General features: G+C 43.8%; 2 protein-coding genes, 1 long non-coding RNA gene and 1 pseudogene across 10 annotated transcripts; 3 read left to right on the top strand and 1 right to left on the bottom strand.

Moving 5' to 3' along the window:
• Positions 1 to 1,685: 1,685 nt before the first annotated feature.
• On the top strand, positions 1,686 to 3,043 carry LOC147980910 (uncharacterized). The gene is made up of 3 exons (XM_087516989.1): positions 1,686 to 1,868; positions 1,974 to 2,120; positions 2,588 to 3,043. Exons 1-3 carry the CDS (start codon positions 1,785 to 1,787, stop codon positions 3,041 to 3,043), a joined length of 687 nt encoding a protein of 228 aa, XP_087373115.1. The 5' UTR covers positions 1,686 to 1,784.
• Positions 3,044 to 6,807: 3,764 nt separating this feature from the next.
• On the bottom strand, positions 6,808 to 9,464 carry LOC147980911 (uncharacterized; annotated as a pseudogene).
• Positions 9,465 to 31,465: 22,001 nt separating this feature from the next.
• On the top strand, positions 31,466 to 38,641 carry LOC125545559 (uncharacterized). Of its 8 annotated transcripts, none has more exons than XR_015598761.1 (11): positions 31,466 to 32,528; positions 32,703 to 32,759; positions 32,853 to 32,932; positions 33,268 to 33,366; positions 33,856 to 33,986; positions 34,229 to 34,468; positions 34,565 to 34,659; positions 34,742 to 34,924; positions 35,940 to 37,013; positions 37,684 to 37,854; positions 38,361 to 38,641. It is a non-coding gene; the product is annotated as an uncharacterized LOC125545559 (long non-coding RNA). The 8 variants fall into 8 exon arrangements; XR_015598762.1 differs by having other exon boundaries at positions 35,940 to 36,167; XR_007300081.2 differs by having other exon boundaries at positions 31,469 to 31,608; positions 32,312 to 32,528; positions 35,940 to 37,854.
• Positions 38,642 to 39,417: 776 nt separating this feature from the next.
• On the top strand, positions 39,418 to 40,323 carry LOC125548932 (uncharacterized). The gene has a single exon (XM_048712447.2). It carries the CDS (start codon positions 39,583 to 39,585, stop codon positions 40,141 to 40,143), a length of 561 nt encoding a protein of 186 aa, XP_048568404.1. The 5' UTR covers positions 39,418 to 39,582; the 3' UTR covers positions 40,144 to 40,323.
• Positions 40,324 to 72,089: the final 31,766 nt, after the last annotated feature.

The following is a 72,089-nucleotide window of genomic DNA, read 5'->3' on the forward strand; positions in this document are numbered from 1 at the left end:
GAGCTGGACGCTATTCACATTTACTATTCACCGTTGGACATGTAAATTGAACCGTAGTAGTAAGTAAAAAAATCAGGAAATGAGAAAGCTTCCCGCTTTAGTATATGTAATGACTAGGAAATCTTAGGGCAGGCAGTGGGCCACACACATGTCCATCCCCTTAGGTCCACCGCCGGTGAGATTTGTAGACACGATATACAATACGTACCATGCATTTTTTAGCTTGCTTGCTTTATTGATTAGTAATAGGATGAGGAGACAAGCAATGTTGTGGGGGGGGGGGGGGGGGGGGGGGGGGGGTGGGGGGGGGGGGGCGGCGGGGGGGCTCCTAAAGCTAAGAGTGGCGCCCGCAGAACGATGTCCATTTCGTGTTTTTTCCCTGATCAAAGGGCCCTCCCCCCACCCCCCACAATTTTCCATTAGTGATGAAAATGTAGTCCATCCATTATGGTTTTCTTTACCATAACCTTGCAACGGAGTGAGCCGTGGGCGGGCCGGGGCCATGGCTCCGCATGCTAATTGTTTTTTCTTTTCTTATAACATCCCTACATCCCCCGCAAAGACCCCATCCCTATATTATTCGCACAAAGATGCTCCATTGGCCCCCTCCAACATTTTAGCTCTTCTTTGCCCTCTTTGTAGATGATTCTTGGCTCCGTCCCTGGCCTTGCAGTACATTCTACTATACCACGCTGTATCCTGTATGGATCGTGTCACCGCCGGCCGTAACCCAAATGATTCCACCGGTCTGAGATGCCCGAGACAACATGGAATGGCCCCCGAGCCGATCAGAAAGAAGGACGTGCAAACGGGCAAACAGAGGACGCCGCGTGCGTGCCACCATGCATTGCATGCCAGCCGCGTCACACGGAGAAGCAGGCAGCAAGGACATGTGACACTAGTGGCGCTCTGTGCCGGGCCGGCCGGCAGGCGGCAGATGCTCGCCGCGCCCACGAGCCACGAGTGGGACGAGGACGACGCATCATGCATCATGCATTGCGTGCGGCAGTGCTGGCCGGACTCCGCTGCGCTCCACGGGCAGCAAAGCCCACAGGGCGGTGGTCGGTCTGTCCGTCCGGCGGACGAGCACAGTACCACGGACCACGTACGGCGCGACGAGAGCGCTCCGGCCCGATCGAGGCGGCCCGGCCGAGCCACGCGCTCAAGTACAGTACGTTTTTCTCTTTTTGTTTTAGCAGGGCCGGGCCAGTGGGCCGCACTGTGTCCACCCACTCGCTCAACAGTCACACCATTATTTTTTCTTCCTCTTTCCCCTCTAATTAGGTGGGCCCCACGCTTAGTGACCGCGGGCCAGACTTGCTGGCATGCCACGGCGACGGAGATAACAGTGAGATAACGGCCTTCTCAAAACAAAAACAAAAGAACTGGAGTAAATTGCACAAAACCACCACTTTGAAGGCAAGGTTTGCGAAAACCACTACAATACATTTTTTTTGCAGAAAACACCATCTCTTCCGTAATCTTTTTGCGGAAAGCACTGATCGGCGGATCGGGGTCAGTTAAGCTTGTTTATGACAGGTGGGGCCTTTTTTGCGTACGTGGCACCGTCGGCCGTCCCAACAGCCGTTAGACGGCGTTTGACGGCGTCGTATGCCTCTGTTTGATGGACCGGTCAAAAGACTGGTCGGTGCTGCCCCACTCCCCACTCCCCACTCTGTCTCGCTGCTCTCTCACTCACTCCTCCTCTGTCTTGCTCCTCTGCTTTGCTCGCCGCACCCGCAGCCGCGTCGCCGCACCCGTCGCCGCGCCCCCGCCGCGTCGCCATGGTGTCCTGGAGCGATGGGTCCGATAGCAGCGAGCACACCGTGGAGTACGTCAACTCTGGTTCTGACGACGGCAGAATTAAGGTAAGTTCAGATTTTTAGGGTTAGGGTTTGTGATTTGGGGGATTTCTTGAATGAGCTTGTTTGCTGACATGTGGATCAAATCTCTGGTATTCCTATGCACTACAGATCCCTGCTACCACTGAAGACTCCGATTTCGAGGGACCTGAAACGGAGTTGCTTGTTCTCTGCAATGAACATGGGAAGGCCGCAGAAAGGCGTGTTGCTTTCGAAGGAATCCACACTGGCAAGAGGTTTCTTTGTTGTGCTGAGAAGGTATATTGTGATTTGTTTTCTCTGGATCTGCCTTTGTTTGTGTTGTGCCTTTGTTTTCTCTGGATCTGTACTGTGGTGGCAGGCATTGCAGTTTAGTGTTAGGTTTAGTTGTATTGTTTAGTTAGGAAAGTGGATCAGAAGCAATTGCTTACTTGGCAGCATCGTTTCCCCTTGGTCTCGCAGCATTGTTAAGTTAGGTCACTTTGTTTAGTGTAGCATGCTATAAATAATTTAAGACAGAATATGCATGGGTTACTGGAGCAGGACAGAGGATGCAACTTGTTTAGTATGACATGTTAGGTCATTTGATTGATTATGTTTACTTTATAGCAGGACAACATTGTTTAAGTAGCATGAGGACATGTTTAAGTAGCAAGCTCAAGCTCTAAATTTGATGATAGTAATTAAATAGTGTTGCTTGGAAGCATTCTAATGTTTTTGTTTATATTAATTCCGATTTTGTTCAGGAAGGTAGAAACTGTGGATTAGTTGAATGGATTGATCCAGCTTGGCCCAACACCCTTGAGAATGCATTAGCCAAGTTATGGTTTATGTATGAACAAAGTAGGAGAGACAGGACTGAGGAAAATCTTTTGCATTCATTTGTTGTTCATGACTTGACACAAGAGAAGAAGAAGCTGCAGGAGAGCTATGAGAAGTTGGTTGAAGATGTGAATGGACTTTTGGATGCTCAGGAAAGGAGGGCAGAGGTAGAAAGGAAAGATCTTGAAACCAACAAGCTTCAGGAGAAGTATGACATGGTTAAGAACCTAGCAGCTGCTCAAGAAAATGTCATTAGGAACATGAAGCTCAAGCTAGCTGAAGAGAGGAAGAACTTGCAGAACCACATTGATGAGTTGAAGAAGACACTTGAAGAGAGCAATGTGAAGCTGCAGGGAGTGAAGGCCATCATAAATGGATAAGCAGGTGGTTCTGGAAGAGAAAAATGGGCAATATCAGTTGGCATTTGCTGACCTTTTGCAGAGTGTGGTTTGGCATTTGCTGTAATGATGGTAGATTAAATTCTCTGAACTATGAGTACTTCTGAATTATGGTGATGTAATGTAGTAATCTTCAACTATGATTATGTAAGGATTTGAACTATTGCGAAATGTGGTGGTATTTGGAGGTGCTGAATGTGATCTTAAGTAAGATGCTAGCAAATTGATGATTATGATCTTAAGTATGTTTCTGTGCAACTGGTGTTTTTTATCGACCTCGAGGCATCAAGTAGGCTCACTTAGGTTTATTGGCTTTTTATCGACCCCGAGGCATCAACTAGGCTCAATTAGGTTTTTTGGCTTTTTATGGACCCCGAGGCATCAACTAGGCTCACTTACTGTTTTTTTTGGCTTTTATCGACCTCGACGCATCAAGTAGGCTCACTTAGGGTTTTTTGGTTTTTTATCGACCTCGAGGCATCAACTAGGCTCACTTAGGGTTTTTTTTGGCTTTTTATCGACCTCGAGGCATCAACTAGGCTCACTTAGGGTTTTTAGGCTTTTTATCGACCTCGAGGCATCAAGTAGGCTCACTTAGGGTTTTTAGGCTTTTTATCGACCTCGAGGCATCAACTAGGGTTTTTAGGCTTTTTATCGACCTCGAGGTATCAACTAGGCTCACTTAGGGTTTTTAGGCTTTTTATCGACCTCGAGGCATCAAGTAAGCTTTTTTGGCTTTTTATCAACGTCGAGGCATCAAGTAGGCTCACTTAGGTTTATTGGCTTTTTATCGACCCCGAGGCATCAACTAGGCTCAATTAGGTTTTTTGGCTTTTTATGGACCCCGAGGCATCAACTAGGCTCACTTACTGTTTTTTGGCTTTTTATCGACCTCTAGGCATCAAGTAGGCTCACTTAGGATTTTTTGGCTTTTTATCGACCTCGAGGCATCAACTAGGCTCACTTAGGGTTTTTTGGCTTTTTACCGACCTCGAGGCATCAACTAGGCTCAATTAGGGTTTTTAGGCTTTTTATCGACCTCAAGGCATCAAGTAGGCTCACTTAGGGTTTTTAGGCTTTTTATCGACCTCGAGGCATCAACTAGGCTCAATTAGGGGTTTTAGGCTTTTTATCGACCTCGAGGCATCAACTAGGCTCAATTAGGGTTTTTAGGCTTTTTATCGACCTCGAGGTATCAAGTAGGCTCACTTAGGGTTTTTTAGGCTTTTTATCGACCTCGAAGCATCAACTAGGCTCAATTAGGGTTTTTAGGTTTTTTATCGACCTCGAGGTATCAAGTAGGCTCACTTAGGGTTTTTAGGCTTTTTATCGACCTCGAGGTATCAAGTAAGCTTTTTTGGCTTTTATCGACGTTGAGGCATGAAGACTAGCATCACAAGGGTAAGTTATGGGTTTCTGGCTTCTTGGTCATTGGCACAACATTATCATCACAAGAGTAGCACCATCATCATAACTAGAGTAGCACTAGATTAGTTCATCATCCCAGTTGATCATCACAGGACTACTAGAATGCCATAGTTTGACAGAAGGATCATAACAGTACCAGAACCTAAGTTGGCCATTACAATACCAAAACATAACTTGATGACCACTTGGTCATCAAAATAGAAGCGGTATCACAACATGATAAAGCATAGTTTGGATCACAACATCAATCCCATGCTGCACCAGAAGCAGTCAGGTAGTCCTTTATCTTCTGGGTTGGCTTTCTGACTCTCTGGGAACCACTGTTTGGTCTTGGAGGCAAGAAAGCTGCCCTTGCTCCCTTTGCAATAGTTGAAGCTCTAGTTTGTGGAGCCTTACCCTTTGCAGCAGCAGTAGCAGTTCTTGTTGATGGTGCAGTGGTAGTAGATGGAGTCCTCCTTGCTGGTGTTGTTGCAGTGGCAGTAGTAGATGGAGTCCTCCTTGCTGGTGTTGTTGCAGTGGCAGTAGAAGCAGTCCTCCTTGCTGGTGCTGGTGCAGTGGCAGTAGAAGCAGTCCTTCTTGCTGGTGCTGGTGCAGTGGCAGTAGAAGCAGTCCTCCTTGCTGGTGCTGGTGCAGTGGCAGTAGATGCAGCCCTCCTTGCTGGTGCAACAGAGGAGGCAGCAGTAGCAGCATCAGGTGGGTAAGAAGAGCTGCTTGGCTGCAAAAAGAACACAAGTAATTCAGCATTTTTATTACAAGCATAGAGAACACAAGTAAGTTAGCATGTTTTGCATTGTTTGTACCTCATGCCTGTTCTTTCTCATGGCTAGTGCAGGCTTCAAAGGAACATGGCAGTTTGTGTACCTATGGCCAACTTTGCTGCAATTGGAACAAGTGATTGAGGCCATCCTTGAAGTGTCCTTTGGAGCTGGCTTCTCATGTCTGGCCTTTCTTCTCTTAGTTTGTGCTCTACCTTTGTGTTCTTTGAAGACTGGAGGGTCAATGTCCCTAATGTCTGTCTTTGGACACATGTCAGGGCCAGGTACTGGATAGATTATGGGACTGTATGCAGCCTTGTACATTGGTTTTTGAAAAAATCATGAACAAAGTCCTCTGGCTGTAGCTTAGCTTTGTGAATGGCAGAGACAGCATGATGGCAAGGCACTGCTGTCATATCCCACTTCCTACACCCACAAGTCTTTTTCTGCAGGTTAACATCATATGTTTTCTCTGCACTTGTCACTTGGTAAAGATGTGGTCCAGCCATCAAGGATTGGCAGTTCCTAGACCACTTCTTTGCTTCTTCTAGTTTCTCTGCATATGTAGGACAAATCTCCCATTTGACAGTATCAACTTTTGTTCTATTTGCATTGAATTTGACCATCAACTTTGTCCTAATTCCATCAACCATGGTCCTTATTGGCTTAGCCCTAACATCTAGGACCCACCTATTGAAAACCTCACTTAGATTATTAACAACTAAGTCAGTCTTGCAGTTCACATCCATGGCATGTCTGGCCCAAGTGTGTTTGGGTATTTTGCTAAGCCACACCCAAGCTGCTTCACACTCTGACTTTAACTCATCCATTGCAACTTGAAAACCATGTTTAGTATATGAGTAACTTGCTGCATCCATGTATTTTTTTTAATTCTGGCCCTCTAAACCCAGCAATCTGAAAGTTCTGGTAGATATGCCTAGGGCAAAACCTTTGTGGGCAATTGGGGAAGACTCTATTTATGGCTTTCAAAAGACCCTGTATGAAATAAGTACAACTAAGTGACTACAACTACATGAAAGTAACTACAACTACATGAAAGTAACTACAACTACATGAAAGTAACTACAACTACATGAAAGTAACTAAATATATTACCTTTTGCCTATCTGAAATGATTGTGTACTGTCCAAACTGGCCAGATTGCCCACCTATTGCCTCCCTCAGCTGGTATAGAAACTAGGTCCAGGAATTAGTGTCCTCCTTGTCTACAATTCCAAAAGCAATTGCTCGTCATGCTAGGAAGGATTTCAACAAGCCTTTCTTGGGGGAGGTGGTTTTCACGGCCTGGTGGAATATTTGGAAGATCAGGAATGATAGAGCTTTCAGGAACATTCAACCATCTTTCAGGGCATGGAGGAATGGCTTCATTCATGATCTTACTCTGCTCTCTCATCGAATCAAACAGAAATATAGAGACGCCCTTCTTAAGTGGATTGATTTTCTTCCTCCTTGAGGAGAGTTGCTTCTTTGTTTCTTTGTAATTAATAGGTATAGTGCACCCCTTCTCTGTATAGCCTTCTTTAGAGCCTTCCCTCTTTTCTTTTATTCTTTTATTTCTTTCCTCATCTTGAGGAAACCCTGTATGCCTTTTGCTTTATTAATAAAATGTTGTGGGGTGCAAGCCCTGCAGTCTTCATGGTCAAAAAAAATTCCAAAAGCAATGGGAAAAATGTTGTTGTTCCCATCTCTTCCAATAGCAGCTAGGATTTGTTGACCAGTAGTGAGCTTTATGAAGCATCCATCCAAACCTACAAGTTAAGCACAAATGATTAGTACTTCAAAGAACATACAAGTGGCATAAACAACAATACAGGGCAATTACCTATGAATGGTCTGCAGCCATTGAGGAACCCTTCTTTGCATCCATTCAGGCAGATGAAAAGTCCATGAAACCTAGGGTTCTTGCTAGGATGCTCCCTAATATGTTTTGTTGTCACAATACATCTAGAACCTGGATTGGTGTCTAGGACAGCCTCTAAATAATCCCTAATCCTGGTGTATTGGGCCTTTTGATCTCCTAAAACAACATTCTTTGCTGCCTTCCTAGCCCTGTAGGCCATGTGGGTTGAAATTTCCACTCCATACTTGCTCTTTGCAGTGTTAATTATTGTTGTTATTGTTGTGTTAGGGTCATTCCTCACAATGTTTTGCAACCCACTTGGTAGTGACTTTGGTGCTCTCTGACACAGAAGGGCATGTGTGCACCAAATACAGCTTTCTAATGGTAAATGTCTTCTCATTTGCAATCTGAGAAGCTGCTATATAAAAAGGGCATTGCTCATCTATGCACTGTGCTATAACCCTGTCACTGCAGTTTCTGTGGTACTCATAGTTCCTGTTCTGTGATATGTGCAGGGTTTGGAGTGCAGTTCTGAACTGGTACATCAATGAAGCAAAGATGCTTCACAAATTGGTCTTGTGGGTCAGCTCTGTCCTCAGCATACCATAACCTTGGCTTCATTTTCTTTGCTCTGCTCTTCCTACCATTGGGCAACACATAAGCCATTGCCTCAGCACCATCATCATCTTCCAAACCCAGGTCTAATGGTTTTTTGTCCTCATCATCTGATGGTATCCAGTCATCCTCAAACATTTGCTCTACACTTCCATGTGATCTGCTAGTTGGCCCTTTTCTGTCTCTCTTGGCCTTATTCTTCTTTTGAATATGTTTACCACTCTCTTGCTCCTCTTCATTGTGTTGCTCCCCTTGCACCACTTCCTCCAATTCCTCCTCCTCTTGATCATCATCATCCTCTTCTTCACCTGATGGCTCATACAGTTCCTCCTCCTCATCTGTATCCCACATCTCCTCAACATCTGTGTCCCCTTCATAATGCAGTAATGAATCATCCCTCTGTTTTTTCATTTCCTCAAGCCTAGCAAGGATATCCCCATATTTTGATAAATTATCATCATCACTATCCTCTTCATTGTCCATAACTGCAGCTTTCCTTTTCAAATGAGTGGCCTTCTCTTTTTCTTTCTCATTCTTCCTAAACATTGCAATTTCCTTTCTCCTTCTCTCCTCCACAACTTTTTTCTATTTGCAGTTGCTCCTCTGAATTGTTTGTGCTCTGCTGTGTTTGAAACTGTATTGGTCTTGGTTCTTCTACTGGTACTACTGCTGCTGTGTTTGAAACTGAACTAGGATGTGCATTGAACAACACTCCTTCTTCATCTACCTGATACAGTTGGGGCTCTCCAATTTCCTGCAGAGGTATCTGCTGCTCAATAACATTAGCACTGCAATTTATATGTGCAGGTTTGGGGGAACTGGCCCTAACAACTATCACATTGAAAATCTTCTGCTTCTGCTGTACTATGTGGTCTAGAATTTCCTCCAGCATGTCATCATCCTCTATTTCTTGCATTCCTTCTATCCCTAGGCCAGGATCCTTCACATAGTACATGTAATCCCTCACCCCATATCCTTCAGTCTCTATCAGTGTAACTAGATTGTAAAAAGTGATGTCTGACAACATCATAGTTCTCTCAAGATTATCTCTGTCATGAAAATGCATCCTCAATTCCCAAACCTCATCATCCAGACTACAAATTTATAAAGAAACATAGTGTTGTATAAGTGTTCAATTATAACACTTATGAAAAAGCAGGACAACATCAATACATAGCTTTGGGTTGCTTAAGTAACCAATGTAGTACAAAGCAAAAAAACTGCAATAACCCTAGCTTTGGTTAATTAAGATCTACTGCAATACAGATCAACACATCAAATAATTCCAACTATATAACCATAGCTTATTTCAACTAAATAAGACACATAGAACAGCTAATTTAAACATAACCAGTTAATTTCAGAAAGAAATCGTCGCAATAACAATCATAGGGCCAACAATATGCAATGGAGATGGGGAAGGGGATATCACTACACGCTAACCCTAGCCCTAGAAACGGATCAGATAAGTTCACAGAATAATGGATAAGGGAAGGGGATCTCACTATACACCGCCAAAGGATGAGGCGATGTGGTGGCTTCCATTGGGATTCGCCTTCACCGCCGCGGCGAAAGATCTAGCCGCCGCGTATTCCACTGAATACTGCACCTCCGCATCTCGCGTCGCCTTGCTAGGGTTCGAGCTCCCGCAGAGCTCACCGCCTGGGTCGGGATCCGCGTCGCCTGCGCCACTGCCGGGAGGACCGCCGCCGCCAACACCGCCTGCTTTCGCTGGAGTAGCCATCTGCCTACGCGACGAGAGGAGGGGAGAGAGCGGCAGGAGAGTGGGGAAGAAGGCAGACGCGAGGAGGGAGAGAGCGGCGACACCAGAAGAGGGGGAGAAACGAACGGATGGGGGATGGAGCCATACGGCACCGTCAAACGCCGTCTAACGGCTGTCGGGACGGCTGACGGTGCCACGTACGCAAAAAAGGGCCCCACCTGTCATAAACAAGCTTAACTGACCCCGATCCGCCGATCAGTGCTTTCTGCAAAAAGATTACGGAAGAGATGGTGTTTTCTGCAAAAAAATGTATTGTAGTTGTTTTCGCAAACCTTGCCTTCAAAGTGGTGGTTTTGTGCAATTTACTCAAAGAACTCTGAGATAATGGCCAGGATGGGAATGATACCTCGTTAGACTAGTTCCCTTTCAAAAAAAAACCTTGTTAGACTAGTTCGTGTCAGTTTTCAACTTTATGTATGAATATATACCCTCTTGTAAGTTCATGTACTAAAAGTGTATAAGTAACTCAAAATGAATTAATTTTACTCGGCCCTCCTCTCTCTCTGGGGAACGGATCCTCTAACATAGAGGAGAGAAGTCAGGAAAGCTACAGTGCAACCTACTACAAAACTAAGAAGGAAAGTCAGGGTTACTATAGCGTGCAGGTACTGTACACAATTACTATTGATTGAAATAAATCTAAAATTAATTTTATTGCATCATAATTTGTTTGTATGTAATTTTTGTAAATATATACAGTAAATTTGTAATTTGCAAATTAATTCAAGTCATTTTAGTCTTAATTATATGGATGTGAAGGAGGAAAGTCTGGGTTACTGTAGCTTATCTAACTTCTCTTCTTCATGTTAGAGGATCCGGTTCGCTCTCTGTGTGCACTCTCGACTACGGAAACGTAGCCGGATGATAATTAAGGGGAATTCGCTGAAGTAAACTAACATGGATTTACTTCGTTTTTTTTGTCTGTTTGGATCGAACGAGTGGTCAGGCTTATTCATTTTTTGGTTTGGGTCCATCGGTGCGTCTAACACGGTCGACACAATTTCCGTGTGCCCATATAAAAAAGTAAATACCCATAAAATTTCAAGAATGCAAATAAGTTAAACATAATTACACATTAAAAATGTCAATTGCCAAAGTTTACTGAAACATAAATATAAAAACTTGAAAAAGGCCCCTTCCAAGCACCCAACACGCAACTCTAGGCGTCGCACTCGTCCTCGGAGCCGTGAGGTCGATGAAGTCGAGTGGCGGCACAACCCACGGGAAGGCCTGCTGCCACCCCATGCAAAAAAAATCCTACGCACACACAGGATCATGGTGATGCATAGCAATGAGAGGGGAGAGTGTTGTCTACGTACCCTCGTAGACCATAAGCGGAAGCATTTATCAACGCGGTTGATGTAGTCGTACACCTTCACGATCTGTCCCGATCAAGTACCGAACGTACGGCACCTCTGCGTTCAGCACACGTTCAGATCAATGACGTCCTCGCCTTCTCGATCCAGAAAGAGGGGCGAAGTACTAGATGAGTTCCGGCAGCACGACGGCGTGGTGACGGTGTTGGTGAAGAACAATCTCCGCAGGGCTTCGCCTAAGCACTACGAAAACTATGACGGAGGATAAACTAGAGGGGACGGGGTAGCCGGCACACGGCTTGGTGTTTCTTGATGTGCCTTGGGTGCTAGCCCTACCCCTCTATTTATATGTTGAGCCTTGGGGGTCGAAACTTGGAGTAAAAGCCTCCACAAAGTCGGTTTCACCCAAAAGGCAAGAGTCCTTCTCGGACTCCAGGGCCAGACGCCAGGGTTCCCGGCGTCTGGCCCCTGGACTCCGCAAAACTTCCTTTTGCGCTTTCCAAAAACCTTGTGGGTTTCCCCTTTGGCCCAAATAAAGTGTTCTCGTACCCAAACATTTCGAGAAACATCCGAACCCCTTCCGGTGAATTCCGGAACCCTTCCAGAGACCAAACACTATTATCCCATATATAAAACTTTATCTACGGACCATTCCGGAGTTCCTCGTCATGTCCGTGATCTTATCCGGAACTCCGAACAACATTCGGTTACCAACATACATAACTCATAGTACTATATCGTCAACGAATATTAAGCGTGCGGACCCTACGGGTTCGAGAACTATGTAGACATGACCGAGACACCTCTCTAGTTAATAACCAATAGCGGGAACTGGATGCCCATATTGGCTCCTACATATTCTACGAAGATCTTTATCGGTCAGACCGCATAACAACATACCTTGTTCCCTTTGTCATCGGTATGTTATTTGCTCGAGATTCGATCGTCGGTATCTCAATACCTAGTTCAATCTCGCTACCGACAAGTCTCTTTACTCGTTTCGTAATACATCATCTCGCAACTAACTCATTAGTTGCAATGCTTGCAATGCTTATAGTGATGTGTATTACCGAGTGGGCCCAAAGATACCTCTCCGACAATCAGAGTGACAAATCCTAATCTCGAAATACGCCAACCCAACAAGTACCTTTGGAGACACCTGTAGAGCAACTTTATAATCACCCAGTTACGTTGTGATGTTTGGTAGCACACAAAGTGTTCCTCCGGTAAACGAGAGTTGCATAATCTCATAGTCATAGGAACATGTATAAGTCATGAAGAAAGCAATAGCAACAAACTAAACGATCAAGTGCTAAGCTAATGGAATGGGTCAAGTCAATCACATCATTCTCCTAATGATGTGACCCCGTTAATCAAATGACAACTCATGTCTATGGTTAGGAAACTTAACCATCTTTGATCAACGTGCTAGTCAAGTAGAGGCATACTAGTGACACTATGTTTGTCTATGTATTCACACATGTATTATGTTTCCGTTAATACAATTCTAGCATGAATAATAAACATTTATCATAAAATGAGGAAATAAATAATAACTTTATTATTGCCTCTAGGGCATATTTCCTTCAGTCTCCCACTTGCACTAGAGTGAATAATCTATATCACATCGCCATGTGATTTAACATCAATAGTTCACATCACCATGTGATTAACACCCATAGTTCACATCGCCATGTGACCAACACTCAAAGGGTTTACTAGAGTCAGTAATCTAGTTCACATCGCCATGTGATTTACACCCAAAGAGTACTAAGGTGTGATCATGTTTTGCTTGTGACAGAAGTTTAGTCAACGGGTCTGCCACATTCAGATCCATATGTATTTTGCAAATTTCTATGTCAACAATGCTCTGCACGGAGCTACTCTAGCTAATTGCTCCCACTTTCAATATGTATCCAGATTGATACTTAGAGTCATCTAGATCAGTGTCAAAACTTGCATCGACGTAACCCTTTACGACGAACCTTTTGTCACCTCCATTATCGAGAAATATATCCTTATTCCACTAAGGATAATTTTGACTGCTGTCCAGTGATCTACTCCTAGATCACTATTGTACTCCCTTGCTAAACACAGTGTAGGGTATACAATAGATCTGGTACATAGCATGACATATTTTATAGAACCTATGGCTGAGACATAGGGAATGACTTTCATTCTCTTTCTATCTTCTGCCGTGGTCGAGCTTTGAGTCTTACTCAACTTCACACCTTGCAACACAGGCAAGAACTCTTTCTTTCACTGTTCTATTTTGAACTAATTCAAAATCTTGTCGAGGTACATACTCATTGAAAATCTTATCAAGCACCTTGATCTATCTCTATAGATCTTGATGCTCAACATGTAAGCAGATTCACCGAGGTCTTTCTTTGAAAAAACTCCTTTCAAATACTTCTTTAGGCTTTACAGAGAATTCTACATTATTTCCGATCAGCAATATGTCATCCACATATACTTATCAGAAATGTTGTAGTGCTCCCACTCACTTTCTTGTAAATACAGGCTTCATCGCAAGTCTGTATAAAACTATATACTTTGATCATCTCATCAAAGCGCATATTCCAACTCCGAGATGCTTGCACCAGTCCATAGATGGATTGCTGGAGCTTGCATATTTTGTTAGCACCTTTAGGATTGACAAAACCTTCTGGTTGCATCATATATAACTCTTCTTTAATAAGTCCATTAAGGATTGCAGTTTTGTTATCCTTTTGCCAGATTTCATAAAATGCGGCAATTGCTAATATGATTCAGACAGACTTAAGCATAGATACGAGTGAGAAACTCTCATCGTAGTCAACACCTTGAACTTGTCAAAAACCTTTTGCGACAATTCTAGCTTTGTAGATATTAACACTACTATCAGCGTCCTTCTTCCTCCTGAAGATCCATTTAATCTCAATGGCTCGCCGATCTTTGGGCAAGTCAATCAAAGTCCATACTTTGTTCTTATACATGGATCTCATCTCAGATTTCATGGCCTCAAGCCATTTCGTGGAATCTGGGCTCATCATCGCTTCCTCATAGTTCGTAGGTTCGTCATGGTCAAGTAACATGACCTCCAGAACAGGATTACTGTACCGCTCTGGTGTGGATCTCACTCTGGTTTACCTACGAGGTTCGGTAGTAACTTGATCTGAAGTTACGTGATCATCATCATTAGCTTCCTCACTAATTGGTGTAGTAGTCACAGGAACAAATTTCTATGATGAACTACTTTCCAATAAGGGAGCAGGTACAGTTACCTCATCAAGTTCTACTTTCCTCCCACTCACTTCTTTCGAGAGAAACTCCTTCTCTAGAAAGGATCCATTCTCAGCAATGAATATCTTGCCTTCGCATCTGTGATAGAAGGTGTACCCAACATTTTTCTTTTGGGTATCCTATGAAGACGCACTTCTCCGATTTGGGTTTGAGCTTATCAGGTTGAAACTTTTTCACATAAGCATTGCAACCTCAAACTTTAAGAAACGACAGCTTAGGTTTCTTGCCAAACCATAGTTCATACGGTGTCGTCTCAACGGATTTAGATGGTGACCTATTTACCGTGAATGTAGCTGTCTCTAATGCATAACCCCAAAACGATAGTGGGAAATGGGTAAGAGACATCATAGATCGCACCATATCTAATAAAGTACAGTTACGACGTTCGGACACACCATTACACTGTGGTGTTCCAGGTGGCGTGAGTAGTGAAACTATTTCACATTGTTTTAACTGAAGGCCAAACTCGTAACTCAAACATTTTACTTCTGCGATCATATCGTAGAAACTTTTATTTTTGTTACGATGATTCTCCACTTCACTCTGAAATTCTTTGAACTTTTCGAATGTTTCAGACTTGTGTTTCATCAAGTAGATATACTCATATCTGCTCAAATCATCTGTGAAGATCAGAAAATAATGATACCTGCCACGAGCCTCAATATTCATCGGACCACATACATCAGTATGTATGATTTCCAACAAATCTATTGCTCGCTCCATTGTTCCAGAGAACAGAGTCTTAGTCATCTTGCCCATGAGGCATGGATCGCAAGCATCAACTGGTTCATAATCAAATGATTCCAAAAGCCCATCAGCATGGATTTTCTTCATGCGCTTTACACCAATATGACCTAAACGGCAGTGCCACAACTAAGTTGCACTATCATTATTAACTTTGCATCTTTTGGCTTCAATATTATGAAAATGTGCATCACCACGATCGAGATCCAACAAACCATTTTCATTGGGTGTATGACCATAGAAGGATTTATTCATGTAAACAGAACAACAATTATTCTCTAACTTACATGAATAACTGTATTGCAATAAACATGATCCAATCATATTCATGCTCAACGCAAACACTAAATAACATTCATTTTAGGTTTAACACTAATCCCGAAAGTATAGGGTGTGTGCGATGATGATCATATCAATCTTGGAACCATTTCCAATACACATCATCACTTCACCCTTAACTAGTCTCTGTTCATTTTGCAACTCCCGTTTCGAGTTACTATTCTTAGCAACTGAACTAGTATCAAATACTGAGGGGTTGCTATAAACACTAGTAAAGTACACATCAATAACATGTATATCAAATATACCTATGTTCACTTTGCCATCCTTCTTATCCGTCAATTACTTGGGGTAGTTGCGCTTCCAGTGACCAGTCCCTTTGCAGTAGAAGCACTCAGTTTCAGGCTTAGGTCCAGACTTGGGGTTCTTCACTTGAGCAGCAACTTGCTTGCCGTTCTTCTTGAAGTTCCCCTTTCTTCCCTTTGTCCCTTTATATGAAACTAGTGGTTTTGTTTACCATCAACACTTGATGCTTTTCTTGATTTCTACCTTTGTCGATTTCAGCATCACGAAGAGCTTGGGAATCGTTTTAGTTATCCCTTGCATATTATACTTCATCACGAAGTTCTACTAACTTGGTGATGGTGACTAGAGAATTCTGTCAATCACTATTTTATCTGGAAGATTAACTCCCACTTGATTCAAGCGATTGTAGTACTCAGAAAATCTGAGCACATGCTCACTGCTTGAGCTATTCTCCTCCATCTTTTAGCTATAGAACTTGTTGGAGACTTCATATCTCTCAACTCAGGTATTTGCTTGAAATATTAACTTCAACTCCTGGAACATCTCATATGGTCCATGACGTTCAAAACGTCTTTGAAGTCCCGATTCTAAGCCGTTTAAGCATGGTGCACTAAACTATCAAGTAGTCATCATATTGAGCTAGCCAAACATTCATAACATCTGCATCTGCTCCTGCAATAGGTTTGTCACCTAGCGGTGCATCAAGGACATAATTCTTCTGTGCATCAATGAGGATAAACCTCAGATCACGGATCCAATCCGCATCATTGCTACTAACATCTTTCAACTTAGTTTTCTCTAGGAACATATCAAAAATAAAACAGGGGAGCTAAACGCGAGCTATTGATCTACAACATAGATATGCTAATACTACCAGGACTAAGTTCATGATAAATTTAAGTTCAATTAATCATATTACTTAAGAACTCCCACTTAGATAGACATCCCTCTAATCCTCTAAGTGATCACGTGATCCATATCAACTAAACCATGTCCGATCATCACATGAGATGGAGTAGTTTCAATGGTGAACATCACTATGTTGATCATATCTACTATATGATTCACGCTCGACCTTTTGGTCTCAGTGTTCCGAGGCCATATCTGTTATATGCTAGGCTCGTCAAGTTTAACCTGAGTATTTCGCGTGTGCAACTGTTTTGCACCCGTTGTATTTGAACGTAGAGTCTATCACACCTGATCATCACGTGGTGTCTCAGCACGAAGAACTTTTGCAACGGTGCATACTCAGGGAGAACACTTGTACCTTGATAATTAGTGAGAGATAATCTTGTAAAGCTACCGTTGAACTAAGCAAAATAAGGTGTATAAAAGATAAACATCACATGCAATCAAAATATGTGACATGATATGGCCATCATCATCTTGTGCCTCTGATCTCCATCTCCAAAGCATCGTCATGATTTCCATCGTTACCGGCATGACACTGATGTCTACTACACAACCTTCGTCTTGTAGACGTTGTTGGGCCTCCAAGTGCAGAGGTTTGTAGGACAGTAGCAAATTTCCCTCAAGTGGATGACCTAAGGTTTATCAATCCGTAGGAGGCGTAGGGTGAAGATGGTCTCTCTCAAGCAACCCTGCAACCAAATAACAAAGAGTCTCTTGTGTCCCCAACACACCCAATACAATGGTAAATTGTATAGGTGCACTAGTTCGGCGAAGAGATGGTGATACAAGTGCAATATGGATAGTAGAAAATAGTTTTTGTAATCTGAAATTATAAAAACAGCAAGGTAACGAATGATAAAAGTGAGTGTAAACGGTATTGCAATGCGTTGAAACAAGGCCTAGGGTTCATACTTTCGCTAGTGCAAGTCCTCTCAACAATAATAACATAATTGGATCACATAACTATCCCTCAACATGCAACAAAGAGTCACTCCAAAGTCACTAATAGCGGAGAACGAACGAAGAGATTATGGTAGGGTACGAAACCACCTCAAAGTTATTCTTTCCAATCAATCCGTTGGGCTATTCCTATAAGCGCACAAACAGCCCTAGAGTTCGTACTAGAATAACACCTTAAGACACAAATCAATCAAAATCCTAATGTCACCTAGATACTCCAATGTCACCTCAAGTATCCATGGGTATGATTATACGATATGCATCACACAATCTCAGATTCATCTATTCAACCAACACAAAGGACCTCAAAGAGTGCCCCAAAGTTCTACCAGAGAATCACGACGAAAACGTGTGCCAACCCCTATGCATAGGTTCATGGGCGGAACCCGCAAGTTGATCACCAAAACATACATCAAGTGAATCACGTGATATCCCATTGTCACCACAGATATCCACGGCAAGACATACATCAAGTGTTCTCAAATCTTTAAAGACTCAATCCGATAGAAAAACTTCAAAGGGGAAACTCAATTCATTACAAGGGAGTAGAGGGGGGAGGAAACATCATAGGATCCAAATATAATAGCAAAGCTCGCGATACATCAAGATCGTGCCAAATCAAGAACACGAGAGAGAGAGAGAGATCAAACACATAGCTACTAGTACATACCCTCAGCCCCGAGGGAGAACTTCTCCCTCCTCGTCATGGAGAGCATCGGGATGATGAAGACGGCCACCGGAGAGGGATTCCCCCTCCGGCAGGGTGCCGGAACGGGTTTAGATTGGCTTTCGGCGGCTACGGAGGCTTCTGGCGGCGGAACTCCCGATCTATTGTGTGTTCTGAAAGTTTTAGGGTATATGGAGTTATAAAGGCAGAAGAAGTACGTCAGGGGAGTCCCGAGGGCCCCACGAGGCAGGGGGGCGCGCCCCCTACCCTCGTGAGCTCCTCCTTCCTTCCTTGACATGGGGTCCAAGTCCATCAGGTGGCTTTCGTTCCAAAAATAACTTCTCTAGTTGATTTCGTTCCGTTTCGACTCCGTCTGATATTCCTTTTCTTCAAAACACTGAAATAGGCATAAAACAGCAAATCTGGGCTGGGCCTTCGGTTAATAGGTTAGTCCCGAAAGTAATATAAAAGTGTATAATAAAGCCCAATATTGCCCAAAACAGTAGATAATATAGCATGGAGCAATCAAAAATTATAGATACGTTGGAGACGTATCAAGCATCCCCAAGCTCAATTCCTGCTCGTCCTCGAGTAGGTAAATGATAAAAAAGGTAATTTTTGATGTGGAATGCTAGTTGGCATAATTTCAATGTAATTCTTCTTAATTGTGGTATGAATATTCAGATCCATGAGATTCAAGACAAAAGTTCATATTGACATAGAGATAATAATACTTCAAGCATACTAACTAAGCAATCATGTCTTCTCAAAATAACATGGCCAAAGAAAGTTATCCCTACAAAATCATATAGTCTGGCTATGCTCCATCTTCACCACACAAAATATTTAAATCATGCACAACCCCGATGACAAGCCAAGCAACTGTTTCATACTTTTGATGTTCTCAAACTTTTTCAATCTTCACGCAATAGATGAGCGTGAGCCATGGACATAGCACTACAGGTGGAATAGAATGGTGGTTGTGGAGAGGACAAAAAGGGAGAAGATAGTCTCACATCAACTAGGCATATCAATGGGCTATGGAGATGCCCATCAATAGATATCAATGTGAGTGAGTAGGGATTGCCATGCAACGGATGCACTAGAGCTATAAGTGTATGAAAGCTCGAAAAGAAACTAAGTGGGTGTGCATCCAACTTGCTTGCTCACGAAGACCTAGGGCATTTTGAGGAAGCCCGTCATTGGAATATACAAGCCAAGTTCTATAATGAAAGATTCCCACTTGTATATGAAAGTGACAACATAGGAGACTCTCTATCATGAAGATCATGGTGCTACTTTGAAGCACAAGTGTGGTAAAAGGATAGTAGCATTGTCCCTTTTATTTTATTTTTTTATTTTTTATTTTTATTTGGCCTTTCCCTTTTTTTATTTGGCCTTTTTTTATTTGGCCTTTTTTTGGGACAATGCTCTATTGAATGATGATCATCACACTTCTATTTATTTACAACTCAATGATACAACTCGATACTAGAACAAAGTATGACTCTATATGGATGCCTCCGGCGGTGTACCGGGATATGCAATGAATCAAGAGTGACAAGTATGAAAGAGTCATGAATAATGGCTTTGCCACAAATACTATGTCAACTACATGATCATGCTAAGCAATATGACAATGATGAATGTGTCATGATGAACGGAATGGTGGAAAGTTGCATGGCAATATATCTCGGAATGGCTATGGAAATGCAATAATAGGTAGGTATGGTGGCTGTTTTGAGGAAGGTATATGGTGGGTGTATGGTACCGGTGAAAGTTGCACGGTACTAGAGAGGCCAGCAATGGTGGAAGGGTGAGAGTGCGTATAATCCATGGACTCAACATTAGTCATAAAGAACGCATATACTTATTGCAAAAATCTACAAGTTGTCAAAGCAAAGTATTACGTGCATGCTCCTAGGGGGATAGATTGGTAGGAAAAGACCATCGCTCGTCCCCGACCGCCACTCATAAGGAGGACAATCAATAAATAAATCATGCTCCGACTTCATCACATAACGGTTCACCATACGTGCATGCTACAGGAATCACAAACTTCAACACAAGTATTTCTCAAATTCATAAACACTCAACTAGCATGACTCTAATATCACCATCCTCATATCTCAAAACAATTATCAAGCATCAAACTTCTCATAGTATTCAACACACTCATAAGAAAGTTTTATTATTCTTAAATACCTAGCATATTAGGATTTTAAGCAAATTACCATGCTATTAAGACTCTCAAAATAATATAAGTGAAGCATGAGAGTTCATCTATTTCTTCAAAATAAAACTACCACCATGCTCTAAAAGATATAAGTGAAGCACTTAGAGCAAATGACAAACTACTCCGAAAGATATAAGTGAAGATCAATGAGTAGTCGAATAATTATGCAACTATGTGAAGACTATCTAACATTTAATAATTTTAGATCTTGGTATTCTATTCAAACAACAATCAAAGCAAAATAAAATGACATCTAAGAATAGCAAACATCATGTGAAGAAGCAAAAACTTAGGATCAACCGGTACTAACCGATAGTTGTTGAAGAAGAAAGGTGGGATGCCAACCGGGGCATCCCCAAGCTTAGATGCTTGAGACTTCTTGAAATATTATCTTGGGGTGCCTTGGGCATCCCCAAGCTTGAGCTTTTGTGTCCCCTTAATTCCTCTCATATCACGGCCTCCCTAAATCTCAAAAGCTTCATCCACACAAAACTCAACAAGGACTCGTGAGATGAGTTAGCATAAACCATTGCAAAAACCTTATCATACTCTACTGTAGCAAATCACTAAAATTATTATTAAACATTGCATACTAAATGCCTATGCATATTTAATAGTCCTATCCTCAAATAGAATCATTAAAGAAGCAAACATATGCAAACAATGCAAACATAACAGCAATCTGCCTAAACAGGATAGTCTGTAAAGAATGCTCCAACATCCATACTTCCCTAACTACCAAAATTATGAAAGAAAATTACCACTGTAGTAAATTTATCAGAGCTTAATATGCAAAAGGTTTCAACATTTTATCACATTCTTACTTTTCTAGGGAATTATTGCAACAGCAGTAAACTTTCTGTTTTCAAACAGCAACATGTGGACTTCTAAAATAGGCATAGTAAAGGCTATCAATGCCATTTTTATTGAAATAAAAGATGCAAAACATTGTTCTAAATAACAGCAAGCAAATCCTAACAAAATAAATTGACGCTCCAAGCAAAACACATATCATGTGGTAAATAAAAATATAGCTCCAAGTAAAGTTACCGATGGACGAAGACGAAAGAGGGGATGCCTTCCGGGGCATCCCCAAGCTTAGACTCTTGGATATACTTGAATATTACCTTGGGGTGCCTTGGGCATCCCCAAGATTAGGCTCTTGCCACTCCTTATTCCATAGTCCATCGAATCCTTACCCAAAACTTGAAAACTTCACAAGACAAAACTTAACAGAAAACTCGTAAGCTCCGTTAGTATAAGAAAATAAATCGCCACTTCAAGGTACTGTAATTAGCTCATTATTTATTTATATTGGTGTTAAACCTAATGTATTCCAACTTCTCTATGGTTTATAAACTATTTTACTAGCCATAGATTCATCAAAATAAGCAAACTACACATCGAAAACTGAATCTGTGAAAAACAGAACAGTCTGTAGTAATCTGGATCAAACGTATACTTCTGGAAATCATAAAATTCTCAAATAAATTGATGGACCTGAGGAATTTATCTATTAATCATCTGCAAAAAGAACTAACTAAATAGCACTCTCCAAATAAAAATGGCAGCAATTCTCGTGAGCGCTAAAGTTTCTGTTTTTGACAGCATGATCAACAAGACCTTCCCCAAGTCTTCCCAAAGGTTCTACTTGGCACAAACACTAATTAAACACATAAAACCACATCTAAACAGAGGATAGATGAATTATTTATTACTAAACAGGAACAAAATGTAAGGAACTAAAACAAAATTGGGTTGCCTCCCAACAAGCGCTATCGTTTAATGCCCCTAGCTAGGCATGATGATTTCAATGATGCTCATATATAAGATAAGAATTGTAACATAAAGAGAGCATCTTGAAGAATATGACTAGCACATTTAAGTCTAACCCACTTCCTATGCATAGGGATTTTGTGAGCAAACAACTTGTGGGAACAAGAATCAACTTGCATAGGATGGTAAAACAAGCATAACTTCAAAACTTTAAGCACATAGAGAGGAAACTTGGTATTATTGCAATTCCTACAAGCATATGTTGCTCCCTCATAATAATTTTCAGTAGCATAATGAATGAATTCAACAATATAACTATCACATAAAGCATTCTTTTCATGGTCTACAAGCATAGCAATTTTATTACTCTCCGCATAAGCAAATTTCTTCTCATGAATAGTAGTGGGAGCAAGCTCAACAAAAGGCATAATCCAATTGAAAACTAAAATCATGATGACAAGTTTCATGGATATCATTATTATTTATAGCATACAAGTCATCACAATGATCATCATAGATAGCAACTTTGTTCTCATAATCAATTGGAACCTCTTCCCGAATAGTGGATTCATCACAAAATAAAGTCATGACCTATCCAAATCTACTTTCATCAATATAATCATCATAAATAGGAGGCATGCTTTCATCATAATAAGTTTGCTCATCAAAACTTGGGGGAAAAAAATATCATCTTCATCAAACATAGCTTCCCCAAGCTTGTGGCTTTGCATATCATTAGCATCATGGATATTCAAGGAATTCATACTAACAACATTGCAATCATGCTCATCATTCAAATATTTAGTGCCAATTTTTTTATAGATTTCTTCTTCTAGCACTTGAGAACAATTATCCTTTCCATCATACTCACGAAAGATATTAAAAAGGTGAAGCGTATGAGACAAACTCAATTCCATTTTTATAGTTTTCTTTTATAAACTAAACTAGTGATAAAACAAGAAACTAAAAGACTCGATTGCAAGATCTAAAGATATACCTTCAAGCGCTAACCTCCCCGGCAACGGCGCCAGAAAAGAGCTTGATGTCTACTACACAACCTTCTTCTTGTAGATGTTGTTGGGCCTCCAAGTGCAGAGGTTTGTAGGACAGTAGCAAATTTCCCTCAAGTGGATGACCTAAGGTTTATCAATCCGTAGGAGGCGTAGGATGAAGATGGTCTCTCTCAAGCAACCCTGCAACCAAATAACAAAGAGTCTCTTGTGTCCCCAACACAACCAATACAATGGTAAATTGTATAGGTGCACTAGTTCGGCGAAGAGATGGTGATACAAGTGCAATATGGATAGTAGAAAATAGTTTTTGTAATCTGAAATTATAAAAACAGCAAGGTAACGAATGATAAAAGTGAGCGTAAACGGTATTGCAATGCGTTGAAACAAGGCCTAGGGTTCATACTTTCGCTAGTGCAAGTCCTCTCAACAATAATAACATAATTGGATCACATAACTATCCCTCAACATGCAACAAAGAGTCACTCCAAAGTCACTAATAGCGGAGAACGAACGAAGAGATTATGGTAGGGTACGAAACCACCTCAAAGTTATTCTTTCCAATCAATCCGTTGGGCTATTCCTATAAGCGCACAAACAGCCCTAGAGTTCGTACTAGAATAACACCTTAAGACACAAATCAATCAAAACCCTAATGTCACCTAGATACTCCAATGTCACCTCAAGTATCCGTGGGTATGATTATACGATATGCATCACACAATCTCAGATTCATCTATTCAACCAACACAAAGGACCTCAAAGAGTGCCCCAAAGTTCTACCGGAGAATCACGACGAAAACGTGTGCCAACCCCTATGCATAGGTTCATGGGCGGAACCCGCAAGTTGATCACCAAAACATACATCAAGTGAATCACGTGATATCCCATTGTCACCACAGATATCCACGGCAAGACATACATCAAGTGTTCTCAAATCTTTAAAGACTCAATCTGATAGGATAAATTCAAAGGTGAAACTCAATTCATTACAAGAGAGTAGAGGGGGGAGAAAACATCATAGGATCCAAATATAATAGCAAAGCTCGCGATACATCAAGATCGTGCCAAATCAAGAGCACGAGAGAGAGAGAGAGAGATCAAACACATAGCTACTGGTACATACCCTCAGCCCCGAGGGGGAACTTCTCCCTCCTCGTCATGCAGAGCACCGGGATGATGAAGATGGCCACCGGAGAGGGATTCCCCCTCCGGCAGGGTGCCGGAACGGGTCTAGATTGACTTTCGGTGGCTACGGAGGCTTCTGATGGCGGAACTCCTGATCTATTGTGTGTTCTAGAAATTTTAGGGTATATGGAGTTATATAGGCAGAAGAAGTACATCAGGGGAGTCCCGAGGGCCCCACGAGGTAGGGGGGCGCGCCCCCTACCCTCGTGAGCTCCTCCTTCCTTCCTTGACGTGGGGTCCAAGTCCATCGGGTGGCTTTCATTCCAAAAATAACTTCTCTAGTTGATTTCGTTCCATTTCGACTCTGTCTGATATTCCTTTTCTTCAAAACACTGAAATAGGCATAAAACTGCAAATCTGGGCTGGGCCTCCGGTTAATAGGTTAGTCTCGAAAGTAATATAAAAGTGGATAATAAAGCCCAATATTGCCCAAAACAGTAGATAATATAGCATGGAGCAATCAAAAATTATAGATGCATTGGAGACGTATCAGACACCATGATCTCCATCATCTTGATCTATATCAATGTGTCATCACATGGTCATCTTGCCAACTATTGCTCTTGCAACTATTGCTATCGCATAGTGATAAAGTAAAACAATTATTTGGCGCTTGCATCTTATGCAATAAAGAGACAACCATAAGGTTTCTGCCAGTTGCCGATAACTTCAACAAAACATGATCATCCTATACAACAACTTATATCTCATCACGTCTTGACCATATCACATCACAACATGCCCTACAAAAACAAGTTAGATGTCCTCTACTTTGTTGTTGCAAGTTTTACGTGGCTGCTACGAGCTGAGCAAGAACCGTTCTTACCTACGCATCAAAACCACAACGATAGTTTGTCAAGTTAGTGTTGTTTTAACCTTCTCAAGGACCGGGCGTAGCCACACTCGGTTCAACTAAAGTTGGAGAAACTGACACCCGCTAGTCACCTGTGTGCATAGCACGGCGGTAAAACCAGTCTCGTGTAAGCGTACGCGTAATGTCGGCCCGGGCCGCTTCATCCAACAATACCGCCGAACCAAAGTGTGACATGCTAGTAAGCAGTATGACTTATATTGCCCACAACTCACTTGTGTTCTACTCGTGCATATTACATCAACGCATAAAACCTGGCTCGGATGCCACTGTTGGGGAACGTAATAATTTCAAAAAAATTCTTACGCACACACAGGATCATGGTGATGCATAGCAACGAGAGGGAAGATTGTTGTCTACGTACCCTCGTAGGCCGTAAGCGGAAGCGTTTATCAACGTGATTGATGTAGTCGTACACCTTCACGACCGTCCTGATCAAGTACCGAACGTACGACACCTTCGTGTTCAGCACACGTTCAGCTCGATGACTTCCTCGCCTTCTCGATCCAACAAGAGGGGCGAAGTAGTAGATGAGTTCTGGCAGCACGACGACGTGGTGACGGTGTTGGTGAAGAACAATCCCCGCAGGGCTTCGCCTAAGCACTACGAAAAGTATGACGGAGGATAAACTAGAGGGGACGGGGTAGCCGACACACGGCTTGGTGTTTCTTGATGTGACTTGGGTGCTAGCCATACCCCTCTATTTATATGTTGAGCCTTGGGGTCAAAACTTGGAGTAAAAGCCTCCACAAAGTCGGTTTCACCCGAAAGGCGAGAGTCCTTCTCGGACTCCAGGGCCAGACGCCAGGGTTCCCGGCGTCTGGACCCAGACGCCAGGGACCCTGGCGTCTGGCCCCTGGACTCCGCAAAACTTCCTTTTGCGCTTTCCAAAAACCTTGTGGGCTTTCCCCTTTGGCCCAAATAAAGTGTTCTCGTACCCAAACATTCTGGGAAACATCCAGAACCCCTTCCGGAGACCAAACACTATTATCCCATATATCAAACTTTATCTCCGGACCATTCCGGAGTTCCTCGTCATGTCCGTGATCTTATCCGAAACTCCGAACAACATTCGGTTACCAACATACATAACTCATAGTACTATATCGTCAACGAACGTTAAGCATGCGGACCCTACGGGTTCGAGAACTATGTAGACATGACCGAGACACCTCTCTGGTCAATAACCAATAGTGGGACCTAGATGCCCATATTGGCTCCTACATATTCTACGAAGATCATTATCGGTCAGACCGCATAACAACATACGTTGTTCCCTTTGTCATCGGTATGTTACTTGCCCGAGATTCGATCGTCGGTATCTCAATACCTAGTTCAATCTCGTTACCGGCAAGTCTCTTTACTCGTTCCGTAATACATCATATCGCAACTAACTCATTAGTTGCAATGCTTGCAAGGCTTATAGTGATGTGTATTACCGAGTGGGCCCAGAGATATCTCTCCAACAATCGGAGTGACAAATCCTAATCTCGAAATACGCCAACCCAAAAAGTACCTTCGGAGACACCTATAGAGCACCTTTATAATCACCCAGTTGCATTGTGACGTTTGGTAGCACACAAAGTGTTCCTCCGGTAAACGGGAGTTGCATAATCTAATAGTCATAGGAACATGTATAAGTCATGAAGAAAGCAATAGCAACAAACTAAATGATCAAGTGCTAAGCTAACGGAATGGGTCAAGTCAATCACATCATTCTCCTAATGATGTGACCCCGTTAATCAAATGACAACTCATGTCTATGGTTAGGAAACTTAACCATCTTTGATCAACGAGCTAGTCAAGTAGAGGCATACTAGTGACACTCTGTTTGTCTATGTATTCACACATGTACTATGTTTCCGGTTAATACAATTCTAGCATGAATAATAAACATTTATCATGAAATAAGGAAATAAATAATAACTTTATTATTGCCTCTAGGGCATATTTCCTTCATCTGCTGCATGGCGCGCGTGCTTCTCTTACTCCCGACGCTCCTCCTCTTTTCTTCCGTGCCTGGTGGATACGTCGCTCCTCCTCCTCGCGCTCAGCCTGCATTTGCCGCTCCCCGTCGGCCCGCTCCTCCTTCAGTGCTCGAGGTACGCAGCCTCCTGCTCCAGCGTCATGGTCATCAAGGTGGGCGGCACACTCACCCACTCGAGGCAAGACGCCAGTCCATGCGTACATCTTGACGGGTAGTTACGGTGGGGCCTGCGTGGCCTCCTCCTTAGGCGTTCTGACTGGTTAAGGTAGCGGCGGCGGTGGCAGAGGGTAGAAGCACTCCCCGCCGCCGACAGCTGGAGCGCCTCCTCCATGCCAGGCCAGCGCACGTCCTCCTCGGGCCGGAACTCCTCCAGGCCGCGCCGAAGCGTGATACGTCTCCAATGTATCTATAATTTTTGATTGCTCCATGCTATATTATCTACTGTTTTGGACATTACTGGGCTTTATTATCCACTTTTATATTATTTTTGGGACTAACCTATTAACCGGAGGCCCAGCCCAGAATTGCTGTTTTTTGCCTGTTTTAGGGTTTCGAAGAAAAGGAATATCAAACGGAGTCCAAATGGAATGAAACCTTTTGGAACGTGATTTTCTTAACGAACAAGACCCGGGAGACTTGGACCCTACGTCAAGACACAAAAGAGGAGGCCACGAGGTAGGGGGGCACGCCTACCCCCCCAGGCGCGCCCTCCACCCTCGTGGGCCCCCTGTTGCTCCATCGACGTACTCCTTCCTCCTATATATACCTACATACCCCCAAACGATCAGATACGGAGCCAAAACCCTAATTCCACCGCCGCAACTTTTTGTATCCACGAGATCCCATCTTGGGTCCTGTTTCGGAGCTCCGCCGGAGGGGGCATCGATCACGGAGGGCTTCTACATCATCACCATAGCCCCTCCGATGAAGTGTGAGTAGTTTACCTCAGACCTACGGGTCCATAGTTATTAGCTAGATGGCTTCTTCTCTCTTTTTGGATCTCAATACAATGTTCTCCCCCTCTCTTGTGGAGAACTATTTGATGTAATCTTCTTTTTACGGTGTGTTTGTTGAGACCGATGAATTGTGGGTTTATGATCAAGTCTATCTATGAATAATATTTGAATCTTCTCTGAATTCTTTTATGTATGATTGGTTATCTTTGCAACTCTCTTCGAATTATTAGTTTGGTTTGGCCTACTAGATTGATCTTTCTTGCAATGGGAGAAGTACTTAACTTTGGGTTCAATCTTGCGGTGTCCTTTCCCAGTGACAGTAGGGGCAGCAAGGCACGTATTGTATTGTTGCCATCGAGGATAACAAGATGGGGTTTTCATCATATTGCATGAGTTTATCCCTCTACATCATGGCATCTTGCTTAAGGCGTTACTCTATTTTCATTAACTTAATACTCTAGATGCATGCTGGATAGCGGTCGATGAGTGGAGTAATAGTAGTAGATGCAGGCAGGAGTCGGTCTACTTGTCTCGGACGTGATGCCTATATACATGATCATGCCTAGATATTCTCATAACTATGCTCAATTCTGTCAATTGCTCAACAGTAATTCGTTCACCCACTGTAGCATACTTATGCTCTTGAGAGAAGCCACTAGTGAAACCTATGTCCCCCGGGTCTATCTTCATCATATTAATCTTCCAGTACTTAGTTATTTCCTTTGCTTTCTACTTTGCTTTTATTTTACTTTGCATATTTATCATAAAAATACCAAAAATATTATCTTATCATATCTATCAGATCTCACTCTCGTAAGTGGTTGTATAGGGATTGACAACCCCTTATCGCGTTGGTTGCGAGGATTTATTTGTTTTGTGTAGGTACGAGGGACTCGCGCGTAGCCTCCTACTGGATTGATACCTTGGTTCTCAAAAACTGAGGGAAATACTTACGCTACTTTGCTGCATCATCCCTTCCTCTTTGGGGAAACCAACGCAGTACTCAAGAGGTAGCAAAGCGCCTCATTGAGTTCGGCCTGGTAGGCTGCCTCCTCCTTCTCGGTGCCACAAACGGGCGGCGATGCATAGTTGGCGTCAAGATGAATGGTGCCGCGGCGGGGCAAGTCGTGCTCAATCGCGAACCACACATCCGAGTTGGGGGAGTTGTGAGTTGGGCATGCCGCAGGCGGATCTTCTCGGTGCGTGCCCTCGTAGACCGCAGCACTGCCGGCACCGGGATGTTGTGGGGGTCGAGGTGCCAACTATGAGGGAGGTTAAAGTCGGGCCACGGTAGCGAGACGCGGTACTACAAGTGGTACCACGCGCGGTGCACCGGGATGTACACACGCTGCTATGGCCGGCACACGTTCCCCGTTGTTGGCGCCAGCACCCACCTCGCCAGCCCGTGCAATGATCTTGCCTGGGTGTCGTGCTTCGCCTTGCCCTTCTCCTTCTCGAAGAAGCCTGCCATGGCTAGGGCTAGGGTCTCCAGTTGCCGGCGAGGAAACGTGTGTGGCTAGATGTGGACATGAGTGGGAAGTGGATGACCCCCGCCTCACACGCTTGCCATTTAAAATAAGTGTGGACTTCGAACATTTCCAGCGGCCGCTGAGCGGGCCCAAGGGGGTGGGTCACATTAAATATGGCCGCGGCGGTGACTGGTCGGCCGACACGCGGTCCCGAGGCGAACACTGAACAGACACGCGGCGCGTCCGTCACATGTCCGTGTGGACGTAAATATGGGCAGGGAATACGTCCAGGCGGACAACGAGTGGATGGTTTTTGGGTTTGCGTCGACACGTTATGCCGGGGTTCTCGCCCGTTTTGATGCAAACAGACCCGCGCACACCAAATGTGTGGGCGGTTGCCCTAAGCACCGCGTCATAAGGGGTCATCACCGCTACTCCTAAGAGCATGGTTAATAGTATAGCCAATTGTTGGAGAATGGCATTTTGGCTCTTGGGCTTCATGGAGACCGGATTTTGAAAAAATATCAAATTTTGAAAATTTTGGTTTAAAAAAATCTGGAAAAGTTTGTACAAGTAAGTAAGGATGTGAGACGTATGTTTATAAAAATTCAGGATGAAATTCATTAAAATGCGACATATTACAAAAAAAGAAAAATTCATAGTCTGGGAGTATGAATAGTATCATATGTTAGTAAGCCTCAGATTTGCCTTTTTTTGCATAGCCCTCATTTCAACGTATTTCGTCACTAAAAGTTACGCAGTTGTACATTACGTCTTCATATCTTTGTATTTTTTTTTAGAATTTTAAAGAATGTAAACATATAAATTTTCATGAATTTTGAATTTACCATTTGGAGGCCTCCATGGAACTCGGCTTCTAAAAGCAATTCCCGCAAGTGTTGGCTATATGTAGTAGTCATGTCATCTATAGCCAATCCAAGAGCCAACTCAGATAATAGTTGGCTATAAGATTTTACTAGTTTATCACTACATGATCCACCTTCTTCGCTCACAATGCTTTTTTGGAGCGTGTGCTACACCTCCCTACTACTCCCTTTGTTCCATAATATAAGATTTTTTTGTAAGCTATGTTAGTTCACAAAAAAGTCTTACATTATGAGACGGAGGGAGAAATTTACAACTCGCTTTTCTTCTGTCTCATCCTCTCTCTCTTCCAACTACTACCCCTATCCTGTTTTATTAGTCCTTTTGTATTCTGTGTCAATTTTAACCTTAAATTTGACTAACAAAATGTCAATGCATGTCATAAAAAATTATATAATTGAAAACTATGTTCGAATACAAATCCAACGATATAATTTTTGGTGGCATGCATTAACATTTTGTTAGTTAAATTTAAGATCAAAATTTAACACGAAATACAAAGGGAACTAATAAATCAGGACGAAGGTAGTAAGTAAGAATATAGAGCATGAATGGTTCGATGCCAAAAAGTTGGCATGCCAACTTATGGCAAATGCCAAATATTGGTCGGTGCATTGATTGGTTACCATGTTTACTTGCTAACCTGACAATAAGTTGCTAATTTTTGACTACTTTTTATATTGCCAACTGTTGACTTACTAAGTATTGGCAGTGCTAAATGTGAGCATCAAACCAATTATTTTTGCAATATTTATATTTTGTACTGTGTCATCAAGAAATAAGAGATCGAGTCACTCCCGGGCGCTCTCAGAGTTCAGGCGATTCTGGCCGTCCGATCTGTTTTCCTGATGCAATTATAGCCGTCGGATCAAACCTCTGGACGATTTGGGCTGCCGGATCAAAAAAGGCGCTGTAGCAATGAATAGTTTTCCATCGTTCGTGCCATCGCTCATGGGCGTATAAAAGCAGCACGCCCGTGGTGAACCCGCCCGTGGTGAACCCTAGCCGCCTCTCTCTTCCTCCCCCTAGCCGTCTCTCTCTTCCCCCGCCCCTCACGCCGCCACCCTGCCTCCTCTCCGGCCGTGGCTGTCACCCCCCCCTGCCCCCTCGCTCGTCCTCTTGCATCTCCCGGAGGGGGCGCCGCCACCGGTAGCACCGCTGCTCCTCCGTCGAGCTCGAGCGTCCCCATTGCCAGGAGGAGCGGAGGTTGCCACTCCCGTAACTGCTCGGCCCTCTCTCCCTCGTAGCGGCTCATCGGGTAAGACCAGTCAAGGAACTGGGCTGCATTCTGCGAGTATAGCTGAAATACTCCATGAACATGTAAACCCCATATTCAGCAGCTCAAAAACACATGTTGGTAGCATGCTTGGCGCAATGCAAAAATCAGTGTTGTGTGAAATATTCAGCCTGCATTTCTGCTAATGGAATTTTAGGATAGTTCTGAGTTTTGTAATCCTAGAGATTGTTCTTCATTCTTCTTGCAGGTGTAATTTATATTGTATGATGCATTGTCAAAGAGTACCGTCGTGATAATTTAAATGAAAATATGAGTTTATAAGCTCAAATTGTTCTGGTTCAGTTTATAAGAATTATTTAGGATCTCTGCTACTGCGATTTTCTTGATCCAATTATAGTTTATAAGCTCAAACTGTTCCTGTTCCTGATCCAAATTGTGCTGGAGTACTCACTGCACTTGTTCTGGAGCAGGGCGGCGGTCTGCAGGCTAGAGCCTGAGCTCCTTGGGCAGCTGCTGAACTGTCGAACCATGTGTTTTTATCACCTAAACTTCTGCGAGCCGTAGTTTCTCACTGCCCATTTGTTCTGTGTATTCCTCTGATATATGTAGCTGTGCAATTTTTGTAATAATTCTTTGAAGAGGAATGCTTGCTTTGGTTAAGACTGACATATGAGGTTCCCTGAGTTGTACTTATCCTCCATCGTGTGTTCATCACCGCCTCCAGCCGTGCTTCGAGTACGCGGCGTCCTTTGGCGGCGAGGAGGCCCGAGGCGAGGCGGCGCCTGCCGCCAGTCCCCAACCCCGTGCCTCTAGCCCCTTCTTCGCGCACGCGATGAAACGGTCGCTGATGTGGGAGAGGCCTTCAGTGACGAGGAGGCCCAGGGCGACACAGCCTGCAGTGGCGCTGGTGCTCCCAGTGCAACCACTCTAACGACGGCTAGGTGAGCCATTCCCCACCCTAGAGGTGCAGGTATTCTCCTTCAGTGATAGGTTTTTGTGTTTCAGTTGATTTTGTGCGGGGTTTTATCGCAGGATGTTGTTGTCTCACATTGCGTGTGCTTTCTCTCAATTGGTTTGGCCCTGGCTAATTGTTTTCAGATTTCTGTTGCCTGCAGATCCATTGTTCTTGTCGTCGTTGGGCTGGATTGGTTGTCGCGCTCATCGACCTATGGGTAAGCCTCATTTTGACCCGGTTTTCGTCGTCTGCTTCAGTTGAGCCATGATCTTGACACTTGTTTTGCTGCGGACTGGTCCATTCTTTGTAGGAGCTCCTTTTGGTCGACCCCCTCGTCTGTTCATTGTTGGATCTGTGGCAGCCTTCATGTCTTCGTCCAGGGACTTACAGGTCGACCCCTCTTCTCCTCCTTCTTTTCGTTGTTGTTCATTTGCATATCTAGGTTGGTGCATGTGCGCGTGTATATTTGTTGTTGTTGTTGTTGTTCATTTGCATATCTAGGTTGGTGCTCGTGCGCGTGTATATTTGTTGTTGTTGTTGTTGTTCATTTGCATATCTAGGTTGGTGCTCGTGCGCGTGTATATTTGTTGTTGTTGTTGTTGTTCATTTGCATATCTAGGTTGGTGCTCGTGCGCGTGTATATTTGTTGTTGTTGTTGTTGTTCATTTGCATATCTAGGTTGTCTACTGGTTTTCTTTACTTGTTTGTTTCTTTGTGGATTACAGGAGTGCACTTTGGCTGGATCCTACTAGGGATGAATTGTTTAACTCGCTGACATGCATCCGGAGAGAATATTGATGGCTAGGGTTGATTGTGCAACAAAGGTATAATACTTCTCATGAAGGGTCATAATCTTCATCAGTTTGCTGAAGCTAAACAACTAAGCACATTAAAATGAGATATTCTTGCAATTATGTTGATTTGTGGTGAGAGAACCTAGAGAATTATTGATGTGTATATTCAGTTCATAGTTGTCCTGTTTATTACTGCAAACCTGAAAGCTATAAACACAGGATGTTCTTCTCACATGAAAGTATAGTTTCTCTTTTGATTTATCTTAATTCCCATTTCTGGCATAAACTAAATAATATACTAAGTTGTAGTATTGTATTGCTAATGTATTACTAAATCAAGCAGTGGTGTGCATTGGTATCCTTTTATACAGTGTAATGGTTCACTGTGTGAAATCTGCTCTTTCTAAAATGCACTCCATTTTTCATTTAATAACTTTAATATTGTTCTCTGCATCTTAAATGGTTTCATTCTTTATTATTTGTTTATCAGCTGCACTGACACTAAAGTACATATTGTAGATGGCAAAAAAAATCAGGTACTTCTGAATGTCGGTGGACCAGATAGGGTTTCAAAATTACAGATGGCTGAGTCTGTTGCTGAAGTTCGTGGATACAACAAGTCGATAATCAAATCTGTGCCTGCAGCATCGGTATGAACTCTACCTCTGCTCATGCAAACTGTTTTCAGTGATTGTCGTAGTTCACAATGCACTACAGAATAGTCACGAACTTTACAGTCTGAATTAATTTTGCAGTTGTGCTAGCTTCTTTGCTCTTCCTTTATGTCTTAGGTTTCCAGCCTATCTGCCTGACATGAGTTTATTTCAAGCATCGTGTAGTCATATGGCCGTTTATCAATAGCTAATGGCCCCATCCATTTATTATTATCCAGGTTAATCAGGGTGTAGCTTCACCGTCAGACATATCCATGGATATCACCAAAGCTAACTGAAAAGCTCGGTATCCAGCCGCTTACGTTCCTGGTTGGAGTCAGAGCTATACACTTGACGCAGAAGCCAGTACATGATATTTATAAATTGTTTGTTCAAGTTCCTCCACAAAATATCGAAGTGTGACTAAGCGCATGAAGATTATGCCTTCTTCAATGCCATATTATGCTGACAATTTTGAGGTAACTCGTGCAACCCTCGTGTTGTAGCTATTTTTCTTGTACATTGTCTTATAGCACCCGTTCTGTACTCTAATCATGTGAATTACTCATATTCAGGAACAAGCTGTAGAAGAGAGTATCTGCTCATAATAGAGATCCGCCTCCCCGTGACGAGGAGTTCATTATTTAAGTAGTTGTGCATGCCATTTTCAGTAAGCAGAAGCATTACATAAATATACATTTTGACAATAGGGCAAAAGCAGAGGAAATTGATTATATTTTCGTTTTTCTTAGGACCAGGAGCAGCTGCAGGCTGTCACAGAACCAGTTCTATCATTTGTTCTGCAATGAAGTAGGCACACTCCACAATCTCAGTTCCTACTCTTTGTTATGCGCTGAGAGGAGGGAAGAAGGACAATGCGGTCGCAGCCCTATCCGCACCCTTCCAACCTGATTCACCCGCAGCACGCCATGCAGGTGATCTTCTCTATTGATATATTAAGAACATTGACTGCATTTCTTCTCTATGTTTCCGGACATTGTATATATTGTGTCTTGATAATGAAGTTTTTTAACTTCTATTTCTTGTAGCAATAGTCTCTTTTGTTCTTGCAAAAATAGGCAACTGCGTATATGATTGGGCATAAGCTGTATACCGAACACATTGTATGACCCTTAGTTATCTGATGATCATAATAATATTACAATTCAATACTCAGATTAACTTTCTCAACATTACTGATTTGAATTGGTTTATGAAGTAAATTAATTGTTCCTCTACCTCTGCCATTTGGTCTTGCATTCATGGGAAAACTTCATATGGGTTCTGGCTACAGTAAGTTCTATTTCTATGTGTACTGGAGTAACATTTTTTGATGGTCTTGATGGTTTGGTTGGGGGTATTGCTACTACTTTGGCACTCATTGGATTATCTGTCACTGCTCTTTCGATTTGCTTGGGTACCTTATTATTTCTGCCTACTATAGTGTTTTCTCAAAGTTGTAATCCCATATCGTTAGCATACTTGGTTTTGCATCTGAAAACTGTCGGCCATAATGATGTTTTCTCAAATGTCAATTCCCAAAATGAATACTGGACTTGTGGGTGAGGAGGAGGACGCAGAGAAATATCACATATGCTGAAAGTGAAAGTGTTGATAGTCATTACAAGACAACTAAACAACAAATGGTTAGAGTTCAGTTTCAGTTATGTATCAAATTATTTATTTCATCGAGATGTCTGAGATTTAAATTAGAAGAAATTTTATTAGCTTTTCCATGCGGCTACAAAATCCCCTCGCTATTGTTTGATCTTGAGAGTCTCTGAACCTGTTATATTCTGTAACTTTGGAGAATATGCTGGACATTCACTGTTGCTTGAGATATTAATATGTTCTATTTGAGATATATGGGTCATTGGATAAGTAGGATCCTCTATACCAAAGTGAACATGTTAGAAGTATTTACTAGATCTCCTCTGCTTTTTTGTGCAGGTGGCACTTTTGCTTGTGTCTTGTTATCTTTTCGAAATGGTGAAGCTGACAATGATAGCTTGTATCACTGATGGCCTACAATTGACGGAGTGCTTAGATGGTGGTTATGTGAAGGATGTTGTCTTCTACAAGCAGCAAGCAAAATTGTTGTTCAAAAACATATCTAAAGGCCAACATGAACCATCAAGACTGTCAACTGAGACTGGACCATACCGTTTCCAGGTCAGGGTATGTATTTACAGTACATCATACATTTTTTGCTTTCAGCAAGATGAGGATAATGTGACTGTTTGTGTGCGTGTGTGCTATATGATACATTTTCGCTTTCGTCAAGATGAGGATACTGTGACTATTTGTGTGCGTGCGTGCGTGCTATATGATACATTTTTTGGCCATAATCAAGATGAGGATACTTGACTGTTTGTGTGGGTGCTTTAGTGGTTCTAGGTTATTGTAGTAGTATAACTTGGCTTCGTTTACACAAAATCCAAATAGAATTTAGTTTGGAGCTGGTCAAGACATGGTGTAGTATTTATAACCTATTAATTTGGTTGGACTGGTCAAGTGTTCTATCAATTCTTGCTGCAGTATTTATTCTGTAGTATGTACTAGCTCTTAGACAAGATAATTGTTTAGCCCCTGATTTCTTAGCTACTGGTTGGTCCTGTAAGGCTACATCCTTGCTTTCTGATTAGTGTTATTTGAATCTATAGCAGTGGATATGCATAGAAGATCCGCTAATTCGGGTTTTTTGCCTTTATTTATTGTGTGATGGCCGTTGTCGGAGCTTTGCCGCCTTCATCTCGACTCCGTCGAGGTTCCAGGTTCATGCTTCACCGCTCTCCCCATCGGTGATTTGCGGCGGCTGCGGGGTCTTCCCCTGCTTTGGTGGTGGCTGGCAGGCGTTCGCCCGGCCAGATCTGGCGCGGAGCAGGACCTGTGATGCATGGCCTGGTTTACGAGGGCAGGGGACACATGGGTCCCCTTGGTCCGGCAGCATCGGCAGGACGCTGTGTGCCCGTCTGCTTTCTTGCTAGATACGTGTTTGGGAAAAATCTACAATACTCCTTCGAGGTTTACACATCAATTGCAAAGGGTTTTCGGAATGCATCACTATATTGATTTTGGTTTATACATGAATTGCAGAGAGTTTTAGAAAAGTATCATATTGTTTTGGGTTTATATACGAATTGTAAAATGTTTTAAGCATGTGAAAATCAGAGCTCATGCGGCAGGTGATTTTTTTTCTTGCTTCTAATGCTACGATGATGTTATGTATACTAAAAAGGACTCGTGCACACTTGCTTTGCTCCCTACTGTTTATGATCAGTTGCCAAACATTATAATAGGATATAACATTGCTTCAAAACTAAGTATGTTCCTTGGTGATGGTGTATTTATTATGAAAATAAATAGGACTGCTTACCCATGGTGATGTGGTATTGCTACTCGAGTACTTACCCTATTTCTGTGACAAAGGCCTGTGATAGATATGGTTAGACACATATTGAGCGTCCAATTTCATAAATATTGAGCATACAGTTTCAACTTAAACTTAAACATGAGATTGTCTTGTTGTCGAGTTGTGTTCAGTTCTTTCCATGTAGAACTTACTAGAAATTCTTGCATACATCCTAAACAAATAAAGAACTGTATGCATTTAAATTAAGCAGTTCCGAAGAAAGAATTATTTCAAGTTATTTTGTTTGGAGATGAGTTTCCTTTTCTACACTTTTGTGTGAAGGATGGAGCCTCCACAATGCCTATGAGCCATGCTTTTTCCCATCCAGTAAAATGGTCTATTTTCAAGTGGCATCATACGGCGAAGGAGGGGATCTGAATCAAGAGCCGTAATGGTGCTTGTGATGGTATGTCTAGCACTTGCGCGACCCTGGAGTCTGGCTTCTTCTTGCAAGTAAGATCCTTTTGCTCTTCTATGCCCCCCACCTCTCTTGTGAGGATCTCTGGTTGTATTTGGGTAACCAGACCCCAAGAGATGTAATCCTATTTGGATATGAACCTTGTGTGCTAGCTTGATTTAGTTTATAGGAGTAGATTTTATAGATGAACTGTGTACGCTAGCTTGATGGTGATACATGCCATATCTCTAGATTGACTCCATGGGGTATCCATTAATGTCTGAGGTTTCGCAAGGAAATGAGTTTCTTGCATTCTCATGTTGAAAAGAATTGAAGAAACCTAGCAGAATATGGTGCCAAAGTTTTTAGTTCTTATTGGGTTCGTCCAACTATCAAGGTTTGCTGAAAATTATCAACTTGCTTTGTAGGCTTTGTATCATGTATCTTTGTTTCTGCAAGAAATCCAATTGGAATTGGTCTATTGTCTTGCACATGTACTTTCTTTTACTGTTTATGTATTTCAACCACTTATGTTATCTCTAAACCATTTCCGACGACTCAGGTTGACCATACTATTGTGAGAATCTCGGCTATGAATCATTCTTTATATCATGTTGGATTATCTTGGAATTCGTAGAGCCATTTACCGTCGAAGGATGTACTCACAGAACACAATCAGTGTGATTATGCTTTACTACACTTCTGTCCAGAGTAATGGGATATGTATTCTGTACTGTACAGCTACCCTCTAATGCACTACCCATCAGCCTTCAATCTCTATATGTACAAATGACTTTCTAATTATTATGAATGACATGTGGAGTGTGCTGCTTTCTATATAAATGACTTGCTCTAATTCTGATTTATCAAACCGCGTTGCTTTTGATCTATTCCTTTTTGCCGAACTTGATGCTTCAAGCTTTGAGCTATTATACTAACACCGAATGTAAAATTTCAATGTACTATCTTGCGGCGTGCTCATATCACCTACTAATCCACAAGTACAAGTTCTCCATTCCTTCCTATCCTATATTAATGCTTTTGGTATCGAACTTAATGACAGTGGTTATCTTTTGTGGTCTTATGAACATGCTGAACTCGATGTTGCCTTATAATTTCATGCCAACATTGAACTCCATTATCTTTTTTATCACAAAAGAATGTTTTTTTCTTCACTTTAGTTTGTTATCATGTTTCATACGCTAAACGGAGATTCCTACTAATTTAACACTACTTTTCATTAAAATGTTGGGACCAGCACCCTCGCGCCAAGGCGCGATCCCAATCTAGTTCTAGTATTATACATGCTAGCTCTAATAGAAGAAGAGGAGGGGCACCTAGGTTAGACAGTCGACAGGCACTGCCATTGCACGGTACGTGGTCAAGGCACCATGACAGGCGTCGCTGTCGAGGATCTCGCGTATCCCGAGGTGTATCTCATCTCACCTCACCTAGCGGCTGATCAACACTCCGGTGCTCCTTGCTGGCAGGACATGCATTTCGCAAAAAGAAAAATATGAAGAAGAGAGAATGCTCTGGTACCTACGTGAGGCCATTGATGCCCGTCCACCAACTGCGGTCTGCGGAAAGCGACCCTGAAGTTACTCCAGCTATAGCCATGACCATAGGCCAGGCCAGGACAGTGTAAAACGCCGCTGGTGAACGCTGCCGCTTAACGGTACGAATCGTGAGAGACGGCCGTGCGTCGCAACCAAAAGCGGTCGCCGTGGAGCCAAAACTGGAGACATGCAAGGCAGCAGCTGGAGCTAGAGCTACGCGCTTAAATGTTACTCCTACTACCTCCAGGCAGCGAGTGGAGTCAAGTGAGCTCGTTTTGGTTGCCTTCTCCGGCCGGGCAAAGCTCCTCCCCCTCACTCACCAACCTCTCGCTTTCACTCACTCTCAGCCTGAAGGGCTCGCTCTTGAAGGCCTGGGCGCTCCGGCCGGCAATGTCGGCTCTTGTGCCCCCGCCGCCGGCATTCCCGCCCCCGCAGATGATGTCGTACGGCGCGGCCGAGAGGGCGGCGGCAACGAGCGGCTCGTACGGTCCGGTGATCGCCATGCTGGCCGTCCTCGCCGTGCTCGCGGCGGTGGCCGTGGCCGTGGGGCGGTTCTGCTTCGGGCGCCGCGCGCTCGGCCGGGCCGGCGGCCACGACCTGGAGGCCTGGGTGGAGCGGAAGTGCGGGCCGTGCGTGGGCGCCGGCATGCACTCCTCCGCCCCCGCCGGCGACCTGGCGAAGCAGGAGGAGGGCGACGGCACGGCGGAGCTGCAGGAGCAGCCGCCTGAAGGAACGGAGCCAGGGGAGTGCAGTGGCAGTGGCAGTGGCAGTGCTGGTCGGTCCTGAGGCCAATTGGTCCTGCTGCACACTGTAAATGGTTCCTTCATTCTTCTCTTCGAATTTGTGTTCGATTGTTTCAAGTGGTGGTAGCTAGCAATGTCTACGTTTAGTTCCGTATTTGGAGCCTCCATTTCCTCTTAGAATTCCGTGGGAGTGAGGCTCGTAATGTGTGTGCTGATTTGATGACTTGGTGCCTCCAGCAAATGGCAAGCGAAACAGGGCTGATTTGATGTTTGATTGATACTCAAATCGCCGTGTCTAAAAAAAAGTATCTGCCGTGTCTCATGCATGATAGGTACTTATACACACATACATGTACTCTCGCTCACTACCAGGAGTAAGAGCATATCAAGCCGCAAGTTGCTAATTTAGACCCCTAAACGCCAGCGAATGCGCCCGTCCACAGGCATTGACCGGTCACATCTAAAAATTTGCTTTGCATAACCAGACATCTTAATTAGCAAACCTCAAATACAAAAACATGCAACATAAACGGAAACGTTGCAACAACTTCTTTCGACTATTACCTCAAGACATGCCATCGGACTCTCAAAATTTGACATGTTACATCTACATACTGGCTATGCAGAAAATCATCCATCACTTTCCTTGCCCTTCCCGACACTCCTGCCGTTCTTCTCACGGAAGTAGCGCTCAAAAACGCAAAATGGATTCAGCCGGATCTGCTCGTCGCCTGAGCTGAGCTACCCGTTGCTCCTTTTTGAGAGGGGGGGGGGGGGGGAGGGGGGGGGAGTCCGGCCATGGCACAGACCGCCGAATTTTGCTCCCGGGCGAGGGGCACGCGTGTTACCTCGTTGCCGCTACTTCAGGATGCGGGCACAAATGACTTCCTCCTCCATAGTAGCGCGCGCCACCGCATCCGTTGACTCCGCCGCCGCCATGTCGGCGGCGAGGTGTGCCTCGGCCAACCTTATCCTCTCCTTGCCACGCCAGGCCGTGTAGGACTCATACTCCGGTGGACCGAAGATGGGGAGGCTACTAGACCGCGATGATCCAGCCCCGGAGGATCCAAGTGTCTGTTGCGCTGACACAATGGATTCGTGCCTGACACATCCCCCCTCCCCCCGGGTCGGCCGGGCGCAGTCCTCCCGGGAGCGACGGAGGGTAATGCGGACGGCCATAGCCTCCTCCATTCCGCGCGGAATAACACCCCAGTAGACGGATCCGGACTGGTCGGAGTCAAACCTGCTTCCCGCCATGCCAGAGAAGGTTAAAGATTGCCGGATGGGAGCTTGGGGGCGGAGTGGACTAGCGGGGAGTGGTGTGGCTAGGTTTGGTCCAGAAAGAGGATGGGGACGAATATATGTGGGGTCGGGTGGGCCAACGTGGGCTGACTCTGACGTGGCGGACACGCTCGGTCGCGCCCGGGCCACCCATATCTGCCCTAGATTTGAGGTGCATATGAAGGGTGTTAGTCAGCCTGGGCGTTTCAGGCCGGTTTGAGATGCTCGTCTGGGTAGCATTTTTTTGACCGGTCACTGACCGGACTGTCCGGCCGGACGTTTGAAGAAGGCTTGAGGCACCCGAAACTAGTGTAGAAATAGTTGGAATGTCGTGCCTCGCTAGAGGCGATGGCTTTGTGTTAAATATGCAGGGGCATATCCCTGGAGATGCTTACATGCGTGGGTTATAAGGAGAGAGAAAAACAAGGAAGAGATAAAAGAAGATTAATTACAACACGCAGAACCTTCTAACTGAATTAAAGTGCTACACAAGATAACTCCTTGAATCTAGACGTGATAGAGCCTTATGCTTAACACCCGCCCTTAATCATAACTACGCAAGTTAAGATTACGTCTGAACTCTTCTATACCTTCGGTTGTCAATGCTTTTGTAAAGCCATTTGCAAGCTAATCACGGGAAGGAACCTGATCTCTAACTATTTATTGACAACAAGTTCTCTCGCAAAATAAAAATCTATCTCAATATGCTTTGTTCTGGCATGAAATACTGGATTGACAAACAGATAAGTAACACCAATATTAACCAAAGCCATGAGCTTGTGGAACTTCAAGTTCCTTTAATATAGATTAGACCCAAATGATTCCGGTTGTTGCATTTCCTAACACTTTGTATTTTGCATCTGTACTTGACATGGACACCGTAGCTTGTTTTTTGCACACTATAAAATTTAATTTGGTCCATTAAAAATTCCAAATCCACCTATTGACCTTCTTTCATTAAAGCGGTCAGCCCAATCTGCATCGGAGAAGGCACTAACAAGAGTGAAGGAGGTCCAGAAGTCACTCATTTCTTTATATACTTCAAAATACGCTTGGCTGTTGTCCAATGAGCTGAGGTGGGTGACAGAGTCGATCCCGATGAATCTTGGGTAGGGGATCCTGAGCTAGTAGCCTAGATGCATTGGTAACAAGGACTCGGGGATTTACCCAGGTTCGGGCTCTCTTGAAGAGATAATACCTTATGCCAGGTTTTTGTGTTTGTATCGATTTGGGATGAAGTACAGAGTACAAGTTGATCTACCACGAGATTGTTCTGTGTCTACTACGAGCACTACCCTTTGGTTTATGTAGATACCATGGGGCCTAGATTATAGCTAAGTCGACTAGGTATATGGTAATCGTATCATAGATGACCTCTAAGTCTTGGAGTATGCGCCAAGCTTCGGGAATATTCTTTCTACACGCCATGGGCCTGCTAGAGATGGCCTACAGGTGAACCGCCATGGGTGGTCCTCGGCCTGGCCCACCTGGCCGGGAGACTACATGGTGAGTGATCCCTAGTACGAAACACCATCAGTAGCCCCTGAACAGGTCTTCAAGCCGGGGTTGCTCTTCGGATCTTCCAAATTGTTCTTCATCTTCAGTCGTCAGTCTTGAAAACTGGTTTAACAAATATACCCATCTTTGCCCTTTTGGATCGCCGAAGTGTGTCCGAAGAGTTCACACGTCGAGCATCCGAGGAGTTCCTTCTAGGTTCCCTTGGCCTTCATTAGATACTTTGTTATTTTCGCGCCACAACTTAGGTTGAAGTTTTTCACGCGCTGCGGTGCCTTAGCCTCGAAGAGTTCCTACGCTTGGACCAAGACGACCGTCCGATCTTGTTCTGACAACATTTTGGGATCTAGACTGGGAAGAAACATGCTAACAATTAGAGCCCATAGGGCGTGAGATTGCTCATGGGAGGCAACCTGTTGGTCTTCTCTGAACAGATTTTACAGAGGTATGCACAAACCTGTTGGTCTTCTCTATGCCAAACCGTGTATGTCGGGTCTGATCTTTCTCTTCAGAGTTCTTGATGGTGGTGGTTTTGCCTGGCTCGAAGATGGTTTTGTCTAGGTACCCATACATGCATGTGCGCAGCTCAAATTTATCGATTGCACCTGGGCACGCCATAGGACAAAATTGCTGTGAGTGAGTTTTCCAGAGACTTGAGAGGATAGGCCGTAGGAGGAAGATGAACCAGAGGAAGACGCCATGGCAAAGGATTGAAGTTCTATCCTAGGTGTGTGCAAGAGAAGGGACTCTGATTACCATATAGAAAATGAGTGAAACGTGACTTCATGTTAAATATGCATAGACATGTGAACCAACCTGGAGTTGGATAGTTAGCAGGACAGTGGTAATCCGAGCCCACCAGGGTTTAAATCCTGGTGCTCGCTTATTCCTCTATTTATTTCAGGATTGCCGACGACCCGTGCTTGTGGTGACTTTGTTAATCTCAAGATGACATGTCGGCTCAGTCTCTAGGAGGTGCTTGTAGGAGATAGGATTTGCGTGTTTGTTATAGGGATGAGTGTATGCGCGTATATATGAGCGCCTGCATTTGTATTGTGTTTAAAAAGAAGAAGAGACATATCCTTCTAACAAATAAAAGAGATTAACTAATCTTGTACCAGAAATAAAGTGCAACAACTATTACCCCGGTCCCTAATATAAGACGTTTTTCAAGTTATAACACACATTCATCATCTTTTTTCCATCTCGCCAGTCACGTGCAGGATGCCAGAGAATAGTACATGAAGGTGAAGATTACAATAGGAGCTAGCTAGGTTTAATTTGTTTGTACTCCCCTCCCCTCCACTCCGCAGCAGCTAGCCTAGCTAGCACATGAGGCGTGGCCAGGCCGCCAGAGAATACAGGATTGACGGTCCTCGCAAGGAACAGGAACTCACCCCACGTACGCAGACGCTCTGTTCATCCACGCATGCATGCCTTGCGCATCGGTGTCGACCGGTGCGACGCACGCACGCAGTCGGGACGGTTTCCCCAGCGAGTCCCGTGCGTCCCAGGCGAGGTGGTGGGATCGCGGTCCCGTTTCGCCAGTCCGTCGTGCCATTTACCGCAGCGCGCGCGCGCACACAGGCGAGCGCAAGGTACTACAGCCCTGCCTCCATGTCAGCACGTACAGTACCTGGTAGTACCATGAAGCTGGCTCTATGCTATACTCTACCTGGTACAGTACCTGACCGAATACGTACTTATTTCAATACCACTACCGTGCAACCCGGCCGTACAATGCAGCAAGCTAGCAGTATGGTGGACAAAACGCGTCACTGTGCGTGCAACCAGTGCATTTCCGTGTTGGATGCATGCATGCATCGTCGTCGTGCATGCGACTGTTGTGCCCGATACCACTACTACCTTCGTGTTGTTTGAGGCCCTTCTGCCATTGCCGGCTTGCAGTGGCACTAGCATGCATGCGGAGATAAATATTCCGGAGCGATAGACAACACGCTGCAGCACGCCACCGGCATGGAGACAAGTTGGTTTGTACGTTTGGGAACTCGGAAAGGAATACTCCCTTCGCCTTTGAACGCTTGTTTAACCCCGGCGGTCGTACGGACGCGGTGTCTCTTTCGCCGCCGACGTGCGCGTGGATACACGATGGTGTGCAATAATGCATGCACACCCATGCAGAGCATGCCATCCCTGCCCTGTGCGCAACGAACTGTTGTTACTAGTGCTACTTTGACTACTCGTAGTTGTAGACGTACCGGTGAGCCATGGGAGGCGCAGCAGACCGATAGTGTATGGACGGAGTCACCACAACACAGCCGGCACTGTTGCCGATTGAAACCCATGTCTTCTGGTCCACTATTGCCGATTGATTGAAACCCATGTCTTCTCCGTACGGGACTACGGGCCACTGCCATGCGGTCGCATTGCGCTGCCCGCGACCGTCTACCGTGCATGCGTATCATATGCATCGATCCATCCTCTTATACTGTTCAGAACCAGGGCCGATGCAACTACTGTTCGAGCACTGAACCTGGCGGTGCAAGATTCGAATTGCCCTATAAAAACAGTGAGGGTGAGGGCCGAAGAGACCATTGGACCACGTTGCTGTTTTTCTCTTCGACTTTTGAGAAACCTGCCAGCAAAGAACATTGCAGTGAAACCTGCAGTTTTCGTTGTTGTTGCTCCTAGGCACCTGTATTTCTTTTCGTTGAGAAGATGGGACGCGGATTTTGGGAACACAGTTCCACTTGCATGCCTTATAAACAGTAAATTAACAAAATACTAGAAAAAATTCAAGAAAATCTGTTTTTTTTTGTAATATAGATAGTTAACACGTATAGTATGAGGTTTCATGAAGAAATCACATCCGTGGTATTCTGGGTAAAAAATGACAAAATTATAGCTATATAAAAAAACAATGCTGATGAATAGTATGGTCCCAATTATATTTTCTTCACTAAGAATACCATGAGATTCAATACTTCACGAAACTTCACTCGTAAGTAGAATAGTCGACTAGGTTTGATACACCAAAATTTCAAGATTTTCTACTTTTTTGGTATTTTTTAGATTTACTATTTATATGGGTATGCGTGTAACTATTTTCACCTTTGTATTTTCGGAGAAGATGCAGTTAGTTTTTTTAGAGTAACTTGCTAAGTTTTTTTCTAACACAGTACCAGCACAGACACGCACACACACGCACTCATCCCTATGAACACATGCACGCACAATCGCTCTATGAGCACCTCTGAGATATTGAGTCGACACAAAATCTCGAGAAGGCATCACATATTCACACGCGCCTTCGTAGTCGAGAGCCGTTTTCTTCCAATGAACAAACATCGTCAAAAAGTCTGAAATGAATAAATAAAAATGCAAGCACCAATGCCAAGTCTAGGACCAACTTGCTAAGCTTTATTGACCAAGGATTGATATGGACATGACTATTCATATACGACCCGAAATATTACGAGAATATATATTTCCAGGTGATTTCAAGTAATAATAATAATTTATATTATTTTTTTATTGAGAAGAAAGTACAACACTTTTCTTTATTATATGCAAAATTATACAATATTTTTATAAGCCGTGTATGAAGATGAGAAGTATATGCAACAATTGGCGGACTCCAGAAGAAAAACATGCACGTCTTCCACCGAAAACCGTGTGACGCGCACAGTGCCATGCTTCCCAAGTGTACAAGGCCTGGATCAAGATCAACAACATGGACCATAGGATTTTGGGCAGCACCAAGTGCTTCTCCTCAAGCATACAAGGCCTGGAACGTACTCATTGCCAATTCGCCATTGACTTTTTAATAAATAGCCATCACCTATTAGGATTAGACTTGGATTTTGTTTACAGAAGCTTTGCTAATGGATCCGTATGTGATTGCTACTCATTTTTATTATCTTCAGGGCAGTGGCGGAGGACGATTTTTTTTTAAGGTGGGGCGAAGTCTTAGACAAAGATTATTTTTGTGAAAAACCAAAAGAGTCAATACATGATAACAATGCACACTAAAAACGAATGACCAAATACAGTGAAAATGTCAACATATTTTAATAGAGAAACAACCTAAAACACATCAACAACGGTCGATGCCGCCCCTCATCGGACTCCGCGCCATTGCGCCATTGCTCGCTTTCGCCGCTAGCTGCGCCTCGGCGCAGCACTGCAGTCTACATCCTGAGTGGCAGTTCCCAGCCGCCACACTTGCTCGACCCTCACTGGCCGCTGTCGACCATCGTCTATCTCGTCGTGGTCAGCCGCCACCGCGCTAACCAGTGTTGTTGTGTCTGCGTGCGTGTGTTTTTTTCTTTTTCTTTTGTGAGCAAAGTGCGTGTGTTTTTTGTTTGTTTCTTTTTGTGAGCAAAGTGGGCGAGTGGCGTTCCTTTCCCGCAAAAAAAAAAACAACAAAAAAACGGGTGAGTGGCATATCGGTCTGGGCTGGGCGCTGGGCGTTCGTGCCGTGCGTGTGCGTCAACGACGACTTTGGTCGCTGCCTGCTGGATCGGTTGTGCTTCGTGGCCCAACTGTGTGTGCGTGGCCCATTTGCGGCCTCTCTTGATATTTTCAGAGAGGTAACAGGGAGAGCAACTAGTTAACGAGCGCTCCTTCGGGAGCCTCCCAACGATCAGCATCACTTGTCGCGCTCTCAGTCATTCGTCACGTGTCACGCTCTGGACGTTTTCTCCGATTTTTTTTATTTTTCCGCACGTGTTTTTGGCTTTTTAAAAGGGTTTTTTCTGGGTTTTTTCGACATTTTGGTTTTCCACCGGTCTTCCTTAGCTTTTCAATAAAAAAATTATTTTGCACAAAAAAACGTGTTATCTTTTTTTTTCTTTCATGAGAGTCATGGTTATGCTTCCGCGACAGTCACGGTTTTACTTTCGCGAGAGTCACGGCCGTGCCTCTCGAAAACAAAAAAAAACATGTTTTCTGTTATTTTTTCTTTCGCGAGAGTCATGGTTTTGCTTCCGCGAGACGCACGGGTGTGCTTTCGCGAGTCACGCCCGTGCCTCTCGGAAAGGGAAAAACGTGTTTTCTGTTTTTTTTCCTTTCGCGAGAGTCACGATTTTGCTTCCGCGAGAAGTATGGTTGTGTTTTCGTGATAGTCACGGTCGTGCCTCTCGGAAAGGGAAAAACGTGTTTTCTGTTTTTTTTCCTTTCGCGAGAGTCACGGGTTTGCTTCCGCAAAAGTCACGGTTGTGCTTTCACGGGAGTTACGGTCGTGCCTCCTCGGAAACAGAAAAAACGCTTTTTCTTTGTTTTTCTTCTGCGAGAGTCACAGTTTTGCTTCCGCGAGAGACACAGTTGTGATTTCGTGAGAGGCACAGGCATGCCTCTTTCGAAAGGGAAAAAAACCCGTGCTCCCGGTTCGTTTTTTTACTTCCGGTTTTTTTCGTGAAAAAAAAGTTCGTCAAAACCTATCAACATGGGATCTAGTTTTGAAGATCTTGACGCGAGGAATCCAAGGGTGAAAGAGGTTCGAGATTTGGACGCACGGGTTGAGAGATAAAACGTTTTAAATAAACAGATCTACGAAAAAAGGGAAAACTCCTAGATTGCGACATGTGGCGCGCTGCATGTGCGTCACTTGTCGCAATTAGGGGAATTGAAATGATCTTTGCAACAAGTACTCCTTAATTAGTGATTTCGGGCAACAGGAACAAGACCTAGGCCTCATTCGGTTTGGAGGATTTTCGTAGGAAAAACATAGGAACAAGAATTCCAGAGGAAAATTTCCTCTATATGCATTCAGTTTGTAGGAAATGCGTACAGGAATTTCGTAGGAATACTACTCATTTCCTATGTTTTTGGAGGAAACTACACATCCACTCAAAACTCATTTTACGCGTAGAAACAAGGCAAGCCAATTCCTTAGGATGGCAAGTGTCATCCTATCAAATCCTATACTACTCCTAATTCCTACGTTTTGATTTCCTTCAAACTGAACGAGCCCCTTGTTGGAAATATGCCCTAGAGGCAATAATAAATTGATTATTATTGTATTTCCTTGTTCATGATAATCGTTTATTATCCATGCTAGAATTGTATTGATAGGAAACTCAGATACATGTGTGGATACATAGACAACAACATGTCCCTAGTAAGCCTCTAGTTAATTAGCTCGTTGATCAATAGATGATTACGGTTTCCTGACCATGGACATTGGATGTCGTTGATAGCGGGATCACATCATTAGGAGAATGATGTGATGGATAAGACCCAATCCTAAGCCTAGCACAAAGATCGTGTAGTTCGTATGCTAAAGCTTTTCTAATGTCAAGTGTCATTTCCTTAGACCATGAGATTGTGCAACTCCCGGATACCGTAGGAGTGCTTTGGGTGTGCCAAACGTCACAATGTAACTGGGTGGTTATAAAGGTACACTACAGGTATCTCCGAAAGTGTCTGTTGGGTTGGCACGAATCGAGACTGGGATTTGTCACTCCGTGTAACGGAGAGGTATCCCTGGGCCCACTCGGTAGGACATCATCATAATGTGCACAATGTGACCAAGGAGTTGATCACGGGATGATGTGTTACGGACGAGTAAAGAGACTTGCCGGTAACAAGATTGAACAAGGTATCGGGATACCGACGATCGAATCTCGGGCAAGTACAATACCGCTGGACAAAGGGAATTGTATACGGGATTGATTGAATCCTCGACATCGTGGTTCATCCGATGAAATCATCGTGGAACATGTGGGAGCCAACATGGGTATCCAGATCCCGCTGTTGGTTATTGGCCGGAGAGGTATCTCGGTCATGTCTGCATGGTTCCCGAACCCGTAGGGTCTACACACTTAAGGTTCGATGACGCTAGGGTTATAGGGAAAGTATGCACGCGGTTACCGAATGTTGTTCGGAGTCCCGGATGAGATCCCAGACGTCACGAGGAGTTCCGGAATGGTCCGGAGGTAAAGATTTATATATGGGAAGTCCTGTTTTGGTTGCCGGAAAAGTTTCAGGTTTATCGGTAATGTACCGGGACCACCGGGAGGGTCCCGGTGGTCCACCAAGTGGGGCCACCAGCCCCGGAGGGCTGCATGGGCCAAGTGTGGGAGGGGACCAGCCCCAGGTGGGCTGGTGCGCCCCCCACCAAGGCCCAAGGCGCAAGGAAGAGTGGAAGGGGGCAAACCCAAGGCTCAGATGGGCCTAAGGCCCACCTAGTGGTGCGCCCCCCTCTCTCCCCCCTTGGCCGCCCCCCTAGATGTGATCTAGGGCTGGCCGCCACCCCTAGGGGTGGAAACCTAGGTGGGGGCGCAGCCCCTCCCCTTCCCCTATATATACTTGAGGTTTTGGGCTGCCATAGACACGATTCAATCTCCTTCTTGGCGCAGCCCTACCCCTCTCCCTCCTCGTCTCTTGCGGTGCTTGGCGAAGCCCTGCTGGAGTACCACGCTCCTCCACCACCACCACACCGTTGTGCTGCTGCTGGATGGAGTCTTCCCGAACCTCTCCTTCTCCCCTTGCTGGATCAAGGCGTAGGAGACGTCACCGGGCTGTACGTGTGTTGAACACGGAGGTGTCGTCCGTTCGGCACTAGGATCATCGGTGATTTGGATCACGACGAGTACAACTCCATCAACCCCGTTCACTTGAACGCTTCCGCTTAGCGATCTACAAGGGTATGTAGATGCACTCTCCTTCCCCTCGTTGCTAGATTACTCCATAGATTGATCTTGGTGATGCGTAGAAAATTTTGAATTTCTGCTACGTTCCCTAATAGTGGTATCAGAGCCAGGTTTATGCGTAGTTTCTATGCACGAGTAGAACACAAGTTGTTGTGGGCGTCGATTTTGTCAATTTGCTTGCCGTTACTAGTCTTATCTTGATTCGGCGGCATCGTGGGATGAAGCGGCCCAGACCGACCTTACATGTACTCTTACGTGAGACTGGTTCCACCGACTGACATGCACTAGTTGCATAAGGTGGCTAGCGGGTGTCTGTCTCTCCCACTTTAGTCGGATCGGATTCAATGAAAAGGGTCCTTATGAAGGGTAAATAAAAATTGGCATATCACGTTGTGGTTTTGGCATAGGTAAGAAACGTTCTTGTTAGAAACCTATAGCAGCCACGTAAAAACTTGCAACAACAATTAGAGGACGTCTAACTTGTTTTTGCAGCATATGCCTTGTGATGTGATATGGCCAAAAGGATGTGATGAATGATATATGTGATGTATGAGATTGATCATGTTCTTGTAATAGGAATCACGACTTGCATGTCGATGAGTATGACAACCGGCAGGAGCCATAGGAGTTGTCTTAATTTATTTATGACCTGCGTGTCAACATAAACGTCATGTAATTACTTTACTTTATTGCTAAAGCGTTAGCCATAGTAGTAGAAGTAATAGATGACGAGACAACTCAAGAAGACACGATGATGGAGATCATGATGATGGAGATCATGGTGTCATGCCGGTGACAACGATGATCATGGAGCCCCGAAGATGGAGATCAAGAGGAGCAAAATGATATTGGCCATATCATGTCACTATTTGATTGCATGTGATGTTTATCATGTTTTACATCTTATTTGCTTAGAACGACGGTAGCTTAAATAAGATGATCCCTCACTAAAATTTCAAGAAAGGTGTTCCCCCTAACTGTGCACCGTTGCGAAGGTTCGTTGTTTCGAAGCACCACGTCATGATCGGGTGTGATAGATTCTAACGTTCGAATACAATGGGTGTAAGCCAGATTTACACAGCAAAAACACTTAGGTTGACTTGACGAGCCTAGCATGTACAGACATGGCCTTGGAACACGGAAGACCGAAAGGTCGAGCATGAGTCGTATAGAAGATACGATCAACATGAAGATGTTCACCGATGTTGACTAGTCCGTCTCACGTGATGATCAGACACGGCCTAGTTGACTCGGATCATGTTTCACTTAGATGACTAGAGGGATGTCTATCTGAGTGGGAGTTCATTAAATGAACTCAATTATCATGAACATAATCTAAATTGTCTTTGCAAATATGTTGTAGATAAATAGCTCACATTGTAGCTCCCTGTTTCAATACGTTCCTAGAGAAAGACCAAGTTGAAAGATATTGTAAGCACTGATGCGGACTAGGTCCGTAGTCCGAGGAGTGTCCTCACTGCTACACAGAAGGCTTACGTCTTTGATGCACCGCTCGATGTGCAAACCCCTACAACGTCGTCTGTGGATGTTGTGAACACCTGACAGACACATCCTGATGACTACTTGATAGTTTAGTGCACCATACTTTACGGCTTAGAATCGGGATTCCAATGACGTTTTGAACGCCATAGAACATATGAGATGTTCCAAGAGCTGAAATTGGGATTTCAGGCTCATGCCCGTGTTGAGAGGTGTGAGACCTCTGACAAGTTCTTTTGCCAACAAGATGGAGGAGATAGCTCAGCTAGTGAGCATGTGCTCAGAATGTCTGGGTGCTACAATCACTTAAATCAAGTGGGAGTTAAACTTCCAGATAAGATAGTGATTGATAGAGTTCTCTAGCCACTATCACTAAGCTACTAGATCTTCGTGATGAACTATGACATGCAAGGGATGGAGTTGATCCCGGAGCTGTTCGCGGTGCTTAAGACCGCAAAAGGTAGAAATCAAAGAAGGAGCATCAAGTGTTGATGGTTTAACAAGACCACTGGTTTCAGGAAGGGCAAGGGCTAGAAGGGAAACTTCATGGATGGCAAACCAGTTGCCGCTCCAGTGAAGGAACCCAAGGTTGAACCCAAACCCGAGACTAAGTGCTTCTATTGTAAGGGGAACGGTCACTGGTAGCGGAATTACCCCAAATGCATGGTAGATAAGAAGGCTGGCAACTTCAACAAAGTATATACGTGTTATTAATGTGTACCTCGCTAGTACTCCTGGTAGCACCTGGGTATTGGATACCGGTTCAGTTGCTGTTACTGGTGACTTGAAGCAAAAGCTACAGACTAAACGGAGACTGGCTAAGGGCGAGGTGACGATGTGTGTTGGAAGTGTTTCCAAAGTTGATGAGATCACCATCGCACGCTCCATCTGCCTTCGGGATTAGTATTGAACCTAGATAAATGTTATCAGGTGTCTACGTTGAGCATGAATATGATTAGATCATGTTCATTGCAATACGGTCATTCATTTAAGTTAGAGAATAATGGTTATTCTGTTTACATGAATGATACCTTTCATGGTCATGCACCCTATGTGAATGGTTCATTGAATCTCGGTCGTGGTAATACACATGTTCACGCCAAAAGATGTAGAGTTAATAATGATAGTACCACTTTCTCGTGGCACTGCCGCTTAAGTCATATTGGCGTAAGATGCATGAAGAAACTCCATATCGATGGATGTTTGGAGTCACTTGATTTTGAATCACTTGACACATGCGAGCCATGCCTCATGGGCAGGATGACTAAGACCCCGTTTTCAGGTACAATGAAACGGGCAAGTGACTTGTTGGAAATCATGCATGCTGATGCGTGTGATCCAATGAGAATTGAAGCGTGCGGTGGATATCGCTATTTTCTCATCTTCACCGATGATTTGTGTAGATATAGGTATATCTACTTAATGAAGCACAAGTCTGAAATGTTTGAAAAGTTCAAGCGATTTCAGAGTGAAGTTAAGAATCATCATAAAATAAGATCATGTTCCTACGATCTGATCAAAAGGAGATTTTCTGAGTTATGAGTTTGGCAATCACTTAAGACATTGTGGAATTGTTTCACAGTTGAAGCCACCTGGAACACCACAAGGTAATGGTGTGTCCGGACATCGTAATCAAACCCTATGAGATATGGTGTGATCTATGATGTTTCTTACCAATCTACCGTTTTCATTTTGAGGTTATGCGTTAGAGACAGCTGCATTCACTTTAGATAGGACACCATCTAAGTCCGTTGAGACGACGTCGTATGAAAATTGGTTTGGCAAGAAACCAAAGTTGTCGTTTCTTAAGGTTTGGGGCTGCGATGCTTAAGGCTTTAGCAGGAGAAGCTCGAACCCAAAAGCGGACAAACACATCTTCATAGGATACCCAAAGGTGGCAGTTGGGTATACCTTCTATCTCAGATCCGAGGGCAAATTGTTTGTCGCTAAGAACGGGTCCTTTCTCGAGAAGGAGTTTCTCTCGAAAGAATTGAGTGGGAGGAAGATAGAACTTGATGAGGTTGTCAAACCTTTACTTCAACCAGAGAGTGATGCAACACAGAAAGATGTTTTCTGCGGCGCCTACGTCTGTTGAATAGGAAGTTAATGATAGTGATCATGAAGCTTCAGATCAAGTTGCTATCGAACATCGTAGGTCGACAAGGATATGTACTACTCCTGAGTGGTACGGTAATCCTGTCTTAGATATCATGTTGTTAGACAACAATGAACCTACGAGCTATGGAGAAGCGATGATGGGACCGTATTCCGACAAATGGTTAGAAGCCATGAAATCCGAGATAGGATCCATGTATGGATTTTGGTGGACTTGCCCGATGATCGGCAAGCCATTGAGATAAATGGATCTTTAAGAAGAAGACGGACGTGGGCGGTAATGTTACCGTCTATGAAGCTCGACTTGTGGGAAAGAGTCTTTTCACAAGTTCAAGGAGTTGACTACGATGAGAATTTCTCACCCGTAGTGATGCTTAAGTCCGTCGGAATCATGTTAGCATTAGCTGTATTTTTCGATTATGAAATCTTACAGATGGATGTCAAAATAAGTTTTCTTACCAAGTTTTCGTAAGAAAAGTTGTATGTGATACAATAAAAGTTTTTGACGATCCTAAGGATGCTAAAAGGTATGCTGGCTCCAGCAATCCTTCTATGGACTAGAGCAAGCATCTCGGAGTCGGAATATATGCTTTGATGGAGTAATCAAAGCTTTTAGGTTTATACAATGTTTGTTAGAAACTTGTATTTACAAGAAAGTGAGTGGGAGCACTACAACATTTCTGATAAGTATATGTGGATGACATATTGTTGATCCGAAATAATGTAGAATTTCTGGAAAGCATAAACGGTTGTTTGAAGAGAGATTTTCAAAGGAAGACCTGGATAAAGCTGCTTACATATTGGGCATCAAGATCTATAGAGATGGATCAAGACGCCTGATGGTACTTTCAAAGAACGCACACCTTGACATGTTTTTGAAGGAGTTCAAAATAGATCAGTCAAAGAAGGGGTTCTTACCTGAGTTGTAAGGTGTGAAGTTGAGTAAGACTCAAAGCTTGACCACGGCAGAAGAAAGAGGAAGGACGAAGGTCGTCCCCTATGCTCTTGTCATAGACTCTATACGGTATGCCATGCTGAGTACCGCACCTGATGTGTGCCTTGCCACATGTCTGGCAAGAGGGTACAAAGGTGATCTAGGAGTAGATCACCGGATAGCAGTCAAAAATTATCCTTAGAAGAATAAGGAAATTTTTCTCGGTTATGGAGGTGATAAAGAGTTCGACGTAAAGAGTTATGTCGATGCAAGCTTAACACCTATCCGGATAGCTCTGAGTAGAGATACCGGATACGTATAATGGAGCAACAATTTGGAATAGCTCCAAGTGGAACGTGGTAGCAGCATCTACGATATGACATAAAGTTTTGCGAAATACATAGGGATCTGAATATGGCCGGACCCGTTGACTACAACCTCTCTCACAAGCATAACATGATCAAACCCAGAACTCTTTGAGTGTTAATCACATAGTGATGTGAACTAGATCATTGAGTCTAGTAGACTCTTGGATGCTGGTCGCATGGCGATGTGACCTGTGAGTGTTAATCACATGGCGATGTGAACTAGATTATTGACTCTAGTGCTTTGGGTGTGCCAAGCGTCACAACGTAACTGGGTGGCTATAAAGGTACACTACAGGTATCTCCGAAAGTGTCTGTTGTGTTGGCACGAATCGAGACTGGGATTTGTCACTCCGTGTAACGGAGAGGTTGTTGGGGAACGTTGTAGAAAACAAAAATTTTCCTACGGTTTCACCAAGATCCATCTATGAGTTCACCTAGCAACGAGTGATCGGATTTCATCTACATACCTTTGTAGATCACGAGCGGAAGCATTCAAAGAACGGGGATGAGGGAGTCGTACTCGACGTGATCCAAATCACCGGAGATCCTAGCGCCGAACGGACGGCACCTCCGCGTTCAACACTCGTACGGTCAGCGTGACGTCTCCTCCTTCTTGATCCAGCAAGGGGGAAGGAGAGGTTGATGAAGATCCAGCAGCACGACGGCGTGGTGGTGGATGCAGCAGTCACCGCAGCAGGGCTTCGCCGAGCTTCTATGAGAGGGAGAGGTGTAGCAGGGGAGAGGGAGGTGCCAAGGCTTAAGGGTGCGACTGCCCCTCCCTCCCCCCCTTTATATAGGCCCCCTTGGGGGGGCACCGGCCCTTGGAGATCAGATCTCCCAAGGGGGGCGGCGGCCAGGGGGCTTGGAGCACCCCCCAAGGCAAGTGGGGCGCCCCCCACCCTAGGGTTTCCAACCCTAGGCGCAGGGGGTGGGCCAAGGGGGGCGCACCAGCCCACGATGGGCTGGTTCCCCTCCCCAATTCAGCCCATGGGGCCCTCCGGGATGGGTGGCCCCACCCGTTGGACCCCCGGGACCCATCTGGTGGTCCCGGTACAGTACCGGTGACCCCGAAACTCTCCCGATGGCCGAAACTGCACTTCCTATATATAATTCTTCACCTCCGGACCATTCCGGAACTCCTCGTGACGTCCGGGATCTCATCTGGGACTCCAAACAACTTTAGGGTTACTGCATATTCATATCTCTACAACCCTAGCGTCACCGAACCTTAAGTGTGTAGACCCTACGGGTTCGGGAGACATGTAGACATGACCGAGACGGTTCTCCGGTCAATAACCAACAGCGGGATATGGATACCCATGTTGGCTCCCACATGCTCCTCAATGATCTCATCGGATGAACCACGATGTCGAGGTTTCAGGCAATCCCGTATACAATTCCCTTTGTCAATCGGTACGTTACTTGCCCGAGATTCGATCGTCGGTATCCCAATACCTCGTTCAATCTCGTTACCGGCAAGTCACTTTACTCGTACCATAATGCATGATCCCGTGACCAGACACTTGGTCACTTTGAGCTCATTATGATGATGTATTACCGAGTGGGCCCAGAGATACCTCTCCGTCATACGGAGTGACAAATCCCAGTCTTGATCCGTGTCAACCCAACAGACACTTTCGGAGATACCCGTAGTATACCTTTATAGTCACCCAGTTACGTTGTGACGTTTGGTACACCAAAGCACTCCTACGGTATCCGAGAGTTACACGATCTCATGGTCTAAGGAAAAGATACTTGACATTGGAAAAACTCTAGCAAACGAACTATACGATCTTGTGCTATGTTTAGGATAGGGTCTTGTCCATCACATCATTCTCCTAATGATGTGATCTCGTTATCAATGACATCCAATGTCCATAGCCAGGAAACCATGACTATCTGTTGATTAACGAGCTAGTCAACTAGAGGCTTACTAGGGACATGTTGGTGTCTATGTATTCACACATGTATTACGATTTCCGGATAACACAATTATAGCATGAATAAAAGACAATTATCATGAACAAGGAAATATAATAATAATCCTTTTATTATTGCCTCTAGGGCATATTTCCAACAGTCTCCCACTTGCACTAGAGTCAATAATCTAGTTACATTGTGATGAATCGAAAACCCATAGAGTTCTGGTATTGATCATGTTTTGCCCTAGGGAGAGGTTTAGTCAATGGATCTGCGACATTCAGATCCGTATGTACTTTACAAATATCTATGTCTCCATCTTGAACATTTTCACGAATGGAGTTGAAGCGACGCTTGATGTGCCTGGTCTTCTTGTGAAACCTGGGCTCCTTAGCAAGTGCAATAGCCCCAGTGTTGTCACAGAAGAGTTTGATCGGCCCCGACGCATTGGGTATGACTCCTAGGTCGGTGATGAACTCTTTCACCCAAATTGCTTCATGCACTGCCTCCGAGGCTACCATGTACTCCGCTTCACATGTAGATCCCGCCACGACACTCTGCTTGCAACTGCACCATCTTACTGCCCCACCATTCAAAATATACACGTATCCGGTTTGTGACTTAGAGTCATCCAGATCTGTGTCGAAGCTAGCGTCGACGTAACCCTTTACGACGAGCTCTTCGTCACCTCCATAAACGAGAAACATTTCCTTAGTCCTTTTCAGGTACTTCAGGATATTATTGACCGCTGTCCAGTGTTCCTTGCCGGGATTATTTTGGTACCTACCTACCAAACTTACGGCAAGGTTTACATCAGGTCTGGTACACAGCATGGCATACATAATAGAACCTATGGCTGAGGCATAGGGGATGACACTCATCTCTTCTATATCTTCTGCCGTGGTCGGACATTGAGTTGAGCTCAATTTCACACCTTGCAACACAAGTAAGAACCCCTTCTTAGACTGATCCATATTAAACTTCTTCAATATCTTATCAAGGTATGTGCTTTGTGAAAGACCTATGAGGCGTCTTGATCTATCTCTATAGATCTTGATGCCTAATATATAAGTAGCTTCTCCAAGGTCCTTCATTGAAAAACTCTTATTCAAGTAGGCCTTAATGCTGTCCAAAAGCTCTATATCATTTCCCATCAAAAGTATGTCATCTACATATAATATGAGAAATGCTACAGAGCTCCCACTCACTTTCTTGTAAACGCAGGCTTCTCCATAAGTCTGCATAAACCCAAACGCTTTGATCATCTCATCAAAGCGAATGTTCCAACTCCGAGATGCTTGCACCAGCCCATAAATCGAGCGTTGGAGCTTGCACACCTTGTCAGCATTCTTAGGATCGACAAAACCTTCCGGCTGCATCATATACAATTCTTCCTTAAGGAAACCATTAAGGAATGCCGTTTTGACGTCCATTTGCCATATCTCATAATCATAGTATGCGGCAATTGCTAACATAATTCGGATGGACTTCAGCTTCGCTACGGGAGAGAAAGTCTCATCGTAGTCAACCCCTTGAACTTGCCGATAACCCTTAGCGACAAGTCGAGCTTTATAGATGGTAACATTACCATCCGCGTCCTTCTTCTTCTTAAAGATCCATTTGTTTTCTATGGCTCACCGATCATCGGGCAAGTCAGTCAAAGTCCATACTTCATTTTCATACATGGATCCTATCTCGGATTGCATGGCTTCAAGCCATTTGTTGGAATCTGGGCCCGCCATCGCTTCTTCATAGTTCGAAGGTTCACCGTTGTCTAACAACATGATTTCCAAGACAGGGTTGTCATACCACTCTGGTGCGGAACGTGTCCTTGTGGACCTACGAAGTTCAGTAGAAACTTGATCTGAAGTTTCATGATCATCATCATTAACTTCCTCTCTAGTCGGTACAGGCACCTCAGGAACATTTTCTTGAGTTGCGCCATTTTCTGGTTCAAGAGGTAATACTTCATCAAGTTCTACTTTCCTCCCACTTACTTCTTTCGAGAGAAACTCCTTCTCTAGAAAGGATCCATTCTTGGCAACAAAGATCTTGCCTTCGGATCTGAGGTAGAAGGTATACCCAATAGTTTCTTTAGGGTATCCTATGAAGATGCATTTTTCCGACTTGGGTTCGAGCTTTTCAGGTTGAAGTTTCTTGACATAAGCATCGCATCCCCAAACTTTTAGAAATGACAGCTTAGGCTTCTTCCCAAACCATAATTCATACGGTGTCGTCTCAACGGATTTCGACGGAGCCCTATTTAAAGTGAATGCGGCAGTCTCTAAAGCATAGCCCCAAAATGATAGCGGTAAATCGGTAAGAGACATCATAGGTCGCACCATATCTAATAGAGTGCGATTACGATGTTCGGACACACCATTACGCTGAGGTGTTCCAGGCGGCGTGAGTTGTGAAACTATTCCACATTTTCTTAAGTGTGTGCCAAATTCGTGACTCAAGTATTCTCCCCCACGATCTGATCGCAAGTACTTGATTTTCCTGTCACGTTGATTCTCAACCTCACTCTGAAATTCCTTGAACCTTTCAAAGGTCTCAGACTTGTGTTTCATTAAGTAGACATACCCATATCTACTCAAGTCATTAGTGAGGGTGAGAACATAATGATAACCACCGCGAGCCTCAACACTCATTGGACCGCACACATCAGTATGTATGATTTCCAATAAGTTGGTTGCTCGCTCCGTTGTTCCTGAGAACGGAGTCTTGGTCATTTTACCCATGAGGCATGGTTCGCACGTGTCAAATGATTCGTAATCAAGAGACTCTAAAAGTCCATCTGCATGGAGCTTCTTCATGCGTTTGACACCTATGTGACCAAGGCGGCAGTGCCACAAGTATGTGGGACTATCATTATCAACCTTACATCTTTTGGTACTCACACTATGAATATGTGTAGCATTACGCTCGAGATTCATTAAGAATAAACCATTCACCATCGGAGCATGACCATAAAACATATCTCTCATATAAATAGAACAACCATTATTCTCGGATTTAAATGAGTAGCCATCTTGTATTAAACGAGATCCTGATACAATGTTCATGCTCAAACTTGGCACTAAATAACAATTATTGAGGTTCAAAACTAATCCCGTAGGTAAATGTAGAGGTAGCGTGCCGACGGCGATCACATCGACCTTGGAACCATTCCCGACGCGCATCGTCACCTCGTCCTTCGCCAGTCTCCGCTTATTCCGCAGCTCCTGCTTTGAGTTACAAATGTGAGCAACTGCACCGGTATCAAATACCCAGGAGCTACTACGAGTACTGGTAAGGTACACATCAATTACATGTTGGGTTTCGTAGTAATTTCAAAAAAAATTCCTACGCACACGCAAGATCATGTGATGCATAGCAACGAGAAGGGAGAGTGTTGTCTACGTACCCACGCAGACCGACTGCGGAAGCGTTAACACGACGTAGAGGAAGTAGTCGTACGTCTTCACGAACCAACCGATCAAGCACCGAAACTACGACACCTCCGAGTTCGAGCACACGTTCAGCTCGATGACGATACCCGGACTCCGATCCAGCAAAGTGTCGGGGAAGAGTTCCGTCAGCATGACGGCGTGGTGACGATCTTGATGCACTACAGCAGCAGGGCTTCGCCTAAACTCCACTACAGTATTATCGAGGACTATGGTGGCAGGGGGCACCGCACACGGCTAAGGAATAGATCACGTGGATCAACTTGTGTGTTTCTGGGGTGCCTCTGCCTCAGTATATAAAGGAGCCAAGGGGGGAGGGGGCGCCGGCCAGGAGGAGGGCGCAGGAGGAGTCCTACTCCTTCCGGGAGTAGGACTCCCCCCCCCCAATCCTAGTTGGACTAGGATTCCCCGAGGGGGAAAGAGAGAGAGGGGGGCCGGCCACCTCTCCTAGTCCTAATAGGACTAGGGGAAGGGGGAGGCGCGCGGCCACCTTGGGCTGCCCCTTTCTCCTTTCCACTAAAGCCCATTAAGGCCCATATGGCTCCCGGGGGGTTCCGGTAACCTCCCGGTACTCCGGTAAAATCCCGATTTCACCCGGAACACTTCCGATGTCCAAACATAGGCTTCCAATATATCAATCTTTATGTATCGACCATTTCGAGACTCCTCGTCATGTCCGTGATCACATCCGGGACTCCGAACAACCTTCGGTACATCAAAATGCATAAACTCATAATATAACTGTCATCGTAACCTTAAGCGTGCGGACCCTACGGGTTCGAGAACAATGTAGACATGACCGAGACACGTCTCTGGTCAATAACCAATAGCGGGACCTGGATGCCCATATTGGCTCCTACATATTCTACGAAGATCTTTATCGGTCAGACCGCATAACAACATACGTTGTTCCCTTTGTCATCGGTATGTTACTTGCCCGAGATTCGATCGTCGGTATCTTAATACCTAGTTCAATCTCGTTACTGGCAAGTCTCTTTACTCGTTCCGTAATACATCATCTCGCAACTAACTCATTAGTTGCAATGCTTGCAAGGCTTATGTGATGTGCATTACCGAGAGGGCCCAAAGATACCTCTCCGACAATCGGAGTGACAAATCCTAATCTCGAAATACGCCAACCCAACATCTACCTTTGGAGACACCTGTAATGCTCCTTTATAATCACCCAGTTACGTTGTGACGTTTGGTAGCACCCAAAGTGTTCCTCCGGCAAACGGGAGTTGCATAATCTCATAGTCATAGGAACATGTATAAGTCATGAAGAAAGCAATAGCAACATACTAAATGATCGGGTGCTAAGCTAATGGAATGGGTCATGTCAATCAGATCATTCACTTAATGATGTGATCCCGTTAATCAAATAACAACTCATTGTTCATGGTTAGGAAACATAACCATCTTTGATTAACGAGCTAGTCAACTAGAGGCATACTAGTGACACTTTGTTTGTCTATGTATTCACACATGTATTATGTTTCCGGTTAATACAATTCTAGCATGAATAATAAACATTTATCATGATATAAGGAAATAAATAATAACTTTATTATTGCCTCTAGGGCATATTTCCTTCAGTCTCCCACTTGCACTAGAGTCAATAATCTAGTTCACATCGCCATGTGATTTAACAGCAATAGTTCACATCACCATGTGATTAACACCCATAGTTCACATCGATATGTGATCAACACCCAAAAGGGTTTACTAGAGTCAGTAATCTAGTTCACATCGCTATGTGATTAACACCCAAAGAGTACTAAGGTGTGATCATGTTTTGCTTGTGAGATAATTTTAGTCAACAGATCTGCCACATTCAGATCCGTAAGTATTTTGCGAATTTCTATGTCAACAATGCTCTGCACGGAGCTACTCTAGCTTATTGCTCCCACTTTCAATATGTATCTAGATCGAGACTTAGAGTCATCCAGATCTGTGTCAAAACTTGCATCGACGTAACTTTTTACGACGAACCTTTTTGTCACCTCCATAATTGAGAAATATTTCCTTATTCCACTAAGGATAATTTTGACCGCTGTCCAATGATCTACTCTTAGATCATTATTGTACTCCCTTGCTCAACACAGTGTAGGGTATACAATAGATCTGGCACACATCATGGCATACTTTACAGAACCTATGGCTGAGGCATAGGGAATGACTTTCATTCTATTTCTATCTTCTGTCGTGGTCGGGCTTTGAGTCTTACTCAATTTCACACCTTGCAACACAGGCAAGAACTCTTTCTTTGACTGTTCCATTTTGAACTACTTCAAAATCTTGTCAAGGTATGTACTCATTGAAAAACTTATCAAGCGTCTTGATCTATCTCTATAGATCTTGATGCTCAATATGTAAGCAGCTTTACCGAGATCTTTCTTTGAAAAACTCCTTTCAAATATTCCTTTATGCTTTCCAGAAAATTATACATTATTTCCAATCAACAATATGTTGTTCACATATACTTATCAGAAATGTTATAGTGCTCCCACTCACTTTGTTGTAAATACAGGCTTCACCGCAAGTCTGTATAAAACTATATGCTTTGATCAACTTATCAAAGCGCATATTCCAACTCCGAGATTCTTGCACCAGTCCATAGATGGATCGCTGGAGCTTGCATATTTAGTTAACACCTTTAGGATCGACAAAACCTTCTAGTTGCATCGTATACAACTCTTCTTTAGTAAATCCATTAAGGAATGCAGTTTTGTTTATCCATTTGCCAGATTTCATAAAATGCGGCAATTGCTAACATGATTCGGACAGACTTAATCATAGATACGAGTGAGAAAATCTCATCGTAGTCAACACCTTGAACTTGTCGAAAACCTTTTGCGACAATTCTAGCTTTGTAGATAGTAACACTACTATCAGCGTCCGTCTTCCTCTTGAAGATCCATTTATTTTCTATGGCTTGCCAATCATCGGGCAAATCCATCAAAGTCCATACTTTGTTCTCATACATGGATCATATCTCAGATTTCATGGCCTCAAACCATTTCGCGGAATCTGGGCTCATCATCACTTCCTCATAGTTCGCAAGTTCGTCATGGTCTAGTAACATGACTTCCAGAACAGGATTACCGTACCACTCTGGTGCGGATCCCACTCTGGTTTACCTACGAGATTTGGTAGTAACTTGATCTGAAGTTACATGATCATCATCATTAGCTTCCTCACTAATTGGTGTAGTAGTCACAGGAACAGATTTCTGTGATGAACTACTTTCCAATAAGGGAGCAGGTACAATTACCTCATCAAGTTCTACTTTCCTCCCACTCACTTCTTTCGAGAGAAACTCCTTCTCTAGAAAAACTCCAAATTTAGCAACAAAAGTCTTGCCTTCGGATTTGTGATAGAAGGTGTACCCAACAGTCTCCTTTGGGTATCCTATGAAGACATATTTCTCCGATTTGGGTTTGAGCTTATTAGGATGAAACCTTTTCATATAAGCATCACAACCCCAAACTTTAAGAAACGACAACTTTGGTTTCTTGCCAAACCACAGTTCAGATTTTGTCGTCTCAACGGACTTAGATGGTGCCCTATTTAATCGTGAATGCAGCTGTCTCTAATGCATAACCCCAAAACAATAGTGGTAGATCGGTAAGAGACATCATATATCGCACTATATCTAATAAAGTACGGTTATGACGTTCGGACACACCATTACACTATGGTGTTCCAGGTGGCGTGAGTAGTGAAACTATTTCACATTGTTTTAATTGAAGACCAAACTCGTAACTCAAATATTTTACCTCTGCGATCATATCGTAGAAACTTTTATTTTCTTGTCACGATGATTTTCCACTTCACTCTGAAATTCTTTGAACTTTTCAAATGTTTCAGACTTATGTTTCATCAAGTAGATATACCCATATCTGCTCAAATCATCTGTGAAGTTCAGAAAATAATGATACTTGCCGTGAGCCTTAACACTCATCGGACCGCATACATCAATATGTATTATTTCCAATAAGTCAGTTGCTCGCTCCGGAGAACGGAGTCTTAGTCATCTTGCCCATGAGGCATGGTTCGCAAGCATCAAGTGATTCATAATCAAGTGATTCCAAAATCCCATCAGCATGGAGTTTCTTCATGCGCTTTACACCAATATGACCTAAACGGCAGTGCTACAAACAAGTTGCACTATCATTATTAACTTTGCATCTTTTGGTTTCAATATTATGATTATGTGCATCACTATGATCGAGATTCAATGAACTATTTTCATTGAGTGTGTAACCATATAAGGTTTTATTCATGTAAACAGAACAACAATTTATTCTCTTACTTAAATGAATAACCGTATTACAATAAACATGATCAAATCATATTCATGCTTAACGCAAACACCAAATAACACTTATTCAGGTTCAACACTAATCCCGAAAGTATAGGGAGTGTGCGATGATGATCATATCAATCTTGGAACCACTTCCAACACACATCGTCACTTCACCCTTAACTAGTCTCTGTTTATTCTGCAACTCCTGTTTCGAGTTACTAATCTTAGCAACTGATCCAGTATCAAATACTGAGGGGTTGCTATAAACACTAGTAAAGTACACATCAATAACATGTATATCAAATATACTTTTGTTCACTTTGCCATCCTTCTTATCCGCCAAATACTTGGGGCAGTTCCGCTTCCAGTGACCAGTCCCTTTGCAGTAGAAGCACTTAGTCTCAGGCTTAGGACCAGACTTGGGCTTCTTCACTTGAGCAGCAACTTGCTTGCCGTTCTTCTTGGAGTTCCCCTTCTTCCCTTTGCCCTTTTCTTGAAACTAGTGATCTTGTCAACCATCAACACTTGATGCTCTTTCTTGATTTCTACCTTCATCGATTTCATCATCATGAAAAGCTCGGGATTCGTTTTCGTCATCCCTTGCATACTATAGTTCATCACGAAGTTCTACTAACTTGGTGATGGTGACTAGAGAATTCTGTCAATCACTATCTTATCTGGAAGATTAACTCCCACTTGATTCAAGCGATTGTAGTATCCAGACAATCTGAGCACATGCTCACTAGTTGAGCGATTCTCCTCCATCTTTTAGCTATAGAACTTGTTGGAGACTTCATATCTCTCAACTCGGGTATTTGCTTGAAATATTAACTTCAACTCCTGGAACATCTCATATGCACCATGACGTTCAAAACGTCTTTGAAGTCCCGATTCTAAGCCGTTAAGCATGGTGCACTAAACTATCAAGTAGTCATCATATTTAGCTAGCCAAACGTTCATAACATCAGCATCTGCTCCTGCAATAGGTCTATCACCTAGCGGTGCATCAAGGACATAATTCCTCTGTGCAGCAATGAGGATAAATCTCAGATCACGGATCCAATCCGCATCATTGCTACTAACATCTTTTCAACACAATTTTCTCTAGGAACATATCAAAATAAACACAGGGAAGCAACAACGCGAGCTATTGATCTACAACATAATCTGCAAAATACTACCAGGACTAAGTTCATGATAAATTTAAGTTCAATTAATCATATTACTTAAGAACTCCCACTTAGATAGACATCCCTCTAATCCTCTAAGTGATTACGTGATCCAAATCAACTAAACCATAACCGATCATCACGTGAGATGGAGTAGTTTTCAATGGTGAACATCGTTATGTTGATCATATCTACTATATGATTCATGCTCGACCTTTTGGTCTCCGTGTTTCGAGGCCATATCTGTATATGCTTGGCTCGTCAAGTATAACCTGAGTATTCCGCGTGTGCAACTGTTTTGCACCCGTTGTATTTGAACGTAGAACCTATCACACCCGATCATCACGTGGTGTCTCAGCACGAAGAACTTTCGCAACGGTGCATACTCAGGGAGAACACTTCTTGATAATTTAGTGAGAGATCATCTTATAATGCTACCGTCAATCAAAGCAAGATAAGATGCATAAAAGGATAAACATCACATGCAATCAATATAAGTGATATGATATGGCCATCATCATCTTGTGCTTGTGATCTCCATCTCCGAAGCACCGTCGTGACCACCATCGTCACCGGCGTGACACCTTGATCTCCATCGTAGCATCGTTGTCGTCTCGCCAAGCTTATGCTTCCACGACTATCACTACCGCTTAGTAATAAAGTAAAGCATTACATCGCGATTTCATTGCATACAATAAAACGACAACCATAAGGCTCCTGCCAGTTGCCGATAACTCGGTTACAAAACATGATCATCTCATACAATAAAATTCAGCATCATGTCTTGACCATATCACATCACAACATGCCCTGCAAAAACAAGTTAGACATCCTCAACTTTGCAAGTTTTACGTGGCTGCTACGGGCTTAAGCAAGAACCAATCTCACCTACGCATCAAAACCACAACGATAGTTTGTCAAATAGACTCCGTTTTAACCTTCGCAAGGACCGGGCATAGCCATACTTGGTTCAACTAAAGTTGGAGAGACAGTCGCCCGCAAGCCACCTATGTGCAAAGCACGTCGGGGGAACCGGTCTCGCGTAAGCGTACGCGTAATGTTGGTCCGGGTCGTCTCGTCCAACAATGCCGCCAAACCAAAGTATGACATGCTGGTAAGCAGTATGACTTATATCGCCCACAACTCACTTGTGTTCTACTCGTGCATATAACATCAACATAAATAACCTAGGCTCGGATGCCACTGTTGGGTTTCGTAGTAATTTAAAAAAAATTCCTACGCACACGCAAGATCATGTGATGCATAGCAACGAGAAGGGAGAGTGTTGTCAACGTACCCACGCAGACCGACTGCGGAAGCGTTAACACGACGTAGAGGAAGTAGTCGTACGTCTTCACGAACCAACCGATCAAGCACCGAAACTACGGCACCTCCGAGTTCGAGCACACGTTCAGCTCGATGACGATCCCCGGACTCCGATCCAGCAAAGTGTCGGGGAAGAGTTCCGTCAGCACGACGGCGTGGTGACGATCTTGATGCACTACAGCAGCAGGGCTTCGCCTAAACTCCGCTACAGTATTATCGAGGACTATGGTGGCAGGGGGCACCGCACACGGCTAAGGAATAGATCACGTGGATCAACTTGTGTGTTTCTGGGGTGCCTCTGCCTCAGTATATAAAGGAGCCAAGGGGGAGGGGCGCCGGCCAGGAGGAGGGCGCAGGAGGAGTCCTACTCCTTCCGGGAGTAGGACTCCCCCCCCCCAATCCTAGTTGGACTAGGATTCCCCGAGGGGGAAAGAGAGAGAGGGGGGGCCGGCCACCTCTCCTAGTCCTAATAGGACTAGAGGAAGGGGGAGGCGCGCGGCCACCTTGGGCTGCCCCTTTCTCCTTTCCACTAAAGCCCATTAAGGCCCATATGGCTCCCGGGGGGTTCCGGTAACCTCCCGGTACTCCGGTAAAATCCCGATTTCACCCGGAACACTTCCGATGTCCAAACATAGGCTTCCAATATATCAATCTTTATGTCTCAACCATTTCGAGACTCCTCGTCATGTCCGTGATCACATCCGGGACTCCGAACAACCTTCGGTACATCAAAATGCATAAACTCATAATATAACTGTCATCGTAACCTTAAGCGTGCGGACCCTACGGGTTCGAGAACAATGTAGACATGACCGAGACACGTCTCCGGTCAATAACCAATAGCGGGACCTGGATGCCCATATTGGCTCCTACATATTCTACGAAGATCTTTATCGGTCAGACCGCATAACAACATACGTTGTTCCCTTTGTCATCGGTATGTTACTTGCCCGAGATTCGATCGTCGGTATCTTAATACCTAGTTCAATCTCGTTACTGGCAAGTCTCTTTACTCGTTCCGTAATACATCATCTCGCAACTAACTCATTAGTTGCAATGCTTGCAAGGCTTATGTGATGTGCATTACCGAGAGGGCCCAGAGATACCTCTCCGACAATCGGAGTGACAAATCCTAATCTCGAAATACGCCAACCCAACATCTACCTTTGGAGACACCTGTAATGCTCCTTTATAATCACCTAGTTATGTTGTGACGTTTGGTAGCACCCAAAGTGTTCCTCCGGCAAACGGGAGTTGCATAATCTCATAGTCATATGAACATGTATAAGTCATGAAGAAAGCAATAGCAACATACTAAATGATCGGGTGCTAAGCTAATGGAATGGGTCATGTCAATCAGATCATTCACTTAATGATGTGATCCCGTTAATCAAATAACAACTCATTGTTCATGGTTAGGAAACATAACCATCTTTGATTAACGAGCTAGTCAACTAGAGGCATACTAGTGACACTTTGTTTGTCTATGTATTCACACATGTATTATGTTTCCAGTTAATACAATTCTAGCATGAATAATAAACATTTATCATGATATAAGGAAATAAATAATAACTTTATTATTGCCTCTAGGGCATATTTCCTTCATTACATGTATATCACATATACCTTTCGTTTTGTCGGCCTTCTTGTCCGCTAAGTATTTGGGGAAGTTCCGCTTCCAGTGACCACTCTCCTTGCAATAAAAGCACTCAGTCTCGGGCTTGGGTCCATTCTTTGGCTTCTTCCCGGCAGCTTGCTTGCCAGGCGTGGCAACTCCCTTGCCGTCCTTCTTGAAGTTCTTCTTACCCTTGCCTTTCTTGAACTTAGTGGTTTTATTGACCATCAACACTTGATTTTCCTTTTTGACTTCTACCTCTGCTGATTTCAGTATTGAAAATACCTCAGGAATGGTCTTTTCCATCCCCTGCATATTGAAGTTCATCACAAAGCTCTTGTAGCTCGGTGGAAGCGACTGAAGGATTCTATCAATGACCGCGTCATCCGGGAGATTAACTCCCAGCTGAGTTAAGCGGTTATGTAATCCAGACATAGTGAGTATGTGCTCACTGATAGAACTATTTTCCTCCATCTTACAACTGAAGAACTTGTCAGAGACTTCATATCTCTCGACCCGGGCATGAGCTTGAAAAACCATTTTCAGCTCTTCGAACATCTCATATGCTCCGTGTCTCTTAAAACGCTTTTGGAGCCCCGGTTCTAAGTTGTAAAGCATGCCGCACTGAACGAGGGAGTAGTCATCAGCACGTGTCTGCCAAGCATTCATAACGTCTTGGTTCTGTGGGACGGGTGCGTCACCTAGCGGTGCTTCTAGGACATAATCTTTCTTGGCAGCTATGAGGATGATCCTCAGGTTCCGGACCCAGTCCGTATAGTTGCTGCCATCGTCTTTCAGCTTGGTTTTCTCTAGGAACGCGTTGAAGTTGAGGACAACGTGGGCCATTTGATCTACAAGACATATTGTAAAGATTTTAGACTAAGTTCATAATAATTAAGTTCATCTATTTAATGAACTCCCACTCAGATAGACATCCCTCCAGTCATCTAAGTATAACATGATCCGAGTTAACTAGGCCGTGTCCGATCATCACGTGAGACGGACTAGTCAACATCGGTGAACATCTTCATGTTGATCGTATCTTCTATACGACTCATGCTCGACCTTTCGGTCTTCTGTGTTCCGAGGCCATGTCTGTACATGCTAGGCTCGTCAAGTCAACCTAAGTGTTTGCATGTGTAAATCTGTCTTACACCCGTTGTATGTGAACGTTGGAATCTATCACACCCGATCATCACGTGGTGCTTCGAAACAACGAACTGTCGCAACGGCGCATAGTTAGGGGGAACACTTTCTTGAAATTATTATGAGGGATCATCTTATTTACTACCGTCGTTCTAAGTAAACAAGATGCAAAAACATGATAAACATCACATGCAATCAAATAATAATAGTGACATGATATGGCCAATATCACATAGCTCCTTTGATCTCCATCTTGGGGCTCCATGATCATCTTGTCACCGGCATGACACCATGATCTCCATCATCATGATCTCCATCATCGTGTCTCCATGAAGTTGCTCGCCAACTATTACTTCTACTACTATGGCTAACACGTTTAGCAATAAAGTAAAGTAATTTACATGGCGTTTCTCAATGACACGCAGGTCATACAAAAAATAAAGACAACTCCTATGGCTCCTGCCGGTTGTCATACTCATCAACATGCAAGTCATGATTCCTATTACAATAGCATAAACATCTCATACATCACATATATATCATTCATCATTCATCACAACTTTGGCCATATCACATCACAAAACACTTGCTGCAAAAACAAGTTAGACGTCCTCTAATTGTTGTTGCAAGTTTTACGTGGCTGCAATAGGGTTCTAGCAAGAACGTTTTCTTACCTACGTGAAAGCCACAACATGATTTGTCAACTTCTATTTACCCTTCATAAGGAACCTTTTCATCGAATCCGCTCCAACTAAAGTGGGAGAGACAGACACCCGCCAGCCACCTTATGCAACTAGTGCATGTCAGTCGGTGGAACCGGTCTCACGTAAGCGTACGTGTAAGGTTGGTCCGGGCCGCTTCATCCCACAATACTGCTGAAGCAAAATAAGACTAGTAGTGGCAAGAAAGTTGACAACATCTACGCCCACAACAAATTGTGTTCTACTCGTGCAAAAAGAACTACGCATAGACCTAGCTCATGATGCCACTGTTGGGAACGTTGCAGAAAACAAAAATTTTCCTACGGTTTCACCAAGATCCATCTATGAGTTCATCTAGCAACGAGTGATCAGATTGCATCTACATACCTTTGTAGATCACGAGCAGAAGTGTTCAAAGAACGGGGACTGGCTGAGGGCGAGGTGACGATGTGTGTTGGAAGTGTTTCCAAAGTTGATGAGATCACCATCGCAGGCTCCATCTGCCTTCGAGATTAGTATTGAACCTAGATAAATGTTATCAGGTGTCTACGTTGAGCATGAATATGATTAGATCATGTTCATTGCAATACGGTCATTCATTTAAGTTAGAGAATAATGGTTATTCTGTTTACATGAATGATACCTTTCATGGTCATGCACCCTATGTGAATGGTTCATTGAATCTCGGTCGTGGTAATACACATGTTCACGCCAAAAGATGTAGAGTTAATAATGATAGTACCACTTTCTCGTGGCACTGCCGCTTAAGTCATATTGGCGTAAGATGCATGAAGAAACTCCATATCGATGGATGTTTGGAGTCACTTGATTTTGAATCACTTGACACATGCGAGCCATGCCTCATGGGCAGGATGACTAAGACCCCGTTTTCAGGTACAATGAAACGGGCAAGTGACTTGTTGGAAATCATGCATGCTGATGCGTGTGATCCAATGAGAATTGAAGCGTGCGGTGGATATCGCTATTTTCTCATCTTCACCGATGATTTGTGTAGATAT

Source organism: Triticum urartu, chromosome 3A (assembly GCF_056163025.1).
Source record: "Triticum urartu cultivar PI428250 chromosome 3A, HENAU_Tu73, whole genome shotgun sequence".
In the NCBI taxonomy this organism is placed as follows: Eukaryota; Viridiplantae; Streptophyta; class Magnoliopsida; order Poales; family Poaceae; genus Triticum; species Triticum urartu.

Excerpts from the sequence above, each read along its gene's own strand:
- LOC147980910 (XM_087516989.1), top strand. The coding sequence starts at position 1,785 with ATGGTGTCCTGGAGCGATGGGTCCGATAGCAGCGAGCACACCGTGGAG. Across the intron at positions 1,869-1,973 it reads CTGACGACGGCAGAATTAAG|ATCCCTGCTACCACTGAAGA; the intron begins GTAAGTTCAGAT and ends TATGCACTACAG. Across the intron at positions 2,121-2,587 it reads TTCTTTGTTGTGCTGAGAAG|GAAGGTAGAAACTGTGGATT; the intron begins GTATATTGTGAT and ends GATTTTGTTCAG.
- LOC125548932 (XM_048712447.2), top strand. The coding sequence starts at position 39,583 with ATGTTACTCCTACTACCTCCAGGCAGCGAGTGGAGTCAAGTGAGCTCG.